The sequence below is a fragment of the Erpetoichthys calabaricus genome, chromosome 12 (assembly GCF_900747795.2).
Source record: "Erpetoichthys calabaricus chromosome 12, fErpCal1.3, whole genome shotgun sequence".
NCBI classification, from domain to species: domain Eukaryota; kingdom Metazoa; phylum Chordata; class Cladistia; order Polypteriformes; family Polypteridae; genus Erpetoichthys; species Erpetoichthys calabaricus.
The window spans coordinates 55,346,704-55,410,260 of NC_041405.2; the positions used below are offsets into that span (position 1 = coordinate 55,346,704).

The 63,557-nt window shown below is 40.5% G+C and overlaps 1 protein-coding gene across 1 annotated transcript; it reads right to left on the reverse strand.

Moving 5' to 3' along the window:
* Window positions 1–33,649: 33,649 nt before the first annotated feature.
* Window positions 33,650–56,276, reverse strand: LOC114662202 (trichohyalin-like). Its single transcript, XM_028815586.2, has 2 exons — window positions 56,113–56,276; window positions 33,650–40,789 (listed from the first exon to the last, which is right to left on the reverse strand). The coding sequence occupies exons 1-2, from the start codon at window positions 56,141–56,143 to the stop codon at window positions 37,050–37,052; spliced, it is 3,771 nt and encodes a 1,256-aa protein (XP_028671419.1). The 5' UTR covers window positions 56,144–56,276; the 3' UTR covers window positions 33,650–37,049.
* Between the last annotated feature and the right edge of the window lie 7,281 nt (window positions 56,277–63,557).

The window sequence follows — 63,557 nt, forward strand, 5'->3', positions numbered from 1 at the left end:
GTGCCCTATTTTCACAGCCGCCGAAACTTTAACTTTCTTGACAAAAAGAGCGGTGGATAAAATGTTTACTTTGTAACGCTCAGCATCTCCGGAAATCAGACAGAATTCATTTTTTCTCCACACCATTGTTATTCTGACGTCCACCCCATTTAGAATGAATTTTTCTTGAAAAAATAGGTCAGAATGAATAGGACCGAGGAGTTCTACTGTTTTACCCTGGGCAGTATAACCGTTTCTTTTTTTGAATCCTTCATTTGGTCCGTCCAAGGCGGTGTTTTCATGTTCGTTGGCCGTGTCTTTGTAAAAAAGACCCGACACAAATTGGAACCTGAGAGTTTCATTGCTGTAATTTAGCAGGCCCTCAAAAAGGGCCCAGTATAGGTAAAGGCTGGAACTCTGTGATATTAAGCGGTCTCTGAGGGTCACATCCACTTGTGAAAATAAAGCGGCTATCGGATAATTAACAAAGGCTACCTTGGCCACGGGGGCCGGATTAGTTCCATTGGCATTAATGATTTTGCATCGGACGTGTAGAAGCGTGTTGTTCAGATCCAAGTATTCTTCACCGTTCCCAGTAATCAGAAACTCTAGCAGTGTGACTTCAGACAGAACTGAGAGAGGGGGTACCTCGACGTAGGTGCTTTTTTCTACGCTAGTCTGAGTATAGGGTACCGTAAACAAATCCAATTTGGATTTCACATACTCTTGAGACATGCGATGAACGAAAGACATTTTGAGTTAAAAAAGTGTTTTTCGATTTCTTTTTTCTGCGGGCACGGGACTTATCCTTGTGGCAGAGAGAAGAAAATGATGTAAAAGCTGAATGGCGTGTCTTTTTAAAGATGGGTCCGGCGCGTGACCCAGGAGGTCTCTTACGTTTAGTTTTCCTCATTACCATCAGCCCCAACCCCCCTTGATTTTCTTCGCTTCCTCAAGTCATAGCTCCGGACATGGCCCCCGCCACCACGTCTTTGATGATATTCTTGGCGGCTGATTTAATGTGTGGTTTGACAATTTCGAATCCTCTTTTCAAGAGAGGCAAAGCTCTTCTAAACAGACCTCGAAATATTTCTCCGATCCCAGAGCCATACATCACGGGAGTCCACTACCCGCTTGGGATTCGTAATAATGCACATAAGGGCTAGGGTCCAGGTAAGATCTCATCTCTGTATTAGTCGTGCACACACCTCTTAGAGGGTCTGAAATGTAACTTGACTATGACCTTGTCAAACTGAAATGGAACCACTTTGTTCTGATCCGTCTTTATTTCAATGGTCAAACTGAGTCTTGCTGACCGAAGCGTAGTGCGGCTTGTCATAGGTGATTGTGGTAATCTTATTCATCTCATCCTCAATATGTACGCATCTCAAGAGAGGGACGTAGCTGTCTCCGACTCTTTGGTGAGACACAATGTCGCTGTAGACGTACAAGGTATAAAACCCCGCTCTGATATCCGCGGGGTAAGGAGCATCATTCACCAGGCCTATGGTCATGTCTAAATGGGCTCCTAGAATTCTCCCCAACTGCCCCCTGACATGAAGAGTTTCATCGCGGTGTTTACGACATAGAATCTTTGCTCCAGAGCATTGTAGCGGAATCTCACAGTGTTTTCCGGTATCGGTAAGTCTGAAGAACCAGCCTCGATGACTTTGGGTTCCTTCGCCACCGCTTCATTCATCTTAGAGGTCACTTTCTTGACGCTAGAGTAATAGCCTGCAGGAATACTATAAAACCTGGTTAATCGCAGGGACACCACAATAAAGTCATTATCCGGTTTGTCTAGGGTGTTCCAGGTGTGAAGATACTGGATTTCAGCCAAACCAACTTCCCAGGGACCCTGTAGTTTGATGGGTGCGGCTAATTTGACAGTAAACTTGGCGATGGTATTGTTAGGGAAAACATCTCGGGAGGAATTGCTAGGAAGAACGACGTTAAAAGCTTTTTGTCCCCATTATAAGTACCTGTGAATGAAATACTAATTTTTGCTTCTCAGTATTTAACGTCTTGTGCGTAGCTTTCAGGGATCCAACTGTTAAACTTTTCGGGCCATCCGAGCCATTTCACCAAAATATGCTTTTTTCTATAGATATTTTTTTTCGCCAAAATCTTTTCAATCCTGAAGACGTCTGTTCCTCGAATCTTTTGTAACTCCGTGTCGTAAAAGGAGCCTATAATGTCTTCGCCGTCATAATCTTTGAGCTTGTAGACAGGCGGCTCCCTCGGGACTAGTTCAGAAACGGTAAATACCTCGTCTGAAAATGTTTGTTCGTATCCTTTGGTAAAAGGATTCCGGGATTTCGACACCCTTACCGTATCACCGACTTTGAACTTATATTTTGGGTTTCTTTGGGGTTTAGTTAGGCCGTATAAGGTTTTAAACACTTTCCAAGAATTGGAACTATTCACCTCGGCAGGGGCCATTTTTATACCTCACTGCTAGCTCAGATTATAAGATTTCACCAAGTCCTGTAGCCCTTGCAGATAGGACCGGGTATTCCGGGAACTGAAATAACTCCACATTTTGGTCTTCAGAGTTCGGTTGAATCTCTCCACCACCGAAGACTTTAATTCACTAGCAGTGGTAAAATGTTTAATCCCGTGTTTATTGAGCAGGCCTTGAAATTCCCGATTGAGAAACTCTTTACCGCTATTGGTCTGAAGTTTGACAGGAACTCTACCTTCCTCCAAAATTTCTCGAAAAGCCGTCGTTACTTCTTTACCCGTTTTGTTTTTCAGTACCCTGACCCAGGCATATTTAGAAAGAATATCTATACAAGTCAGTAGATACTTGTAACCTTGGTTATAGTCGGCCAGGTTTGTCATATCCACCAGATCGATCTGCCATTGCCCATCTATATTGGAAACATACACCTTATTCCTTTTATAATGGATTCTGGCCAGTTCATGGATCGTGTAGGTGTATTGCCCTGATAACCATTCGGACACCTCTTGGTCCTCAATATGGTACCCCACATGCCGGAGAGCTCTTTTCAAGGAATCTTTACCCCCCAAGGCCCCAGCATTCTCAGAGTTATAATATGTTTTTTCCAAGACCTGCTCCATCGCCGGTGATAAAACAGACACTGACAACACTTAACCATATAGAAAACATTTATTTAGGATTCTGAAATGTTCAGACAGGTACTGCTTCAGGTTCAGAATTACCCACCAGTTCTATCATATCATTAAATTCCAGATCACATTCAGTCCGCACATTCTATACGACCCTCATGATTAAGATTCCGATTACAAAACTCTTTTGCCACACGGCGGGCTACAGAGTAAGAGTATTCATCCATTTCATAAAATGACTGCATTACAGTATTATGAATAGAGCTGATATTATCAAACTCACCCACAGTCTTTTCAACCACAGCGTGTATTTTGTGTATCAGCAGTAGAATATTAAAATAACCTAGAATTTTCACCGCCAGTCCTTTCAGCCAAGACTTGCGAAAAATCTTCAGAATCCTCTGAAAACGTCCTTGACGGTAGGTGATTTCAGGTTCAAAGAGGCAGGTATGTCTTCTCTGGCTGGGATGGTCTATCTCGCAGCCTTGACATTCTTTTTTCTGGTCATAGTAGACAATAATATCCAGCAGACACGTCATCAGCCCTTTAACAAGTTGCTGGGCCTTTTTCCAGGTTTCAGGCAGCACACCATCCGGGCAATCCATATCTGTCTCAGACAGTTCGATCAACATCGGTTCCTGCGGAACTTGTCTGATCACCCACTGTTGTCCTGGAGATAGGTAAGAGATATCCATCTGAGTACCCTTAGCGGAGACGGGGTTATCCGTCTGATCATCATTAGCGAAGACGGAGGAAGACCACCCCGGACCTGGAGAATGAAATCCACAATCCGGCTCAAGGTCTCTTGACCAGAGACTGTAATCTGGTCGTATACTAAAATGCCGGAGGTCAGATTCTTGGGGATCTTGAAGGCCATCCATCCGGACCGCGTTATAGCACTGGTAAGATTCAGGCCATGAAACCTCAGGCCATGAAACCTTAGGCTTTGGAGCTTCAGTCGGGAACCCTGAGGTTGTTACGCCGATCCCCGTCATTTCAGAGTTTGTAGCGGTCGACATGCTGGGGGTCTTTAAATGGTCCTCTGACTAACAGGCTGTGTATTTATGATAAAAGGGAAGGGCGTAGCTTAAAATAAAGGAGGGTTTTCCATTGCGCCATCACTCGAATCGAGTTACGTTTCAACCCCCATAGTCCGCTACTCGACCGCCGTTTCAATTTGCAGAATTCAGTCCTTGAATACTAAAGGTAGCAGACAGTTTTCCTTGTTGTCCTCTGATACTTGCCGTGTGTTTCGCACAACTTAGACCGAGCTTCAGCTTCAAGAAACTCAGGCATCTTTTATCTCTTCTCAAACGATCCTTCAAATAGATTCTGCAGAACGGACGCTTCACTGGGGTATTGGGCATAGATTCCATTTTTCTTCACAGAGTCTTTAGAAATGAAGATGAACCGCTTTTTTATACAATACTTTCAGAAGGGGGCAGGGTTTTGTGGATGGCAGAGGCCTTCCCTGACATGCCTAGACTTGTCCTCGGGAGAGGGGTGGGGGCCGGGGTGAAGGAAGGGGCAGACATCCATCAAGTTTGCTCTTGACAGAAAGGAGAACCAATCAGGTGGTTAAGGGGCGGGTTCAAGGAAGGGGCAGACATCCCTGTGTGTACGCCTGGAGCTTCGGCCCCTGAGGCATCACACAGAGGCTGCCTGCTCCTCTCTCATACCTCAACTGTGGGGAGAGAGTGAAAACCCGTGCCTGCTAACAGCAGGGACATCTTGTCAGCACAAAGACTGTCTGGGGTCTTTCTCTGCTTGACTTAGATAAAATAAAAAACGGTTTACAAGTGCTAAGTTTAGATATTTAAAGTAATAGATATTTTAAATACAGGAGTTCTTACCCAAAACAGTAGAGGCAGGAAAGGCTATAAAGTAGATCGCTCCAGCTGGAACATGCTCTGGGCCTGTGCTCGGGAGGAGTGAGCAAGGAAGTGAAAGGGGCCAGTCATCAGGGCCTGCCTGACCGGGAGCCAAGGCAGAGGCAGAGCCTTCATACCTGGGCACATGCTGACGGCCCTGACATGCCTAGACTTGTCCTCGGGAGAGGGGTGCGGGGTGAAGGAAGGGGCAGACATCCATCAAGTCTGCTCTTGACAGAAAGGAGAACCAAGCAGGTGGGTGAGGGCGGGTTCAAGGAAGGGGCACACATCCATCAAAAGGCCCTTGACAGTTTCATGGGGGTAAACAGGGGGTGGAGGCGGGTTCAAGGAAGGGTCACACATCCATCAAAAAGTGGCGGGGCTTAAAGGTCATAAATCATTTTGACAGAAAGTGCATGGCTTATACTATTGGCTGGCATCCTGTGCAGTGTTGGATCCTGTCTTTCCTTAACTGAACTTTAATGGGTTCAGAAAATGGATGGTTGGAGGGAATACATAAGGTGAATGTTAGCTATTTCCCTGAAGGCAGTTCTTCAGCAAGTTCACTGGATCATAAATGTTAGCATACTATTGTTTCAAGGATCAAGCTATCAACTTTAATTCCCAATGTGACAATATTATAGAATTATTGGTTCTGACTCCCCATGAGCTTCAGTTGGGATAAGCAGACTGAGATGTTTTTTTGTTTATTAATTTTCTATTCCTATTTATCCAGTTGCGAGTCATGGCAAAGGGAGGAGTGGGGCCTGTCCTAGCATCACTGAGTACAAGGCAGAAACCAGCCCAGTATGGGACACACCTCATGCAAAGACAATTTAAAGTTGCCCAGTTCAGTTAAATGGTGAACTACATGCTTGAGGATGCCAGTGGAAGTTAAAATGCATTAAAGATGGATATGGATGGAACAAGATTTACTTTTTTGTTTGGCATTGAAATAAGACATCTTTATTAACCGTAAATAAAGACTTGCTAGCAAGGAGAAAAGAGCAGAAGATTTGGTTCTGATCTGGGTTATCTTTTATAGCCATAGCATACACTCACTGGGCAGATTATCAGGAAGACCTGTATACCTTCTTATCCATCTGATCAGCCAATCACGTGGCATCAGCACAGTGCGTAAAATCATGCAGATACAGGACAGGGCTTTCAGTTCACGTTCACACCAAACACCAGAATGGGGAAAAATATGACCTCAGTGATTTCAGCCGTGGCGTGATTGTTGGTGCCAGACAGGCTGGTTTGAGCATTTCTGTGACTACTAATCTCCTGTGATTTTCACGCACAGCAGTCCCCAACTCCGGTCCTGGAGGGCCCCAGTGGCTGCAGTTTTTCATTCTAACCCTTTTCTTAATTAGTGACCTGTTTTGCTCCTAACTAACTTCTTTTGAATTCCTTGTAATTAACTTGCGCTTGAATACTCAGACCCCTTAATTGTTTATTGTTCTTTAATTAGCAGCCAAACAATAATGAGATACAAAATGAGCCAAAACATGACCAGCAAACTGTGTCAATCATACAATATTTGAAAATAAAGAAAGGTGAAGGTCTCAGGAGTGCTGATCTGCTCAGGTCCACAAAACATTTTAACAGTCCTCTTAGAAAAGAGAAAATCAACAATATCTGAAATGTGTGCTATTGCACAATGAGAGCAGCAGCAAGTCATTGAATTAAAGAATGGGTTTAATTAATGACAAGAATCAGAGCCTAATTAGGCAACTGGTTGGAGTGAAACTGGTTGGAACTGGAGGCCCTGACTTAGTTGGTCTTCTGTTGGCTCACTCAATTTACATTTTATTTCTGTTTGGGTGCCATTTAAGGAAAGAGATTAAGAAATTCAGGGGAACAAATCTTAAAAAACAAGACAATTAAAATTAATTCAAAAGAGGTTAATTAGCAGCAAAAACAGTGCACTAATTAAGAAAAGAGTTAGCATGAAAACCTTCCACCAAAGGGGCCCTCCTTGGGCTCAAATCAACAAAAGAGAGTTAAGCATTTAAATCTACAGCAAAAGCAGAAATAGTTCTAAATGTCTTATAAATGTAAAAATCATGCTGTGCTGCTTTCTTAATGTAGAATAAAAGAAGAAAAAAATAGGAGCTAATTAATTGAGATCAGTGTTATTAGGTGTTGTCACTGATTATGAATCTAGCTGGAACAAAAACCTGAAACCACAGTGGGCCCCCAGGACCAACATTGAGAACCCCTGGACTACAGTAACTCAGATAACCACTTTGTACGACTGTGGTGAGCAGGAAAGTACCTACGAATGCACAACACATGAAACCTTGAGGCAGATGGGCTACAACAGCAGAAGATCTCATTGGGTTTCACTTGTATCAGCCAAGAACAGAAAGTCGAAGCTGTAGAAATCACAGGTTCACCATAACTGGACAGTTGAAGATTGGAAAACCAGAGCCTGGTCTCCTGAGGCGCACAGAAGGTAGGGTCAGAATTTGGCACCAACACCATGAATCCATGCACCCATCCTACCTTGTGTTAACAGTCCAGGCCAGTGGTGATGGTGTAGGGAATGTTTTCTTGGCACACTTTGGCCCAATTAATACCACTCACTCATTGCTTGAATGCCACAGCCAATTTCAGTTTTGTTGTTGACCTGTCATAGTCAAAATTTACCCCTCTTCTAATGGCTAAGTCAGTACAATAATGCTCCATGTCACAAAGCAAAAGTGTTCTCAAACTGGAAAAATGCTGTGATGCAATCAGGGCAACATGAACCAGAATCTCAAAGAAACATTTCCAACAACTTGTGAAATCCATACCATGAGGAACTGGGGCTGGTTTGAGAGACAAAGGACAGGAGGCCCTTCCTAGTTTTAATATAGTCGTCCTAATATTTTGTTCAGTGAGTGTATATTGACTATGCAAACTGAAATTGCAATCCAATCTTATAACTTTATAGATCGGGTAGCTGTTTTCATGTCCAGTTAGTAGGGGTCTATAGCAGATACAGCCAGGGCAACTAAATTTCTCGATCCTTATGTAGCCACTGTAATTCATTCGATGCAAGTCTGGGTTAAAACTTTCACTGCTGAGCTGAATTGATCACTAAAAATAATAAACCATTGGATGGACAAAACTGATGTAAAGGCAGCACTTTCTTATTTGAGTCATTAAGGCACTGAACTGCTTTAGGTGAAAAAGACACTATGAAAGGATAAGGAACCAGAGGATGAGATGTAATTGAGTAACCTATCCAAATTCATTAATGAAATGTCAAAATTGAAAAACAAAACTCGTTGACGAAAAATTCAAAGCAAAAAGTTGCTCACTAGAAAAACACACACATACACACTCACAGTTACAGAAATTGTGAAGTAGATAGAATGGAAGATAAGAAAACATTGCACGTTTTGAGAACAGGCCTTAGTTTTAAGTAAAAGAAAAACAAGGAGGATGGGATTCCAAACTCGGACTTCAGAGACTGTAATGTCCAGAGCCTGGCATCATTAAAAATGTCTCCAGGAGCGGAAATGCCAGTGGAGGGCCATAAAGGGAAATGAAATAGGATGATAACTTGTACATAAAGCAGGATAGCCGGTGATGTGAGTTTGTGAGTGCCATCTGCAGCAGTAATCCAAAAGCTTTTCATCCCTGAACCACAAACACAACATATAGGAAACTAAAGGTCCCTAATTGTTGTCAAGAGATTTTAGTTTTATTGCTGTGAAGGGGAGAAGAAAAATGGGTCTGGGAGCAGCTATACTGGATTCATTGGCAAACTAGGAAAGGGAATTAACAGGAGAGATCAGCCAGCTCCATAATGGACACAGAACAAAAGTCCAATGGTACAATTCAAAATTTGGTAAAGAGACCCCACCCCCATATTTATCACACATTTCCATTCTAAACACACTTGTGTATATTTGTAAAGACTGGTATGGACTGATTTCAAATTCTGTATCTTTACTGATTTGAACCTTGTATCTTTTAGATCATTCTTTTAGAATCCAAAACAGAATGTTAATTTATTAGACATGCGGTAATTAGGATCCGAACTGACAAATTGGAGAAAGGCAAACACTGATTGATTATTTTTGTGTTGCAGCGCTATGTGAATTAAGAACTTCAACTTCCAGAGGTCCCTCCGGTGGCCCTGAATAGACACCTGCAGAGGTCGCAGGGGTTGCTGGGGACAATATGGGCCGGCGGGAGCTTTATAAAGAAGCTATCTAGACAGTAAAGGTGGTCTGTTGCTTGTGTCTGAGCCCACCTGTCTGTCTTGTCAACCATACCGTTACCTGTGGATTATCGTCTTTTTCCTGGATCATGGCACCTGTATGGATGTATGGACTGTCTTGTGCCTTTTTGAGTAGTTATATTTTACCATCCATTTTTTTTGTTTAATATATTTGTTTTGATTATTGGTTAAATCCTTTTGTTTCCATGGGGTATTTTTCGTACGTGGATTACTCGCTTAGCCGGATGTAATTGTTGACGATTTGGCCTGATCCTGGATCTGTCGGTTTTTCGAAACTCTTGCTGGATGTGTTGTCATAGCAACACACCCAAATCCTCAAACCTGCTCGGAGCAGGTGTGTTCTACGTAAACAAGGATTAGCTCACACACTTAATCAGTGTATGGAATTCATTCAGTCATGGCTTCGCCGTTCATGAATAAGTGACCAATTGATATCAGTGTGCAAATTATAAGAAGAGAATTTCATATAGAGAGGGTTTTGCGCGATCGGCAAGATCCTTTATTGCTCCCGGAGGAAATTCATTTCGAAAGATACCGCTTTAGCCAAGGGGGAATATTGTACCTCAAACATTTATTAGGACCTTATATTCGAAGTCAGGCTCTCACAACCACACAGACAGTATGCATTGCTTTGAGGTTTCTTGCAAGCGGCACTTTTTTATATACTGTAGGCGATGCGGAAAATCTATCTAAAAGTGCAGTTTGCCAGGCAATTCGTAAAGTCTCTTTGGCTCTGAAACATTTCCTTCGGGTTTTCATTGTGTTTCCTGGACACCTGCGTGTGCAGACAATAAAAGAGGCGTTTCATGCCATTGCAGGTAGGTAATACACAGGCAAAAACACCCACAGTTCCATGAAGAATCCCACAATCAGCCTAACATTCTCATTACCCAGGATTTCCAAATGTGATTGGGGCACATGGGACTGATCAGAGTGGAGTTTGATCAAACATTATTTGGAAAATGTACCTCTCCTCCTGATGAATAATCAGACACAATGTCTTCATCAAATATTTGACCTTCGTCAATATCTCGTTGGTCAGACACAAGTTCTAGGGATATGATATTCCCTGCAACTGACCCAACAAAAAAAAAGAGGGCTATATGGAACATACCTATGGCACACATGGAGGACAAATATATGCAATGACCATCCTTTACCTGAAATGAAGTGACCACTGCATCCTGCCACTGGTTCTGATGAGGAGCTTCCCCCTGGAATGCCCTCAGAAACAGGGCGATGGGCATTTTGCTGGAGAGCCAACTCTTCTGCAGGGGTTAGGTCTGGACCGCGTGGACTTCCAGCTGTTTTTTGCTTGTCTGCCTTCTTATTAGCTTTAAAATTAATGTTTTTTATATTATATGATTATTTATGTCAACAATTCTTTAAATAGTTATATACCAATATTTACCAGTTTGAAGTATATTCTTGTACTTCACTTTATCCTGTTCCCATGTTCTCCTTGTGCTCACGTTTGATCTGTAATTATGACATATTAAATAATAATTAATCTGACACAGGAAATGAAACGCTGCATTCAGTAAGTACAATGCACACTACTTAGCGTTTAATTTGTCGGCCACTTTTTTGCCAGCTGTATTTTCTGGTTTGGGCTGCTTTTGCAGTGTTACCGCTGTGCATATTAAATCTTGAAATTCTTCATGTCCTTCGACTAAAAGGTCTTGCTCTGCTGGTGTGAAAAAAAATGTGGCCGTTCTTTCATCATTTTGTTACAGCCTATCAAAGACTTGCTGATCATGTTTTCTAGACTCAGTATATATGGGCTTTTCAATCAGTGCGGGCGTGCACATTCATCTCAGGTGATTAGGTCCAGCTAGACTAATCTAATACACGGCTGCGTTTGAAAAACCAACCTATCCCGGATAAGTGTCTCCGGCATTAACTTATCCAAGATGAGGCACCTGATCTCGGATGATTTAAGCGACGTACGAAAAATACCCCTCATGTCTCTGTGAGTGACTGTTTACAAGTTGGACCAAGACTGGGTGCATTCCTGGGATCCCCACTGAAAAAATAAATAAATCACCATCCCTTCAGTGGTGTTAATGTTAGCGGCACTGTGCCCACTACACTTGTAATCATTGTCAATTCAGCATGAAATGAGGCCTTTAAGCTTGGGTTGTGTGCTGGGCAGATCAGAAGGGCAGTGCAGAGCAGGAGGGAGAAAAGCAAGAAGAGCCGAACAGGAGAAGAGCTCAAAGAAATTGACACGGGCCTCCGTGGACTGAGCACCAGTTTGAAGCAGCTCTGTACTCAGACTTGAAAAGACTCATTTCCATCGCCTTTATTTTCTGCAAAAGTATTTTCAGTTTTCAAATAATTTCCTACTTTTGCTTCCATCAGTTTTATTGTGTTTTTATTAAATATACCTTATAATAATATTGATGTTATAAAGTTTCATTGGGTCAAGGTACAGTATACTGTTACGAGCACCTGGTGTGGGTGGTTGTCATATTCCCACAGGGGTTAGCAGCTGAGAAGAGACGTCTTCAATAGAAAGCAATTCAGTGAGCAGACCCCTGCTTTGGTGATTGGCACAGGTGTAGCTCAGGTCTGCTTGTGCAGAACTAGTAAGTCTCTTTACTTGAGGCAGCTGTCCACATTCAGGTAAGGCTGTACACGTGGGACGCTATAAAGCAGCTATATTTATGCAAAATTACCCAATAATACAGATACTGTTTTCTAACTGGTATCTTGCCGATTGTGTCACTGAGCTCAGTTCTACTTGCACTCTCGGGCCTTGCCAAAGCTTTTAACTCAGGCTGAAGTGGCAGTGCCAATCAGTCATGTGGTTACTGCACTCCTACTAGAGACTTGCTCAGCAGGTTAATAGTGACCTTGACAACAGGGGACATTCAAAGTGCTGAATATAAACAAAAGGTCTTTTACAAACTTTCTTTGATGTTTTCCATTTAATTTTCATTTATTGCTGTATAAGCTGCAAAGAAGATTTGTAATGAATATTTACATAGAAATAAAATGTTGTGCTGCTGTGGCAGAAAGTGCTGATTTACTTTACCTTTTATAAGTTACACTATGATAAAAGTGAAGGATATTTTTCCTTAAATCTCCAATAGCTTTTTATTGTGTTGAGTAGAAATGAGTAGAAATGCTTTTTTTTAAACTTGACTTTCAATGATTTGTCTCGTATAAAAGCACTGAACTGCTTTCTATGTTGTATGTAGGACATAATATCTCTTACGTAGATGAAACTATTCCAATAGTATAATTTTAAATATGTACAAGATAACTAATATGTACAAGATAGTTTTTCACACATACAAGTTATTATGTTGTATGTACCAGACAAAATGCCTTAAGAAAATAAGCAAATTGGGGTTCAGATTTAGTTAAGTTTAGTGTACGTGCAATTTTGCAAGGCTAAGGGTGCTTCATTTCATTGTCACATCCATCCAAGTCAATCCATTAGAGAAAGTTCAGATTTGTATGCGTGTTCACACTTGGTCTGTTATTGTGACATTCATGCAAGTCACGGTGTTCAATGAGAGGAACAGCAGTATTGGTCAGCCCTATGTAGGAAATATGCCCATTTTAAGCCAACTTTCTCTATGGTGACCAGTAAAGTCCTATCTATCTATCTATCTATCTATCTATCTATCTATCTATCTATCTATCTATCTATCTATCTATCTATCTATCTATCTATCTATCTATCTATCTATCTATCTATCTATCTATCTATCTATCTATCTATCTATCTATCTATCTATCTATCTATCTATCAGTTTAAAGTTGCCTGTCAAGTTAAGAGCATGTTTTAAAAAGGGTAGGAACTGAAGAAAGCCCACAGGGGGAACATGTAAATCTTACACTTAGGGAGCAGGCTTGATTCAAGATTAGAAACCAGGAATCTGGAGAAATGAGACAAGCGTACCATATCTAAAAGGTGTACAGGTGGGGCTGGTGCCTCTGTGTGGAAAGCGATGGTCTTGCGTTCCCTCCAGGGTTGGGTTGCTGGGAACGACTTGCACTCCAAAGCACACTCACACCATATTGGCATAACTGGTTTTGGAAGATTGACAAATGTTCTAGATCATTATGTTAACGGCATATTCAATATATTTATGTACGGAGAGTGTCCTTTTTAGTGTATATTGCAAGCATCAGTTGCATTTCATCTCTTATTTATAACAATCCTGCTTTTTGATAAATTGCATAGTTCTCAACGCTTTAATCTTCCACCTACCCTTCCATTTCCTGGACCCTCATAAATCAGTTGTATGGCTGCAGAAAGCAGGAAAAAATGCAAAAATGAAGATAGGAACCTATCTTGTATGTATAAATTTTCATGTCATACGTACAACAAATTATCTTCAATGAGATATTATGTTTAATGTATGAGACTAGAATTCCCCATTTTTTTTTCGCTTTAGTGTTCTGGGTGTCCATAGTCTCAACTGTGGAAGTGCATATAAAAATGGGGTTAATCAGAAACACATGAAGTATTCACAGTGTTCTGATGAACAGCATGAGAATGCGTCTGTGCCAATTAAACATAAGAAGATTGACCAATGAGAGATGGACATTCACTCTATCAAGTTCATTTGGTTGGCTAATAAAGTAAACACAGTTTGTAAACCTCAGTAAAGAATTGTGGGGATCTGGCTATGAAACTGTGGGTTAGGCAATGACCTGACTGACTGCTGGAGGTCTTCACCTTGACTGTTAGGAATGGAGCGAGGAGTGCATAGTGGGCTGTCAAAAAAGCTTTGACAAGCACAACAAAGTTTAGACAGGCAGGGTCTTGATATGCGTCTGCTGCAGGTGAACGACATAGTTAACACAGCATGGAAGAGCATATGTTTGAAAGACATACATTTCTGATCATTTAATGCATAATTATGATTTATTTTGTAAATTTGTAAGATTAATGAACATTATTTAAACTATAATTTAAATCAGATGAAGACAATTCTTCATAATTCAATTCAGGGTCATATGCGGATGGAAACTGTCCTGGCAGCAATTGTTGCAAGGCAGGGAAAATCTTTTTTTACAGAAATTCGGTGAAATGTGCAAGTTGACTGGAGATATAAAACGTAACTGTGCCTTCATCAGATGATGCATTTTGAACGTCAAACAGTTTAAAGTGATACAAACGACATCATAAAGGTATTTAAATTCTGTTCACTAGAAATGTAATTATGCTGTACCAACTGTTGTAATGTTTGTGAACACACCTCTCATTCATGGCCAAAACACCGTTATGTGTGAACAGTCAGTTCATTAAATTGCCCAGCATTAATTAGCATGATTCACCAGGTATGTGAGAACAACTAAGAATTTCTTGATTTGTAATCCTTGGTACACCCATTTTATGTTTAACCTTTCCAGTATTTTCAGTTTCCGGATACTAACTACTAATTGAAGAAGTCAAAGTGAAATATCTCGGAGACCTCTAAGTAGGCTTGATGACATTTGGTTCCTGTCTGAGTGACAAATTAAAGACTCTGCTACTAATTTGTCACCTGTGGTCACTGATGAGCTGTCTAAACCCACCTCAGATTTTTTGGATTTCTTTTCATGGTCTCTCTGTCCACCTCAATACCTCCGTGTGCTTTTCCGTATCGATACTCTGTCACTGCACTGCCATTGTCATTAACATTCATTCATTCATTTGTGACTTGAAAACCCAACTTTTCTCACTGGGCTTATTCGTTTTGACCTAGTTCATGAACAGTTCTAACTAATAATGGATTCTTTAGCTCCTTGTTAATCTGCACTGTTACTCTTTCGTATTGACTTGAGGCCAGGACAGCTGTAGACTCCAAGCATATTACTATTTACTGTCATTTATTGCATGTGTGAATGATCTTATCTTGCAATCTGCCTTGATATTTTGTAATCTTGTCAACCCTGTAAAAGTTCTTTGTGATCTGAACACAGGGCACTTGATAAATAATGACTAACGTGAAATATGTTTAATTATTATTATTATTATAATTATCATTACTTATTAAGTAGCACAACTAACAGCATGGATGTGTAGCTTGCTTTGAAAACCTTGAATATTTGGATGGTTACATTTGAATTTTCAAAAATACATAGGCTTTTAGTTTTTCATTTATTGCTTTTTTGATAGATGCTTTTGACATTTTTTTATATGAGTGTTCCATTTCTTAGCAAGGGTTGAATTTTTTGTAATTTTAACTCAAAACAGAATTTACTGCTTGTATATGAATTTGCATCTAAGAAAAGTTACCTTTCGTAACCTGCTTTGAAAATGCAAATTAAAACCAAGTCGAGTGTCTCCCGTGTTTCTGCTTTATTTGCTTCACGTTACACTTTATGAATCAGAGATTTCAGGTTTTGATTTTTAATACATTTCCAAACTTTTCTGAAAACATCCTTCCACTTTGTCATTATGGGGTATTGAGTGTAGACTGATGGGCAAGTATGGCAAGTTTATTGAGTTAAAATTAAATAAAGTGTGCAGAAAGCATGCAGAAAGCGAAGGGGTCTGAATATACTTTACAAAATGTGTTTCATTGTAGAACCTTGGAGATGATTAAATGAAGTGAGAGAGATTCATTAGAATGAAATTTGTGAGCTAATTAAGTGTTCGGGAGCTCCTAATTTAGCTTTAAGACTTTTACGGAGATGGCATGTGTCACATTTGCTTTGTCACTTCTTTCTTTTTTTGCCTGTCCTCGCATGAGCTTGCTGAAGGGGACTTGTAGCCTGAACATAATGAAATGTGCTTTTTGTCTTCTCTGGAAAATATTCTTTCAAGTTCTGTACATGTCATAAAAGTTGGGGTTCTCATGTCACAATGAGTAGTCTTGAATTAGCCAACCCATTTTATTGCTTTCTTCTGTAATCAATTTTTATCTTAGAATATGGAGTGATTGTGAAGACTGACAACACTCAGGAATAGCTTATCAATGTGGCTCATTTAAAACAGTTTGTGTAGAAATTTGTTAAAGAAATCAAAACAATGATAGCCCACTCCATGCTATGGCTGATGGTTTTCTCTGTTGTCATCAGATGTTTGGCTTCTGCTGAATACCTCAGTTCATAAATATGTTTGATGTCTGCATTCTGAATGACACAGCCAAGCCTAACGTAAGCTAAGAAAGTTTTAATAACATACTGGAATTCTTTGAGGGAGCAACAAAGAGATATGATAAGAGTGGTGCATATGAAATTATTTGTCTTGATTTTCAGAAGACATTTAATAATAAAACTATCAGAAGTGGGAGATCAGGGTGTAGATGGGTGCAAATCTGGTTCAAACGCAACCATCAGAGTGTTATGGTGTGTGGAACCTTATCAGAATTAGGTGAGAGCTAAGAGTGGTGTCCCTCAGGGGTCCCTGCCAGGTCCACTGCTATTAATTGATGAGCATGGGAATGTAAATAAGAAGCTGGTTACGTTTGTAGAGGATACCAAGTTAGGTGGATTGGCAGATCATCTCGAATCCCATGAATCATTACAGAGGGACTTGGACAGCTTTGTGGCAGAAGAATTTTAAATTAAAGTGTTACACATGCAAAGTTAAAATGTTAGATTTGAATACACAATGGCAGGCCTGAAACGTGAAAGTACCCTTTTGAGAAGAACCTGGTAGTCACAGTGGACTAATCACTGTGTACATCCAGGCATTGTACAGAATATGTTAATAAAATGGAATGTTAGGCTTTTAGCACAATTTGTGCAGCACAAGCTATAAAAGTTATACAGTACTGCATTTACGCTATATAACACACTGGGGGGGCCTCAATGTGTCCATCTCGTCATGTCAAACACTGTTGGCCTGTTGCTGCCTGAAGATTACACTCAAGCCAATTACTGGAAATCCTCTTCCTTCTTCCTTCATTTAATATTTGAGAGCTTCTTCATCTTTAGGAGGAAATAAGAAATCTGTGCCCTGAGTTGTCATTCACATCACTTTGTTCAGGCCTTGAAGCGCCAACACTGAGTGAAGGTTCAACATTTGACAGTCTCTTCAGCACACTGAGCCATGTTGTTATGTCAAGAGTGTGTTTATATCACCTTTAAGCATACGCCATGTGAATGTTTACCAATGCCACTGTCATCTATATATATAATTCACTAAGCCGCCGACAAGTAGACACCCATGGAAAGCACGCAAGACAGCCACGGCCACCAACTCTAAGACTATTGGATACGACGACAACTCGCAGAGCCACGCCCACCAACTAGGATGCAGCAACTCACAGAGCAGAGCGTCATTCGCGTTCATCTCTGCTACACTCCACATGCACCTCTGAAGAAGTATGTTTGTCGCGGATGTGAATCGCTGTATGCGGCGTGTAGAACAGTTTGCGAGGGGTATCCCATGGTCTTACAGTTGGTGGGCAGGTCTCTGTTAGTTGCTCTTGCGAGGTTCAGTCTCTCCCTGTGCATTTCCTGTGCGACACACACACACACACAGAGGCAGCGAGAGAAAGAGCCGCGCACACACACAGGCAGCGCCAGAGAGAGACAGAGGTGCACACACAGGCAGTGAGAGAGAGAGAGAGGGCTGGACTCATAAGGTAGGAAGGCAGTTAAAGAATGCACTGGGCTTGATTTTGTTTTCATTTCTGTTTACAGCGATCGGTTCGTAGTGTGCATTTTTAAAATGTTACTTTTCTTGGTGGTTTATTAAATTGCGGATTTTTTCAAATGTTCATTTTTTGTTGCTATAGCGCAAACTATTGCAGTGTTAGTTTTCTCTGTTGTTCAAGGTTTTCTCAGTGTTATTCAATGTTTTTACATTTAGTTTACTATTACGCTGTGCATTCTATAGTTTAATTAACTATATTTGTGCTTAAAAACTTACAAAAATATATATTTACATACAGTTCGTATGGTCTGGAACGGATTAATTGTATTTACATACAATCCTATGGGAGAAATTGCTTCGGTTCACGACCAAATCGGTTTACGACCAGAGTTTGGGAATGAATTATGGTCGTGAACCGAGGTTCCACTGCATTCTTTTCGGTTATGACGCATGACCGCGTCCACCATCGCAAACTGTTTTACATGCCATGGTGTTAGAGTTGGTGGGCGAGTCTCCGTGAGTTGCTCTTGCGAGCGGGCACATGACCATGCGGTGTGTATGCTTCGAGAATGAGGGTGGATGCAGCAGGACCATCTAAGAAGAGGCATGTTTGTCACGGATGTGAATCGCTGTATGCGGCGTGTAAAAGTTTGGCTGTCGCGGATGTTAATCGCTGTATGCAGCGTGTAAAACAGTTTGCGAGGGGTATCCCATGGTCTTAGATTTGGTAGGCAGGTCTCTGTTAGTTGCTTTTGCGAGCGGGCACATGACCAAGCAGTGTGTATGCTTCGAGAGCAAGGGTGGACGCGACAGCACCATCTAAGAAGGATCATATTTGTTGCGGATGTGAATCGCTGTATGCAGCGTGTAAAACAGTTTGCGAGGGGTATCCCATGGTCTTAGCAGTGTCTATGCTTCGATGTGAATCGCTGTATGCAGCGTTTAAAACGCTGTATTGTATGTTGCCCTCTCCAGAGTAACATCTTTTCATTCACCTACAGTCATATCCTCAAAACCAACCCCATTTGGACAACTGTGTCTTTCAGGAAGTGTTCACCCATCAATACATAATTATGCGGCCTAGTATTCTTTAATTCAGATACTTTCACAATAGTCTCAGGCCCTTCTTCATTTCTTCTCCTGTCAGAGGTGTACATTTGTGAGTTTTTGCTGCTTAGTCTCTCTGCTTTTTTATGATTATTGGTTGTTATTTTTTCATATTGAAGTCAAATTTAAAAATGGGATCACAAGAAAGTGGGATATTTTGGTTTGATGTTTCACCTCATCCCTAATTTCCTCCAATGGTGATATTAAATCACTTGCAGTCTTCTAATTGTAATTTATTTGGTGTATTTCCCTTCTTTTATTATATTTTGATCCAGAAGTACACTGAAATGTTTGTTCCTGTTCATCAAAGATGTAAACAAAGACTTGGCTTTTGTTTGCTTTGATTGTATATTTGCATCATCTCCATCCATGCATGTGGTATACCCATCAGCCTGAATGGGTAAATCACTAAGAACTTACAGGGAGGCACCTCCTCCACAGACATTGTCCATGCTAACTAGACGTTGAGGAGTCATTTAAAATGTCAATATCGATGTGCTGTGACAGGACAAGGAGGTAAAACTCAGCCTTCCTCTGCCATTAGCTTGCAGTTGTGAGAGAATGGAGTTTAGGACTGGCCGACAGCTTTATGGCTGGGATTTTTCAAACCACAGTAATGAGAAAGCAAAGCACGCCAAGGCAGAATTAAAGGAATACATGATTGGAAGGGCAGCTAAAGTTTGAGACTCATATGTATGGAACAGCCTGTAGACTTCACACAGTCAGCTGCAGCAGCAAAATGGAAATGAGAGATATGAGGCAACACCAGTCCCTGCACAATGGAACTTAAATGTTTCATTATTTTTTCTGTTTTTTAAAATACTAGCTGTCTGTTTTCACCCATTTCTCACTTTTTCTGCTCTGTTTTTTAACTCCCTGCTGACTTAATTATGCTAGGAGAACAATCTCACCATTAATGTCAACAAAACCAAGAAGCCGGTCATGGACTTCAGAAAGCAGGAGACAGACCACACTTCCATCCACATACATCAGAGTGGTTGCTGTTGAGGGAGGTGAGCAGCTTTAAATTTGTTGGATCAATCAAAACTGACAAACTGAAGTTGGCATAACATGTTTCATCTCATCAGTGCCTCTACTTCTTCAGAGATCTCAAGGCAGCTTGTATTTCTCCATTTGTTCTCACAAGTTTCTACACGTACATGCCATCCTCACTTGCTGCATCACATCCTTGTATGGCACTAGCTTAGCTCAAGAATGTAAACCACTGCAGACGGTGGTGAAGATGGCACAGATAAACACCAGTACCCACCTGCCTTCTATTCAGCACATTTAACACTTGCAGCCTGAAAAAGGCAAACAGTACAATGAAAGGCCTCTACCATCCTGCATGACTGCTTTTCTCACTCCTCCTAAACTTTACAGGACCGCTGATACTCACACCACTTGGTTCAGGTACAGGTTCTTCTTGCAAATAATAAGGTTTATAACCAGTCAATTACATAAAGATTTATTGTAACATAACAAAGAGTGTTTGCGTGTGTGTGTGTATGTGTGCGTGGGTGTGTGTGTGTGTGTGTGTATGTATGTGTGTTTGGGGAGCAACCTAAGGGCTTAGGTAAGGATGATTTATAGCTGAGACATGAGGGGGCATTGTCTAATAACACTCTCTCTTCTTCATCTCCCTCTGCAGAAACGAAGATTGACACCTCTCCCACTCTGACATCACTTCCGGGGTCAGGCCACCTGGGCCCACCTCTTAGAAGCAGAACGTCTTGAGAATTTACAGCTTATCATTTGCGTAGTATCGCACATTTTCTTTTTACACCTTTTGCCTACCTTAACATACAGGTTTTGCCTTCGAGTGCCCCAGACACTTTATCATGTGCCTTTTTGTCTCCTTACGAAATATATATATACTAATCATTTAGCCCGTTACAATAACGGGCGCTAGAACAGTAGTGCATAAACATTTGTAGGAACAGTCTATATTAAATGGCAAGGGACTTTGACCTCATTCTTTTTGTTGGTCGCATTTTTCTTTCTTTCAGCCTTTCTTTTGTTGATGTTTACTTGCTGAGCTGACCGTTCTTCGTGGGCTGCCGCCGTGTATTGTGTGTCTTTAATTTTCTGTGACAGTAATACTGTCTTGTACGTCCGCTGGCTTGTACGTTCATAATATACCTTTAATTTTCTCTGGCGGTAATACAGGCGTGCGCATCAGTAATATGCCTTTAATCTCCACTGACAGTAATACTGGCTTGTATGTGGCTGTAATATGAGTCACTGTATTGTGTACCTTTAATTTCCTCTTGCAGTAATACTGATTTGTATTTCCATAAAACGCCTGTAACTTTCTCTGACAGTAATATCGCGCTTCGCACCATGCCCCGCGCATGCGCACTTCACCAGAAGACACACACACACGGACACCTGGACGCACACAGGAATTTTATTAAAGAGGATATATATATCCATCCATCCATCCATTATCCACCGCTTATCCGAGGTTGGGTCGCGGGGGCAGCTATATATAGCTATATATATATATATATACAGTGGAACCTCATGTCACAACCGTAATTCTTTCCAAAACTCTGGTCGCAACTTGATTTGGTCATGACCCAAACTAATTTCCCCCATAGGATTGTATGTAAATACAATTAATCCATTCCAAACTGTACAAACTGTATGTAAGTATATTTTTTTAAAGATTTTTAAGCACAAAAATAGTTAATTATACCATAGAATGCACAGTGTAATAGTAAACTAAATGTAAAAACATTGAATAACACTGAGAAAACCTTGAACAGAGAAAACTAACATTGCAAGAGTTCACGCTACAGCCTTACGAACTGCTCATTTTAAACATTTTTTAATCAGTTTTAAGCACAGGGAAAAAAATGAAACTTTGGAAAATACTTAATTTATACAAAAACTAACCATAAACAACCAAGAAAACTAACCTTGCATGAGTCGAGTTCTGGCATGAAGGAAGTGAGGAGGAAGGTGGGTGGAGAGGAGGTTACAGTTTTGAGGGAGAGTCCCTCTGTGCGATGGAGGGATGTTCTCCTTCAGGTGTTTTCTCTCTTGTGATTTCTTGGGTTTCTGGTGTTTTTAACTGTTTAGCTGGTGGATCAGACTTCGCGAAATAGCAGTCTAATGTGACTTGCCTTTTCCTACGCATTAAAATTTTTCGGAAATGTGAGACAACACGGTCATTCATCATGTTTGTCACTGTGTTCGCAACTGCTTTGTCAGGGTGGTTCTTCTCGAAAAAGTCCTGGCACCCATTCCATTTATCCATGACGGCTTTTATTGCATCACTTTTTATAACTGCCCTTTCCTCTTCTTCTCCTGAGGACTGCTCCTCCGTGAGCAACTTATGCTGCACCTTCTGGAGTTCAGGAAGTTCCTCCGTCGTCAGACATTGTGATCCAGGACCAGCTCCTCGCTGACCTCATTATCCACTTCAAGACCCATGTGCTTGCCCATGGACACAATCTCATCCACAACAGGAGGCTCAAATCTTTCTAAATCCTGTTCAGGAACACATTCAGGCCAAAGTTTCTTCCAGGCCGAGTTCAAGGTCCGGTATGTGACATCTTCCCAGGCTTTATTGATGAGGTTGATGCAATGAACGATATTAAAATGGTTCTTCCAGAACTCTCGGTCACATTGAAACACCTGGCGAATAGTCCTTTTGTGTACAGCTTCTTAAAATTTCAGATAACCTGCTGGTCCATGGGCTGCAGAAGAGGAGTCGTGTTGGGGGGGAGGAACACAACCTTAATAAAGTCGTACTCCTCGACCATATCGTCAACCAAATTTGGAGGGTGTGCCGGTGCATTGTCCATCAGAAGGAGGCATTTTTCAGACAGATTATTCTCTTCAAGATATTGCTTCACGGCAGGAGCAAAAGCATTGTGCAGCCATTCCAAAAACAAGCTCCTTGTGACCCAACCCTTCGTGTTTGCCCTCCACATCACGGGCATTCTGGCTTTGTTTACATTGTGCTGCTTGAAAGCACAAGGGTTCTCAAATTGGTAAGTGACTAGGGCTTGATTTTTACATTGCCACTAGTGTTACCACACAGCAAAACAGTTAACCTCTCCTTCATTGGTTTATGGACGGGCATAGCCTTCTCTTCCCTGGTAATGTAGGTCCTCTTCCAGAACAATCCGGTCTCGTCGCAGTTGAACACTTGTTGCGGGATGTAGCCTTTGTCCTCCATGAATTTTGTGAAATTTTTCACAAATTCTTTTGCAGCTTCAGCATTGGAACTAGCAGCCTCGCCATGCCTTACCACACTATGAATGCCACTTCACTTGCAAAACTTTTCAAACCATCCTCTACTGGCGTTAAATTCCTCACATTCGCCACTCGTAGAAGGATAGTTTTGCAGCAAATCACCATGAATCTTCCTGGCTTTCTCGCATAACATCGCCTCGCTTACGCTATCCCCTGCAAGTTTCTTCTCGTTCAACCACACTAGCAACAGTTTTCCACCTCTTCCAGCACTTGAGGCCTCTGCTTGGTTAACACTGTAACTCCTTTTGCAACAGCAGCTACTTTAATGGCCTCTTTCTGCTTTAGAATAGTCGAAATCATAGATTTTGACTTCTTGCATTCAGCAGCAAGATCAGTAACACGAACTCCACGCTCATACTTTTCAATAATTTCTTTCTTTAATTCGATTTCAGTTTTCTTCAAGCCTTTCTTCTCACCAACACTACCACTCTTCACTTGCTTAGAGGCCATGGTTAATTGCAAAATTAATGCAAAAGCACACGAAATAGAGCACAAAGAGTTCACAACAAATGCACACACGTCTGACCAAGAACAATGTACAGGGAGAGACTGAACACGTGCAGAAATCATTGGCGCGTACAAACCAGAAGGGAAACTGGCTTGTTTGTCACCCGAGTGTGTGGTCATGAACAGATGCAAAAGTTTGGCAAACTTTTTGGTCATAACTCGATCTGTACATGTTCCGAGACATTCGTGACCCGAGGTTCCACTGTATATCCTGGGAGGGAGACTAGGAAGACGAGACGTGATCTTCTCGGAAGACAATTTGACGTCACGCAAGAGACACTTTAACGTCATACGAAAACAATTTGATGTCCCGCGAGAGACACTTTAATATCAGGCAAGACAAGGCAGTGAGACAACATTTAAAACAAGTTCACGGACATCTAAACAAGCAGTTGCTGGAATGCTTTTGGTAGTCATACATTATGTGCTCCCAGCTCTTAAAACAACGACAAGCGAGAAGCAGGACATGCAGCTTGCCAGCAGCAGCAGCAGGAAGCCAGCAAATGATTTGACGGCATCTCCTTAGTGTACGTTCAGCCGCCCCCCCCCTTCACAACACGAGCAGCGTTATACATCCTGCGAGAAAGAGATGTAACCATGCCCGGGGCCGGAAATAAAGGATAAGTATTGTTTTTACAAAAGTTTTAAAGTAAAAGTGAAAATAATGCATATGTAACAATTCCCATGAAAATAACAATCTCTTTAAATTGTATATCCGGTAAACCAAACCCGGGGGTGGGCAAGCGAAGCGAGCAGGGAGCAGGGCCCCCTAGTATTATAAAAGAATATCTTGAGACAAGACTTTTTCCAAGTCCCGCCCTCCTCACAACCATTTTCAACCACGCCCACGGTCCACTCACCTCTCATTCTTACGAATGCTTTTGTCAGACACAGTTCCTGCGCTCTCAGCTCTTATAAATTTTTGCTTTCCTCACTTTACATTCCCAATAAAAGAAGACTTATGTCCAAATCTTATTGAGGAATTTCATCCCGAAGTGTACAGAAGAACTGAGTACACAGGCAATCCAAGCACCGAGAAATGAAGTCAAATGAATTAACGCAAAAATTGTCGATCGGTCACACTGCAATGACATGTAAAATTTTAACAGGCGACAAGAAAGGTAATGTAGTAACATTAGACACCAAAGTAGATCTTGACATGCCATTCGTATTAAAACATTTACAGTTTCCCGTTAGAATAGCTTTTGCTATGATAATTAACAAATCACAGCGACAAACATTCAAAAAAGTCGGTTTATTTATTAGAGAGAAAGAAATGATATTCACTCACAGGCAGTTATAATTTGTCACAAGGTAAGTCCAAACACGGAATCAAAATTCAATGAGATATTGATAAAAAGTTAATTCAAAAAATTGTTTTTACTGAAGTTTTACAATAAAAGTGTAAGTTTAAAAAGTATTTGCATGTTAATTTCAAAGCCAAAAACACAACGTATACCTCTAACACAACATGAAACATAATTTTCTTTCAATTTATTACGTTTTACTATTTTTTACTATGGTTAATTACTCGCTGTAATGTAAAATAGTTAGTACTATTATGCATGTGTAACAATTCCAATGAAAATAACAATCTGTTTAAATTGTACATGCGCTTCCCCATATGTGAGCGGCAGATCCGCGAAGTGCCTAGTGCGTAACGCCTGCCCGGGGGTTGGTGAGTGAAGTGAGTAGGGAGCAGAGCCCCCTAGTATATATATATATACTGTACATACTGTACATAACAAATTGCCAAAACATTAAAACTATTAGCCTAATATTGTGCGGGTCCACCTTGTGCTGTCTAGTTGAAGAAAGGGCTACTCTTCTGCAAGGACAGAATTCATTCATTCATTTTCTACTGCTTATCCAAGATTAGTCTTAGTAATGAGGTTCATACAGTATGCCATATAATTTGTACTGTGGGATTGCAAGGCATTCCCACGGCATCTGGGAGATATAATCTTAACTGGGGTCACCTCCCAGTTGGTCATGCCCATAAAACCTCAGCAGGAAGCCGTCCAGAAGGCATTCATATCGGTTCTTCACAATGCAAAGGGTCAGTGGCTTTGAGTCTCTCCTGGGTGTCCAGCCACCCTGTGGAGAAAACTAATTCTGGTAATTTTTACTTTCAGTCTTATCCTTTTGGTCAATACCCAAAGCTCGTGACCAAAAGGTGAGGGCAGGAACGTAGATTGACTGGTATATCTAGGTCTTTGTCTTCTGGCTCAGCTCCTTCTTCACCACTATGGATCAGTATAGCGACCTCAAAATGGTGCTCATTGCCTCTATCCATCTGTCAATCTCACCATCCCTTTCCCTATCATTCATGAACTAAACCCCAAGATACTTAAAGTACACTTGAAGCAGCAACTCACCTCCCACTCTGAGAGGATAATCCACCATTTTCCTACATGAGTACCATGGCCTTAGATTTGAAGGTGCTCATCCATGTGCAGTAGCTTCACACTGTCATAAACCTTCCCAATGCATGCTGGAGTTCACAGATGATGCTGTAATAAGTACATAAGTTTAATATGTCACTGTGCTCTGTACAAAAACTATTTTATAAATCCACTCACATGTACAGCTAAAGACCAGATTTAGCACATAGGGGCTCAGCATTTAGGACTGCTAGGCAAGCATTAGAGGACAAGAAGGGAACAGCTACAAAAATGGGCATTGTACTATTTGACAGAGTCAACATGATTATTGGATCCTCTCTTTACCTTGTTTGGAATGGCATGATTTACCTAAGTAAGGGCCTGCACATGGAGAAAGAGTATAAAGCCTTGGAACATTGCCCGGCACACCTTTGAAGCTGAAGGACAGATGGAAGATTACATCATCAGATCCTGAAAATCCTTCCAGTGCAGCGACAAAAATGGCAGACTCTACACAAAGGTCTTGCTATAGCTTCCTCGTCTGTTATGCCGCGTAAATTGTCATTAAAAATATATTTTTGCTGCACTTTTTAAGTAAATGTCACAATTCACAAAGAAAATGTGAAATTTTAATGGAACACATTTTTTTTCATGCAAAGAGCATCACAATTACTGCAACACTGATCATTTTACACACTGCAAATGAACTGTAAAAACTATAAAAAAAACTACTGCAACAATCAATTATTATATGTACAAGGTGCAGCTGACGCCATTGATGAAATTCAGTAAATCACCGAGCCAACTGCGCTTGAACTGGCTGCACGCAAGCACACATAGGCCAACGCTGATGCTTGCAGGCTAGTCTCGTGCTGCAGCTAAATCCCAGGGACAATGATGCTGCAGTGCTGCCAGGGTCGGCAGTGGTCATAAGCTGGCTGCTCAACGAATATATGGCACTGACTGATCAGCTCTGGCGTGCTGGTAAATTGCTCTATGGAGCGACTATAGCCGGTTGCAGCATTCAATGAATATATGTCGCCGAATATACTCGGCTCTGGTGTGCTTCCAAATTTCACTGGAAACTGACTTTAGCCAGTTGTGGCATACAGCGAATGTACTTTGCCGAATATACTTGGCTCCGACATACTGGCAAATTGCATTGGGAACCGACTATAGCCCCATACTCTCCCAGCACCCCTCATGGAACACAGTTTTATCCAAGTCCACAAAACACATGTAGGCTAAATGAGCATACTCCCTCATCCCCTCTGGGATCTTCATTAGAGTAAGCGCTTGTCCACTCTTCCATGGCCTGAACAGAATATACATTGATCCTCCAGCATCTAAGGTTTCACAACTGGGTGGAGTCTCCTTTCCAGTTCCCTGGCATAAGCTTTCCCTGAAAGGCTGAGGAGTGTGATTCCCCCAATAGTTGAAGCACATCCTCTGGTCTCTCTTTTTAAAAAGGGGGACCTCCACCCCAGTCTGCCACTCCACGGGTACAGCTCCTGACGACCATGCAACACTGAAATGTTGTGTCCACCATGACAGCCTAACAATGTCTAGACCCTTCAACATTTCTCATCCACCTGTGGGGCCTTGCCACTGTGGAGCTGCTTACCTCATGAAAATGGGCATTGATCCCCCATCATCTTCTAGCTCTGCCTCCTTCACAGAGGGGTTTTCTGTCAGGTTAAGGAACTCCTCCAAATGTTTCTCGTGCCACCAGACTGCTTTCTCAGTCCAGGTCAGCACTTCTTCATTTTTGGTAAGAACTGTCTGGGTGAAGTTCCGCCTTCCCCTTTCTCAGCCATAGTCACTTTCCATGGTCTCTCCAAACTTTGCTTCCCTGACCACCAAGGCTGACATACTTTTAGCCAGCTGATACCAATCTGCTACTTTGGGAGTCTCCTATGCTAACTATACCCATACTTCTTCAGCCTGATGAGTCCTTGGGTTGCCACCTCAAGAGGCACCTATGTAATTCAGGCCACAGCTCTTAGGAGTCACTTCCACAATGTAGGCTTTGAAAATGGTCCATTCAGATTCTATGTCCCCTACCTCCACTACGATTCGGGAAATGCTCTTTCGGAGGTGGGAGTTGTCAGTCTTCTGGAAAAAGGGGCATCCCCCAGATATTCACAGTCCAGCCTCACAACTCTCTTAGGGTTTCCAGGTCTGTCCAGGCACGTCCCCCACCATCTAATCCAACTCATTCCTGGGTAATGATCAGTTAACAGCTCTTCCCCTCACTTCACCCAAGTGTCCAGAACATATGGCTGAAACTCTGATAATAAAATAGTGAAATCGATAACAGATTGTTGGCATAAGGTGATCTGGTTTATTATGGAAAAAACATTCCTACTACAGAAGTCCAATAACAAAACACCATTTGGGTTCACATAAGGATGGCAATTCCTTCTAATCATGTCTTTCCAGGTGTCTCCATTGATACCCTAATGGATGTTGAAATTACCTAGCAGAACTCGATAACCTGTACCTGTACCTCCAGGTACTCCACGAAGGCCTAGTACTTGGAGCCACCATTCAGTACATAAGCATCTACAGCAGTCAGAGTTCTCCACTCTGTGACCTTCGGCCACACAGGGGCAGCCCTCTCACTGGACAAACTGCAACATGGCATTGCCCAGGCATATCTCAGGAAGAAGCTGACTCTCACCTGATGCCTCTCCCACTGGGCAAATTCAGAGTAAAAGAGAGTCCATCCTCTTTTGAGAGGTTTGGTTCCAGAAACCAGCAATGGGAGGACATGAGCCTAGCTATATCTAGTTAGTAATGCTCCACCTCACCAACCAACTCAGACTCCTTCCCACCGTGAGAGATAACATTCCATGCTGCAAGAGTCAGTATATGTATCTGGATTCCCATCTGCCAAGACCACTGCCTTTGATTGCAGCCCAGGTCACATTGCGCCAATCCCCTATTCCTCCTGCAGGTGGTGGGCTCAGAGGAGAGCCAGCCCACATCACAAGTTTTAGTTGTGCCCAACAAGGCCCTGTGGAAGGCATGGCTGCCAGGCACTTGCCTGCAGGCTATCCCCCAAACCTGGTACCAGGCAGGGGCCCCAACAGAATAAGTAGTAAAATCCAACTGTACATTCCAACAGATGGTGCATCACAGACATTTTGTAGTAATAAAATGCATTACTATGCGCCATCTGCTGGAATGACAGTGCCATAGCAACCAGACAGACACAAAGATGCATTGATATGTATCATTTTATTAAGGTTGATGAATATCCATCCATTTTCTCAACTTGTTTATTAAGAGCATGGTCATGGGGGTTCTTTAGCCTATCCCAGTAAACATCAGGCACAAGGCAGGAACAATGCCTGGACAGGGTGCTGGCCCATGATGGGATGAGCACACACATACTTGCACACACACATACCAGGGCTCAATTAAGCATCATCAGTCCAGCTAACCTGTATGTCGTTGGACTATGGGAAGAAACAACATACAAACTTCCTGCAGTGAGTGAACCCCGGTCTCCATGTTGCAAGGCAGCAGCGCTACCCCTGCATCACCATGCTATCCTGTATACTGGATATAGCATACTTGCAAATACAAATTGTAAATACTGCAATGTGTGTTTTTTATTTAGTTAATTTATTTTTTGCATTGCATTTTTGCCAACTGTTCCGAGAAGACATGCAAATAAGAATTTTTTTGTGTTCTGCGCACATGACAGTAAACTTGACCTGTCATGGCACATTTATATTTGACTTTTTTCTCCTTAGAAGGACTCTGATGGCATGCATTGAAAGAACATCAGTTCATCTGAGCAGATGGATTGTGGGTGAGTGGATGCCCTGCTTTCACAGCCCCACTGACCCAGTAGCTGGTCCACCTAGATGGCTGAAGAGGTTGGCACTCATCAGTACCAATGCACCCAAAGAACAAGGTGGGAACTGAAGAATTTTACATTTCATTTTACATATCTCCTAACTGCAGTTCCCAGAGATGGGTGGTCTGCCAACTCTGGTTTGATTTTCTCCTCACGGATGTTTTATTACGCAACCTTATAAATTTACAAAAGTCAGATATTAAACCTTTGGGTAAGCCTCTTTTTAATAAAGGATGTTTATCAAAAGAATACACCATTTTAGAAGTGTATCATGTGTCTTGGTATACCTGCTAGCCCCAAAATACAAATGGAGTTTGGAATTCACAAGCTGTCCTTTGACTTGATTTTTTTTTTCCTCCAAAAATATGGTTCTTTTCTACGATTCTACGAGTTTGGTTCAGAAGATAAATGGATGGAGAGAGTAACATCCGACCTAATTAAACAGTTATAGTAGGAGCTAATTATTAACTCAAGGTCTTTCTTCCTGTGTGTAAGAGTAACTTTAAGAGCATGAATGTAAAAATGTCCTATATGGATAATTCCATGTACTGTACATATTGTGTTACTTCGTGTTCTGCTTTGCTTTGTTTTTCCTTTTAACTTTACTAAATGTGCAGTGCACTATATAGTATGTTTGTAATGCCACCTTTCCTCCTGCACCAGGAGCCATCAGGCACAGAATAAAGCTGATGGCCAGAAGGAGATGTCAACCTGCACATTACGACAAAGGTAAGCTGCAGGTATTTGGCTTCTTCCCACAAAGAAGACATGGAGAATGTATGTGATGTGCTAATTGATATTTTTATTGTATTTTAAACTCTTGTTCTGGTTTTGATCTTCTCAGCACAGCTTTACACTGTACAGGATTCTTGTTTGTTCGAGCTTCTTTGAGATATCCCTATGTACTTCATTACTGATCCAAGTGTCGCTAAGTCTGTTAAGGCAAGCAATATGGCAGAGAAAGGCACATCCTGGAAAGAATGTTTAACCCGCCTGGGGTGCCATGTTAAATAGACCATGGCTGGGATATAGTTGCTGTGTTCACATGTTATCAGAGTTTTCAGAGCTCCGAGATTTGATGTTTCACATTCATGTGGACTTACGGTCAGACTATTCAGAGAAACGCGAGGTTGCTGTTGATTTGTTAACTCAGTCTGTGAAAAAGCAATTACAGATAAACTGTATTATTTTGTCATGAAAATAAAAAGCAAACTAACAATGTTAAATGTGTAGCACTTTGCTCCAAATGCAATTCGACCAAAAATGGCATTTCTGGCTGACAAGATTATTTTTTTATTTTATTCAGATTACTAAAGTGAAAGGTTAGCATTTTGTGTTCTCTCAATTGTCCTTCTTGGAGGTCCAAGTTTGTAGGCCTTATTTACCATCTGTCTGATAGGACACGAAATGAAGCATTAGATCACTAATCCCCCAAGCCACTAGAGAGAAGAGGGCCCTGGGAAGATTTATTTGCAGTGGGCTGAGGGATGAAGTGCAAGAGCTTCCTGGAAGGCAAAAATGGCACCAGATGTGGATGTGTTCATTCACCTTCTTAGTCAGGTGACCTTGGAGTCGGAGGCCAAAGGTCTCCTGGTGAGGAGGAAAAGGGAGGCCCACTGATTTGCTTTTGATAGTTGCAGAGTCACCACAGGAGTGGTTAGTGAGACCCTCATAATCTTTATTATTTTGTGTCTGTTGATTTCCTGCCATTTACCCTCCTTTGTATATTTCTTGTGCTATAATAAACTTGTCCATTCTAAGAATTACTGGACTCGTAGGGCATTTGTCCACTTCCGAGTATCTCCATGTAGTCACAAGTCCAACTTACAATAAATGTTTATTGTTCTAATGCTTGCACCTCATTTTTTTAAACCCCCTTGTTTTGCTGTTTTGCATGACAGGTGAATTCTGCATAAAACAAAAGCAACCTGAACAGAAAAAGCAACGATTAAAACAGCAGGCAGAGAAAAAATGATGTGACTACACTTGCCATCTGCTTGGTGATAAATGAGCGAAAGTCACATCAGGATGGCTACACTGAGACATCTCCAGATTCGAAGATTAATTCTTCAAAGATCTAAAGCCTGTTGGATCTTGGTGTAATTGCTGTGAGCATTCATTGTAAAGCAGGTTATGAGATGCCATGGTGGCCCATACAGGTTGGTCACTGGTTGTTTTTCCAGACAGGAAGACAAAATAATGTAAGGATAGGAGATGAATGCCAATGTGTTCGCATGGGCCACAGTGTGGCTACTCTGGTGTAGATCCCTGCTGAGCTTACAGGATATGTGTAGTTCAAGCAAGTAGCCCTGCCAAAGTCCTCCAAATGTGGTTGGTGATGCTCCTGGTGTGGACTTTAAAAGGAGGCTTCTGTGCCCCAGTCAGGTGAGTTCAGAGTTAGAGCAGTAGTGTTGGCAAGAGCTTGCTTGCCCTGAGAAGGAGACGTGTGGCATTATGGGTTAAAATGAAGAGTTTGTATTAGGTAAACCTGTTTAATAAAGGCATTAGTCTGTTTTGAGCAATACTGGAGAACCACAAGGAACAGTCGTGTCTCTTTACTCTGTACACATCCGACTAGAAACATAACACCAGGTCATGTCACTTCCAGAAATGTCTCAGATGGTTCTGCACTTATAGGGTGTATTGATAAAGGGGGTGAGAAAGAGAATAGAAGTCAGGTGGTGAACTCCTTTGTTTCTTGGTGCAAAGATCTGCCTGTATCGTAACATCAGCAAACCAAGGAACTGGTTATTGTCTGTCACCACACCAAAGAGCCTCTATGCCCGGCCACTATTCAAGGAGTTGATGTGGAGGTGGTCTGCTCCTGCAAGTACTTGGGGCTCTGCATCAATGACAGGTTGGACTCGTCTCTTAACATAGGGGTACTATATAAGAAAGGGCAGAGTAGGCTCCTTTTCCTTAGGAGACTGTGTTGCTTTAATGAGGGAAAAGACATCCTTCACATCTTCTACAACTCTGTCATGGTCAGTGCAATTTTGTACACTGTGGTGTGCTGGGCTGATAACACCACTTCAAGACAGGCCCACCAAATCAACAAGCTAATTAAAAGAGGGGGCTCAGTTATGGGAGACATTCTGGACCCCCCTGGTGGGAATAGCAAAAGAGAGAATTAAAACCAAAATGAGTGCCATTATGAACAAAGATGCACATCCTCTCTCTGACACACTAACAGTGAGGACTTACAGCCAATGAATTTTTCAGCAGAAGTGTGTGAGGAAACACAACGGAGCCTCCTTAATACCAACAGCAATATGTCTGCATAATGCCTCACTGGGACTGGAACTTCTTTCTTTTTACTTTTCTTCAATTTTAGTCATTCTGGTGTGTGTTCAGACCATGGTGTGTCTATCTATCTATCTATCTATCTATCTATCTATCTATCTATCTATCTATCTATCTATCTATCTATCTATCTATCTATCTATCTATCTATCTGTCTGTCTGTCTGTCTGTATAAATGTTAATTTTTCCCATGACCACACTACTCAGAAATTTTGAAATATCAGCTGTACTTAAGTATCAAAAGCACAAGTAAATGTAGAGTCTCTTCTATTTCATATACAGCCAAAAGTTCTTATAAACTTAAAATAATTCAGACTACCTTCTTTTTACCTGTGAGTAATGTAAAGTGGGGTATTTTAAATATTCCCATACTCAGCTGGTAGCACTGCCACCTAAGGAGCTCTTTTACAGCTCATCCAAGGAGCTGGACTGGCCAGCCTCCAGAAATGTAGGATGTTCAACCACTTTTTAATAGTGTAAAAAGAAAGCAGGCATCGCAGCCAGGGGTAGATGCATATTTTGTTACCTGGATGGGAGTCCAGAACGGAAAGAAAGACAAGTGGGCTGGCTGAACAAAGAAATAACTTTGTGCGACAGACGTTGGGAGCAACTCTATCCCCCATACAATTGGTGGTAGTGGCCCTCTTGTGGCAGCCCAGCTGAGACACCCACAGGGTTGCTTAGGAGTTGCAGTCTGGAAGTACAACCCTGTCAGGGCCCTGGGTACAGATAGCGGGCGCTATTTAGGGACCTCCCTACTTTCTATACGACCCAGAAGTGCTTCCAGAAAGACACGGCATGGCACCAGAAATATTCCCAGGACCGGCTTGAAAACAGCCCTGCAATTTCACATCAGCTGAGTCAGAGTCAGGAGGCAGTGGGCAACACTCAACAGGAGGAAGAAAGGTGGAAGAACTGGTTTGCTTTATTGTTAATTTAACTGATCTTAAAACAGTGATTATTGTAACAGTGTGTTGGATCAGTAAATACCTTTTATTTTATCCCAGAAACGTTTCAGGTTCTACTGTGTCTGAGATTTGGGGACCAGTATTTTCCCCCTGGTGGTTACAGTAGGCTGGATGAACTTTAACATCTCTTGGCGAGTCACAGAGAGTTCGAGTACTGTGACATTTTGTGTACTGGAGAGAACTGGTGAAAAGGTCTTATTTCAGATGCTATGTTATGTTGGAGGAGTTTTATCTAATATGGTAAGACAGAGTTGGAAAAGCAGGAGGAGGACTGGAGATTTATATGAATAAGCAATTGTAATAAAATGAGCACATCATAATTAAAACTAAAATGTATTATCCAGACATTAAAATACTCACTGAATTGGTCCATGTTACTGCCCAGGGAGTTAGGTTACATCATCCCTGGTAATGTTCATTAACTCAGCATAAGAAATGATTCACTCTGTCACCAGCACTCTAATGATGAATCATTTTGACCCTATAATGCTGGTGACACCCACCAAAGGAACATCAGAATAAACAAACGTCTATTATCACGTTCCATTTATGAACACAACAAGCTGGGCCCGCTGTACTCGGTGCTTAAGCCTTTAAATGAAAATCTGTGGCACATTTGGGCAGCTCTGGCCATCTTCTGCCACCCACAAGCCTGTGATCAGACGGCAGCAGTTCTCTGTTATCCAAGCCAGATGTTGTCGTGCATTTGGGGGATTGTTGTTTTTTATAATATTTATATATTTCTTGAGCTTCTATAACTAAGCATTTCACTGCAATTTGTTGAATTGCATGTAACAGTTAATGTTTAATTTGATTCGTTATCTCATAAAGTGTCTGAATGGGTTTTCTTTTGTTTAAAGTTGGATTCTGTTTCCTTGATCGTGCAAAGTCAGAATTGCTGCTGCTATACAAATTTTGAAAGAGTAGTGCAAGATCTCAGTGTCATTTTCTGGTTGCATTATATTTGGGTGGGTCGGACAAAAACTGATGCAAAATTGATGGCCATGAATGCTCACATAAAAACAAACCCTACTTGGATTGGGGGTACCTGGAGCCAGATCTAGTGGTGGTTGCCAGTAAGCATCTAAAAGCAAATGTGTGACAGAGGTAGACAAAGGGGATCAGAAGCCAAATTTAGGATTTTAGTAGTGGACAAGGTAGGAAATTAGAAATACAAAACATTTTACAGCATGTCAATATGAAATTAAAAAGATTTTTTCAAATCTGTTATAAAATTAAAAAAAAACAAATTGCAGAAGAAATATCCTCTTCATCTCACAGAAGAAGACAAAAAACAGGCAGAGACGCGCCGCGTGTACTTCTGAGCTGAAGTCAGGTCTGCACCTCACAGTTGTTCTTTTCCATTCACTTGTAAAGACTTGTCTTTTAAACCTTTGTATGTAAATTGTCCTGCTTCTAGGTTTGTCACCTCTGTATTCTAAGTCTTTGCTTCTCACCAAACATCTGCTCCCCTAATGTTGCTTTGGCTGTCCTGTTGTACCTTCCAGTTTATTCTCTTGTACTTTGCATAGTTTTTTGGCTTGCTGACTCCATTCTTTATTCAGCTTCTATGTATTTCTTCTTTATACACTCCACCTTATCTCAATTTTGATTAGCTGCTTCTCCCTCCCTTTAGTTGGAAATGCTCTTCTGTAGACCACAGAGCTAAGAAATTCCTTCTGGTTATGCTCTTGTCCTCCTTGTCTTTGTTGTCATCCACCTGATTTGTGGATTTTCTTTTGATTGTATTTCTATTTCTGTGAGCTGTTTGCTTTCTCTGTGCATCATCACACCATTACCCATGCTTACATAAAGACATGATCTGTCATTCAGATTCCTACATTTATGTCTCTTCTAATAAGTTCGTTTTGCAGGTGACCTTAATGTCAGTCTGTTTTTGAATAATGGCAGCATATTGTTGCACATATGACATTTCTGAAAAGGCATTGGATACAAATTGTGTTCATTTTCTGCAGGATTCCATGACTAGTGACCCGCTGTGCCCTCCACCCTTTGTTTTTCTGCCGTTAAATCTTTGCTGTTCACTGAAATGCTTTTAATCTAATATTATTTGTGGCTCTCCTGTCACGCACTGTTCATTAGTATTCTTTGCCTGAGTTTATAATGATTTTCTTTTCATTGGGCTCTTTTTGTAGGTAATTTTCTATTTTATTTTCATTTACTGCATCCTTGTTGTTAATTTTCAGTCATCTCATCATCCAGCCTATTATGTAAATATTACCCCATTTTTCTCAGACCTTTATCTGTTGTATTCTTAAAGAGATCTGTATTGCTGGTTACATTTATTTATGTATTTGGACATTATCAAAGTAGCAGGCGTGGATCTGAATTTTCCCTACATGTTACCGGTTTACTTCATCAATGACTTTCTCATTTTCTGCTTCTCACTCTCCATTTAACTATCTTCAATGTTTTTCAGTCTTTGTTTTTCATTGCATGGCTCTTCCGCTGATGTTTTTTCTGTCTTTCCTGCTTCTTTGTCCAAAGCATTCTCTTATCCAGTGTAAAGTTGTTGACCACATTTTTCAGGAGGTTTATATGCATGTCCTTTTTACCAGACTGGAAATCAACATAACTTTAGCTGTTGAATCGTGTCTTTGTCTCCTTCAGTTTGAACCGATCCCCTTCAGATTATTGTGGTTGTCTGGGGTATTGTGTTCTGCATCTCTGGGGTCAGTCACATGTCCTATAACAGCGATCCCCGATACTTGTGTTTCACTTCATTTATTTTCATGCTTTGAGTTTTCTCTTGAAGAAGGGGTCTGAGTTGCCTCGAAAGCTTGCATATTGTAATCTTAGTCAATAAAAGTTGTCATTGTGCTTGACTTCTCACTACATCCATAATGGCTAACACAGTACAACACCCTAGTACTCTTTCTGCTTCAGTAAGTTTGGTTTCTTTCACTCGTCTCACCATTCAACCCTGCATGCAAATCTTGTCCAGTTTTCCTCACATCTTTATGTTCTGTATCTTTTATACCATCTGTATCGCTGGCCACATTTATTTGGTAATTATCAGGGCAACAGGTGTTTGTTTGATTTAAGCTACAGCCATCCACTGTAGCTTCTTCTGGAGATTTACTCATCTCATGTTCTGCGTTCTGCAGATTACCATCTTTATTACTTTTCAACTGCTCCTGTTCACTGAATGCCAGGTTTGGTTCTCCTGATCTGCACTCTGTTTCATTCACTTGTTCCCTGCATATTTCTTTGTGTTGTTGACTATATTCTCTGTCCATGTTTGCACGTTTCTCCTTTGTATCTGACTCTGTTTTTACCTCCTTTGTTTTCTTTGACAGCTCCTCTGTTTCATCTTGACATTTTTGTCTTTCTGAGTTGTTTCTTCCTGTTGCTGTGCTGTCTGTGTCAACCTGGTCATTCTCTTGCTTTGTTACGAAGATCTCTTCATGCTTTTCTTCAGGTTTTATTTTGCTTAATCCCTTTTGTTTTTCATATTCATGTTCTTGTGCTTTAATGAGATTTTCATATCCCATTTCTGTTTTCTTCTTTTCCATCCCATCATTGTTTGCCCTTAGATGTAAATCTTGTTCAGTATTTATCACCTCCTTTTCTGTTCTATCCTTTAACCTATAGGTTTCAACATTAATATTGGTCTTTTTTGGGATGCGATGATCACACTGGCTTATCTCATGTTCCTCTAGAGATATCTGACTCAAGTCATCTTCTTTATTCTTGTTTACCACCGCTATTGTCAAATTTACATCTTGTCCGCCATCCTTTAGATCAACATCTTTATTACTTTTTAGTTTATTCATATCTCCCTTTTGTAGTGTTTTATCTTCTTCAGTATATTCTTTGTTTGAGATTGTGTGTGCTTCCTTTTCCATAGAATCTACATTTACATTGTTTTGGTTCCTTGAAAATTCCTGCTCACTGTCTACTTTGGAATATTCATCTTGATTCACTTGTGTTTGTATATCATTTATTCCTCTGTTCATATCTTCTTTATATATCTGTTTGTTCTCATTCTGTCTAATTAGGGTCTCACCCTTTTGTGACTCAGGTTCTGTTTTTCTTAATTCATTTTCATATTCTCGATTTTGCTTTTGTGCTTCACTGAACTGTTCATGTTCGAACTCTTGTTTTCTTTTCATCATCAGTTTATCTTCCTTCCTTTTAGGTGGATCTTGCTCTGCCTTCTTGACACCTCTATCTCCTACATCTTCATCTTTTTCGCAGGTAGTCATAATCTCAGACTGTCCTTGAATAACAACAGCCTTGGTAGAATCAATTAGGTCAGTCTCATGTTTTCCAAAAGGCAACTGATTTGAGCCAAAGGTTTTCTTGTTGTCTTCTTTCACTACTGACTTATTTATCTCTTGAGCTTCATCTTTGCTTGCTTTTGGTCCTTGCTGATCATTGAATGACCCCTTATTTAGTATCAGTTTTGACTGTTTTGTTGCTTTCTGTACATTTAATGTGTTTATCTGTTGTTGGCCCAGCTCCAGGCTCAGCTTTGTATGCTTATCCTTTTCCCTCATCCCTGAAATTGCACATTTTTGGTGTCCTGAAAGTGTCTCCACTTCTTTTATTTGGACATTTCCATTTGCAGACCTTTTTCCTTGTGGGTTGTTCGATGCTGTGGTCTTCTCCTCCTTGTGCATGTGGCCATTATCATTCTTTGGAATAGGCTCATCCTTTTTTTGTTTGTCATGTTCTGTCTTGCTTAATTCTTTTTTGTCCGTTTGTATGTCTTGTGGTTTGGCAAATTGTGTATTTTGTTCATGTTGTTTGTTTCTTCTCTTCACATCCTCCGTGCATTGGTGTATATCTTGCTGTGCTTTGTCAAAGCCTGTATCGCCTGAATACTTTACCATTTTTGTTTGACAAGTGTTTGGTCTCATCAGATCAAAATGAAACATGTTTGTTTCATGATTCTCCAGAGCCAACACAGTTTCTTTCTTGCAGACTTCCTCCACCAGTGCCTTAGACTTCTTTCGCTTTCTTTCCTTCAGATCCTCATCTTCATTTATTTTTAGTTTTTGCTTTTCATTTTTCGCATCCTTCCATAAAGTTATCTGTACCCTGTCTTTCGGTTCTTTCTTTACTGTTGTTTGCTTTTTTTCTTCTTCAGTCAACTTATTCAGAGAGTTTGACTCCAAGGTTTCTTTCATGGTGTTCCTGTTCTTTTGTGACTGACTTTCAAAATAATATTCAGGTTCGCTCGCTTGTTCCTGAATGCCTTTTTTGCTAAACTGATTTAATATTGCATCCTTCTGCTGTATTTTTTCCTTTTCTCTCTCGTTGAATTTGGTTTTAATTTTCTGCTTCAAGAGCTTTTCCCTCTTAATAAGATCTTCTTCATGTTTCTGTTGAATCCTCCATTTTAGTTGGTGCCACTCCACCTCACACTCCATCCAAACAGTTTCAAACATGCCACTATATGCCTCTTCAGGAGACTGGCTCAGTTGTTTAAGGTCATTTCCCCATTCCTCATTTTTCTGCTTCTCTGCTAGTGTTTTTTGATCTGTGTAACTTATTCTTGTTTTCTGATCTTGTTTGAGGTTTTCATTCTTCTTACTGAGGTGTTCACCTTTGCTTTCTTCATCATACTTCAAAAATTCTGACTGGTTTCTATGTTTTCTTAACACTGATGTTACATTGTCTTTGATTTGTTCATAAGTTTGTGTAAGTTCAATTTCTGTTTTAATCAATTTGTTTCCCCACATTTCCAAAAGGTGTGCATTCATTTCTGTTTCTTTCTGTTGAAACTCATCCTTCATTTTCTTTTCTTTTTCTAGATATTTCTCTTCATAATCTTGTTTCATACAATATTCTTTTCCAATGTATTCTTCGTTTAACGTCTGTTTCATTTTCGTTTCTTCCATCTTCTGCTTCCTCTTCATTTCTTTGATTTTTAAGAACATTTGTGAATTATACTCAGCCTGCATGTGTCTCAATATTTTATCAAACATTATTTTTAAATCAAATTGAATTCCTTCTGCTCCTCTTGATAACCAACTGCTCCTGTAGCAGTTTTCTGGATTTCCTCCTCTCATTTCCTCAATGTTTCTTATGAGTTCCATAACCTGACTGTCATTGTTGACATCTTCAATGTTAAGAAGATGGTATCTCTTCTTACATCTGTCCACAAGTTGTTGGAGGTGTCTTGTTGCTTCTCTCAAACACTCTTTAAGCATCTTGCTTGTGTGAGTGTGTTTTGTAAAGACCAGTAAAGAATGGTCAAACACACTTCTTCCAAATATCTCCTCAATCAGTGTGATTGCTTCTCTATCTCTGTCTTCAAATGCCCCCTCTCTCAATACAATCAAGAAGGCATGGGGTCCAGGGAAGCACAGCCTAGTGCATTGTTCCATTTCCATTTTAAGTTCTTCAAGGAATATGCAGGGGTCAAGCAAATCTGGTGTGTTGACTACAGTGATCTCTTTCCCTCCCCGTATAGCACCTCTTCGCTCTGACTTGTTCATTCTCCCCTTTGTGCTACATTCCAGTATAAATTCCATCTTGCCAAGTAGTAAATTGCCCACTTGAATCTTCTCGGCCTGTGCTGTCCCAAGCAAGACAATCCTTAAATTAATAGGCTGCCTTAAATTGCTGAAAGTCCTCTCAGTGCCATTTTCGTCACTTCTCATTTCTGCACCTGTTGAAGAACACAATCTTTTCTTATTAAGAAGCACATTAATTGTAAGCAGCAATTTATGAGCATCCGATTACAAATTCAGAGGTATTGGTATAATAATGATCTGTAATAAATACAAAGGCTTCACAAATACTATATATTATTAAGTGTCAATGCCAAGGAATACAAGTAGAGGCATGTGGTAAGTTTTACTGTGGCAATGATGACATTTACCAAAAATGTAGATTGCACATGCAGCCAATAATAACATAAGAGTATTAAAGGGCTTGCTTCTTATCACTAGAATTACCAAAGGCTACGAAAAAACTCATAGTCCCAGCCCACCTTAAATCCCTTCACACCTCTCCGTTAGCGTCTTTTGTCTTGTAAATGTGTTGATCAACACAAGCAGCCTGCTATCCCATCCCCTCACCTACCGTCGCAGCTCAATTCGCAAAAAATGTACTCAGTGCTCAGTGTTTATCTTGGAGTGAAGTGCTGGAGTTGTAGAGGGTAAAAAATATATCGTTATTTGGAATACATACATTTCATGTGTGTTCCATGCCTACGACAATCTATGTAAACACATTGTTAAAACAAACGTTTTTCATGTTTTAGTAATAAATGACAAAATGTAGACATGAAATGTATATATAATATGTGAAGCCTGAAGTCCAAATATCAAATATACACTTTCGCAAAAGGTGCAAGTGTAATACGACAGCTTCCGTGGTGCAGTGGTACGAACTGCTGACTTATAATCAAGAGGTCGCCAGATTGATCCTGGCTACCTCCCAGATTTACCATTTTGAATAGTGAGCTGCTCTTATTGTTAATATTATACAATAAAAACATACACATTGATTTGCGTCTAACAGCCAGTGTAAATTTATAGTACTTGTAAAAGTTAGCGTTTTTTTTTTTACTTTTATTCTCTCAGTCACGATCACGATACAACCCCCCACCATCACCACACCAGATCTGACACTGTTCATTTTTATTTGAAACTGGGAATAACGGTAGATGTGAGTGGTGTTTTGAGACAATGGAACTGGAAATTTAGGCGGAGTGGTGGCTCTGAGGCTAAGGAGCTGCGCTGGTATCCCGAAGGTTGCTAGTTCGAATCCCTGTCACTACCAAAAAGGCCACTGCTCTGCTGGGCCCTTGAGCAAGGCCCTTAACCTGTAATTGCTCCAGGGGTGCTGTACAATGGCTGACCCTGCGCTCTGACCCCAAGGGGTATGCGAAAACTACCAAATTCCTAATACAAGAAATTGTATAATGCGAAATAAAAAAATAAAAAAATTCTCTGATCTAGAGGGATAAAAGCTGACACACAAACACTGTTGAATCTGCCTTCTTGGTATATCATTGTCACTTGAATTTTTTTATTCAGTTTTATTGAGTGTTCTTGCTCACGCTGAATTAGTATACACCATGATGTCAAAAAAACAGACACATAGTTATATATGATATTTGGAATAATTTATTTTATGACCTGTATAGTACATTTCGGAAAACATTGTGGCACTGATGCAACATTATTCAACTTCTTTTCTCAGTGAACCCCGTTCATGCCTGTTGTAGCACACAGCAACCGGCCACCTGCATGCTGTTCATGATGTCTACACAACACCGGGGAAAAAAATAAAGAGACAAATATATGTGACATTTTGAAGAAATCATTTTATGACCTGAATAGTACCAATCAGAAAACATCATGACACTAATGCAATATTATTTGAAAACGAACAGTGTCAGATCGGGTGTAAATTTATGGCAATTGTAACAGTTAGGATTTTTCAGTTTTATTCTCTCTTTTATTCTCTTTCTTTTTATTCTCTCTTCATATTCATTGTCAGTCATGTTCACGCTCTCCCCTCCTTTCCCCCCTGGATCTGACCCTAACTAACAGCGTCAACATAAATTTACACCTGATCTGACGATGTTCGTTTTCAAATAATATTGCAATAGTGCGATGATGTTTTCTGATTGCACAGATTTCAATCACTAAGTACAAATTATGTACATGTTAATGCTATGTTAGATAACACCTACATTTGGAAATCAGCGACATAGCACTGAACTCCACAGAACAAACACTGCAGAGCTTTTCTACACACTTCTCTACCAGTGCCATTCAATGTGATAATGATATCATATTTACAGTAAGAAGCATTAGACTGAATAAAAAAAATACATAAAGGTGGCAACAAACCACCCTACAGGCCCACAAGGTACATGGCCAAATATGTACAATAATGTGAACACAAAGATACCACTGCTGCACTGTACATAACAGATAGTTCCTTCAGAGTGCATATACACTATTGCCAATGTAATATTGTCCAAGCAGTACGTCAGAAGATGTAATAATGCAGTCTGTTCCAACTCTGCTTTAAGACAGACAGAAGCTGTCGAAGTAATCAACAGAAGTTGAAACATCTGTGCAAATTGTTGGCTTAATTTACTTTAATTGCCTCAGAACATCTTTAGGTGGTAACCTATTAGTTGGTCCCTGAAGAAGGCCCATTTGTAATAATCTGATATTTACATTTTCAGTGTTTGCAAACCTAAATTTAAAAGGTAAACCTCTGGCAGTTTACTGCTTCTCTTTTCAGCATCTTAGGTCAGTGATTGCATTTCAGCTGATTAAATGTGAAGAAAAACTGAGGTGTTGTAAAACTTTTGAGGAATAGTGTATATATATATTGTGACAGATTAAGGTCTCCGTGACCCCTTGAACCCTCAGACTAGACGTCAGACACCAGGTAAAAGTCCAAATATAATATTTATTTAGACAATTATGTGCACAAAGCACCCTCCTCTCCACAATACTCAATAATCAATCAATAATAAACACAATAATCAATAATTCTCCACACTCCCAGACGCGTTGCCACCCTTCCACCCAGCTCAGCTCAATGTCTGGGATTTCCCATCGTCCTTTTATACACCCTGACCCGGAGGTGTTCCTGTCCAATCCGTCCACAGTTCCTTATCCCTTCCGGGTCAGGGTAAACAGTCCTTTTCTTCAACCCGGGAGCACATCATATCTTCCTGTCACGTGACCATGACGTACTCCCGGGTCATAGGGCACATAAGAGCCTCCGAGTCCTCCTACAGCGACTCCTGGTGGCCCCCAAGGTATCCAGCAGGGCTGCGTATAAAAACTACATAGTCCATGAGGCCCTGCTGGAACTCGGGGAACGTTGGGAGAGCTCCTCCTGGCGGCCTGGGGGTGAGAACCGGAATCGAAAGCCGGCAATCCACCACAATATATATATATATATATATATATATATATATATATATATATATATATATATACTGTATATATATATATATATACAGTATATATACATATGCATATGCATATTTTGACCTAAAAGTGGGTTTGGCCTGTAACATACAGTCATATGAAAAAGTTTGGGAACCCCTCTCAGCCTGCATAATAATTTACTCTACTTTCAATAAAAAAGATAACAGTGGTATGTGTTTCATTTCCTAGGAACATGTGAGTACTGGGGTGTTTTCCGAGCAAAAATTTTTAGTGAAGCAGTATTTAGTTGTATGAAATTAATTCAAATGTGAAAAACTGGATGTGCAAAAATTTGGGTACCCTTGTAATTTTGCTGATTTGAATGCATGTAACTGCTCAATACTGATTACTTGCAACACCAAATTGGTTGGATTAGCTCGTTAAGCCTTGAACTTCATAGACAGGTGTGTCCAATCATGAGAAAAGGTATTTAAGGTGGTCAATTGCAAGTTGTGCTTCCCTTTGACTCTCCTCTGAAGAGTAACAGCATGGGATCCTCAAAGCAACTCTCAAAAGATCTGAAAACAAAGATTGTTCAGTATCATGGTTTAGGGGAAGGCTACAAAAAGCTATCTCAGAGGTTTAAACTGTCAGTTTTAACTGTAAGGAATGTAATCAGGAAATGGAAGGCCACAGGCACAGTTGCTGTTAAACCCAGGTCTGGCAGGCCAAGAAAAATACAGGAGCGGCATATGCGCAGGATTGTGAGAATGGTTACAGACAACCCACAGATCACCTCCAAAGACTTGCAAGAACATCTTGCTGCAGATGGTGTATCTGTACATCGTTCTACGATTCAGCGCAATTTGCACAAAGAACATCTATATGGCAGGGTGATGAGAAAGAAGCCCTTTCTGCACTCATGCCACAAACAGAGTCACTTGTTGTATGCAAATGCTCATTTAGACAAGCCAGATTCATTTTGGAACAAAGTGCTTTGGACTGATGAGACAAAAATTGAGTTATTTGGTCATAACAAAAAGTGCTTTGCATGGCGGAAGAAGAACACCGCATTCCAAGAAAAAAACCTGCTACCTGCTGTCAAATTTGGTGGTGGTTCCATCATGCTGTGGGGCTGTGTGGCTAGTTCAGGGATTGGGGCCCTTGTTAAAGTCAAGGGTCAGATGAATTCAACCCAGTATCAACAAATTCTTCAGAATAATGTTCAAGCATCAGTCACAAAGTTGAAGTTACACAGGGGTTGGGTATTCCAACAAGACAATGACCCAAGACACAGTTTGAAATCTACAAAGGCATTCATGCAGAGGGAGAAGTACAATGTTTTAGAATGGCTGTCACAGTCCCTTGACTTAAATATCATCGAAAATCTATGGGATGATTTGAAGCAGGCTGTCCATGCTCGCCAGCCATCAAATTTAACTGAACTGGAGAGATTTTGTATGGAAGAATGGTCAAAAATACCTCCATCCAGAATCCAGACACTCATCAAAGGCTATAGGAGGTGTCAAGAGTCTGTTATATTTGCAAAAGGAGGCTCAACTAAGTATTGATGTAATATCTCTGTCGGGGTGCCCAAATTTATGCACCTGTCCAATTTTGTTATGATGCATATTGCATATTTTCTGTTAATCCAATAAACTTGATGTCACTGCTGAAATACTACTGTTCCATAAGGCATGTCATATATTAAAAGGTAGTTGCTACTTTGAAAGCTCAGCCAACGGTAAACAAAAATCCAAAGAATTAAGAGGGGTTCCCAAACTTTTTCATATGACAATGGAGGAATTTGACATACCTCATTGGCAGGGTTCAACCAATGAGTTTCCACATTGTTTTTCAGCCTGAGCAGTGAACTGAATACAAAGGCAAGTGATGAAGCTTCTGTGCCTACCTGCTACCCAACGGAGCACCATGGATGCATTTGAGGGAGTAGAGGAGAAGGCAGAGACACAGAGCAAGAGGAAGGTCTCGTTGAAGGAGACAAACGATCTCAAATGAGATGCAGACAACACTAGTTGACCATGTCATCAACCGTGGCTTGAACATGAGAGAAGCAGGTCAACATGTGTGGGCCAATGTGAAGATGGGTACAGTAACTGTGGCCTCTGCAGTGCAATACTTATAGTACCTGTAGATTTAGATATGGTATATTTCACAAAAAATACACAAAGATGAGAAAATGTGTGTTTTTTTTAGAAGTGTAAAAAGACTCTGAAAGAGGGAGAGGCAGCTTGTATTTAATTCATAAGCAGTAGACCGCAGAGTTAAACGTGGATACCAACAATTTTACTGCACACTGAAAAGCAAAATGGATTGCATTTTTTTGCATTTTCCTATCAGTGTGTAGTTGATGTTTAGAATTAGCTATTCATGTGATGTTTTAATGTAGGGTTTTGATATAGAAATACTATTTTTAGAAGAGTTAGTATGGTTTTGAATGAAGTGTGTGCTTTACATGAGATGTCTGACTTGTTTTGGATTGTGTGAGTGTTTATGGGTATTGTGTATAGAGTTTGGATAAAATGAGCCGTAGTTTCAGGAATCAAGTGTAAGCATTCAGACAGAAGTGTAAAAGAATGTGAATAGAGCTGCACTGCAGAATAATGCTCTGAGACACTGTACTCTAGGTGTTATCATACACATGCATTTCATTCTGGAAATTATATCATTTCAATTGTAAATCTTAGCTTTTCAAATCTTGAGAAAATGTAATGATGTTAATTTAATATGCTTACTTTGGTGATCACTGTTTGCCAACTTCTGTGGGTGCAAGAGGTGTCCAACTTAAAGAACTCTTAGTGACTGCTGATTGGGTGGAGGAGTGTGAAGATAATGAAAGAGCATGCCACTTTTATAACAATGGGATTTTGGAATCAGTTCAGTGGTGAGATTCATGTAACGGGTGCACCCTTTGTGCAGTGTCCATGTTTCCCTCTGTGGGTTTTCTCCAGGTGGTCTGGTTTCCCCTCACAGTCCACAGATGAGCATGTTACTTGGATTGTTGATGCTAAATTGTCCCTTGATGTGTATGTGTGGCTGGTGCCCTTTCCAGGGATTTTTCTTGTGCCCAAGACTTTTTGGGATAGACTCCAGTTTCTCTGTATTTCTATTCTGGATAAGCAGGGTTAAGGATTGATTTCAGGAAACACTTGTAAATTAATGACTTCCCTAAAGATTACATTTATGAGGTATGGATGGTGGCAGAAGAAGTGTACTGGTATCGATTTTTAAGAATAAGGGGGATGTGCAAAGATGTAGTAACTACAGGGGAATAAAATTGATGAGCCACGGCATGAAGTTGTGGGAAAGAGTAGTGCATGGGTGGCAAACTCCAGTTTTGGAGTGCCGCAGTGGCTGCAGGTTTTCATTCTAACCATCTTCTTCATTAGTTTTTGCTGCTAATTAACTTCTTTTGCCTTAATTTCTAATTAACTTGATTCAGGCCCCTTAGTTGTTTCTTTTTCTTTAATTAGCTTCCAAACAATAATGAGACACAAAACAAGGTGCCACATGACCAGCTCACCCATGCCCATCACACAATATCTGAAAATAAAGAAAGGTGAAGGTCTCAGTAAGGTTGATCTCTCAGGTCCCCAAAACATTTTGACAATATTCTTAGAAAAATATAAAATCAACAGTTATGGAAATGTCTGCTGTGTCAGAATGAGAGCAGCAACAAGCCATAGAATTAAATAACGAGTTTAATTAACAGCAAGAATTGGCTTCTCATTAAGAAACTGGTTGGAATTAAATTAGTTGGAGATTGAAGCCCCAATTTAGCTGGTCATCTGTTGACTTGTTTCACATTTGATTTCTGTTTGGCTGTCATTTAATGAATAAAATAATTAATTCAGGGCACTGAATCCTTAAAAACAGAGCTATTAAAATGAAGGGAAAAAGAAGTTAATTAGCAGTGAAAACTGGTCACTGATTAGGAGAAGGGTTAGAATGAAAACCTGCAGCCACTGCGGCACTCCAGGACTGGAGTTGTACAGGATATGTACGAGGGAAGTGTGACAGTGATGAGGTCTGCGGTAGGAGCAACGAGTGCATTCAACATGGAGGTGGGATTACATCAGGGATCAGCTCTGAGCTCTTTCTTATTTGCAATGGTGATGGACAGGTTGACAGACGAGATTAGACAGGAGTCCCTGTGGACTATGATGTTTGCTGATGACATTGTGATCTGTGGCGAAAGTAGGGAGCGGATTGAGGAGACCCAAGAGAGGTGGAGATATACTCTAGAGAGGAGAGGAATGAAGGTCAGTAGGAACAAGACAGAATACATGTGTGTAAATGAGAGGGAGGTCAGAGGAATGGTGAGGATGCAGGGAGTAGAGTTGGCGAAGGTGGATGAGTTTAAATACTTGGGATCCACAGTACAGAGTAATGAGTATTGTGGACGAGAGGTGAAAAATAGAGTGCAGGCAGGGTGGAATGGGTGGAGAATGGTGTCAGGAGTAATTTGTGATATAATAAATGGGCATCAGCAAGAGTGAAAGGGAAGGTCTACAGGACAATAGTGAGACCAGCTATATTATATGGGTTGGAGACGGTGGTACTGACCAAAAAGCAGGAGACAGAGCTGGAGGTGGCAGAGTAAAAGATGCTAAGATTTGCATTGGGTGTGACAAGGATGGACAGAATTAGGAACAAGTACATTAGAGGGTCAGCTCAGGTTGGACGGTTGGAAGACAAAGTCTGAGAGGCGAGATTGTGTTGGTTTGGACATGTGCAGAGGAGAAATGCTGGGTATATTGGGAAAAGGATGTTAAAGATAGAGCTGGCAGGCAAGAGGAAAAGTGGAAGGCCTAAGCGAAGGTTTATGGATGTGGTGAGAGAGGACATGCAGGTGATGGTTGTAACAGAACAAGATGCAGAAGATAGGAAGATATGGAAAAAGATGATGCACTGTGGCAACCCCTAACGGGAGCAGCTGAAAGAAGAAATAGAAGAAGGTATGGATGGTGGCAGAGCATAGGGTCATCCAACAGGAGACAAACTGTAGAGTTGTAGAAGTGACGAGAGAAGAGTGCATGAGAGGAAAGGTCAGCAAAGAGCAACATGTTCTGAAATTGTATTCTCTTTTGAATTTGGGGGAAAATCTTACTTTATTACAATCTTAATAAGAAAAATGAAAAGCTACTGTGTTTGTCAAATATTCATGTAGCATGCAAGAACTGAACCCTGGCCCCCAAATTAACAACTCTACTCCCTTTCCACTATGCTATTTAAACTGGTTTGTTTGTGAACATGGAGTTGTGAAAGTAATCACTGAAGAAGTCAAAATCGTGCAGAGGAGGATGGAAGAAGGTTATAAGAATACTATTTCTTGGTCAACTACTGAAATATTGTCTTCTAATAAATGACAATTAATTAAAGCTGTAATGTTTACCAAGTTGTACTGTAATACAGCATGGAATCCAGCAGCTTGACAGTTAACGTCACAGGTGTTTAATCTGAACATATTGCACTTTGCTGTGCTTTTTGAACTATGAGAGATGTTGGTGAGTATTTGTTCTTGTGGCTTTTCAATGTGAATATCAGGAGTGTACACAGAATGACACCTTTTATTGGCTAACTAAAAAGATTACAATATGCAAGCTTTTGAAGCAACTCAGGCCCCTTCTTCAGGCAAGATGCCTCGAAAGCTTGCATATTGTAATCTTTTTAGTTAGCCAATAAAAGGTGTCATTTTGCTTGGCTTTTCTCTACATTCATAATGGCTAACACGGTACAACACACTAGTACTACAGGAGTGTACACATAAATGTGGATTGGTGAAGCCTTTAATGAGGTAATGAAGAACATATATTGTGTGTGGATTTGACTAAGCTTTGACTGGAAAACAAAGCATAACCAAATGAGACACAGAAAACCTAAAAAGGAGTGTTATGAAGGAATGACAAATATGGATGAGGTTTTTTTTTTATTATGTTTAATTTAAGGAAAGAAATAGTTGTCAGTCATCTGTGGGAATTGAACTTAGAGGTGTTGGCTCATAGATGTGAATCCTATCCACTATGCTACTGTTAAAACTGATCAGCACCTCTTTCCCAGGTGATACTGTACATTATACTGTATAATTAGAACAAAGAGCATTACACTGAGATGGAAGGTAATAATGTAATGTTACCATATATATATATAATAAGTTCTGAAAGTTACTTTTCATTAGTTTTTGGGATCAGGTGGAGGACACCATGTGATTGTCAAGAAATAGTAAAGTTTTATCTGTGCCAAAATTTTGTCACCAATTTGTGGTGTAGTGGTTTGCATATCTGCCATTAAATGAAAAACTATGTGGTCAAATCCTGCCCAACAAGGATTTTTATTTAAAAATCTGTTATTTTATATGTGGATGGGGTCCTAGTTTCTCAAGCATTACCTAAAGTTACTTGGGAAGCAGGTACAAGGTGGCAGTATGAGAACATTTCTTTCTGCACTCATGGACTATGAGAGATGTAAGCTGACAAGCAGTGGCAAGCAGTAATGACAGGTATATGGAAATAATTGTTGATCATTAAAGGAAAAAAGTATAGGTGACAAGTGAACTGTAACGTATTAGTTGAGAGACAAGCATGCTAACCATTACACCACCAGTAAGACCAGTTAACAAGTCTTTATCAGTTGATACTGTATATCAGACTGTATTATTTGAACAAACACGAGACAGAGGTGAAAGGAAATGATGGAACTGTTCTAAAACTCACTTTTACTCTTTTTTGGAGGCAGGAGGAGTGCATTGTTTGACTTAGAATAATTAGAAAGGTGTGTAATGCTTCTGAAGAAACTGTGGTGTAGTGGTTAGCATATCTGCCTTGAGAAGAAAGAAATTTGGGTTCAAATCCTGGCTGTGATATATTATTTTTTATCATTATTAAATAATTCTCATTCTCTGTATTAAATGTGCATAATTATATTTTCTTAGGTGTTGCCTATTGTTATTTGGGGAGCCAGCTGCAAGTGTCAGCATGAAAACATTTCAATATCCTGGTAAATATAGAGTAATGTGTTGAAATTTAAAATATCAACAGAATTAGTTGTGATTTTGGGCCTTAAGAAATGGAAATTTTCAAAATGGTATGTGTCCATTGCTCTGTGGTGTGTTTTAGTGAAAACAACAAGTAGTTGGGGGAGAAAACCAAAAAATTTAGGTGGGGTTGCAATACCAAGACAGATGGTGTAGAGGTAAGTGTAAGTTGACTGCAAATAATTCATGTGATGTCACTGTACAGGTTCAAATCCCAGAGGAGTCAGTCCCTGAAGCATGGAGAACAACAGCAGAGAATTCCAAAGGAGGAAAGAAAAAAAAAAAAAAAAAAAGGTGAGTTGTCACCAAACTGATAAAAGACCATCTCACACCATGAACTGAAAAAGGGGCAACACACTTTTATGGACTTTGCCTTGGCTGGGTTTGCAGCCTCAGGGACAACCGAATCTTTCTGTGGCACACTGGACAAGCCCTATGGACATTTCTTTGCACCGTGACGATCTATGAGCCGGGGATGGTCTGTCTTCTTGATTATATTTTATACACTGGATTGCTCTTGATTCCTTCTATATGTGCTTAATGACTAAGAAATGATCTGAGGTTTACACCCAGCTGGATATGGCTCTGGGCGATCCTGTCTGTAATAACCCAGCGTTATATGCATGTGGCTGTGTGTTGGAACCTCAAATTTTGGTATCTTCATGTGCATTTTGTAATATCTCCTACTATGCTTTTTCTGCTGCTTGCCGCTCATCTGGGCCACCCGATCCTCCCGTCTCACCTTCTCTGCTGTGCTGTGCTGCTTCTCTGCTACTTTTAGATAAGTATTGCTCTCTACTATGCTAAAATACTCTTGTGACAAACTCTTTCATATTAAACAGTTTGTCCAGAGCAAATGGTCAGACTGGAATGCCCTAAAAGACAATGGTACTGTGTGGCGCCTGAAATATTTACATCGCGGGTCAGGTCGCCGCCACAGCCGGGCTGCGAATGAAAAGTTCACCAGCAGCATTTGCTCAGGAATATGCCATCCTACTCATGGCTTTGGAAACAGGAGTGTGAGTGTGCCAAATCTGCAATATGTCAAAATAAACTCTGGTCATTGATCTGAGCACAACAAACCCGCATCGGCTAATACTGTATTGCACTGTTTAACTCAAGATCTCTTAATGGCAAAGCATTGGTGCTATCAGAATTCATTACAGACTCAAACCTTGACTTACTATGCTTAAAAGAAACTTGGCAAAAACCAAATGATTTTACACCTGTCACAGAGGTGACTCCGCCCGGATACATTCACTTCACGGAGCCTCGCAGCTCAAGACAAGGTGGAGGAGTCGCATAATTGCTAAATCAAAGTTAAACATCAAAAGAATCCCCATTGATTGTCCATTGTCTTTTGAGTGTCTTAAGCTAATAAGAATATCTGGTCCTGTCTCACTTATTGTTGTCTATTGTCCCCCGAAATACAATGTGTCTTTTTTATCTGATCTAACCCACTTAAGTTCACCAGAGAGTCATTCTTCTTGGCGATTTCAACATCCATATTGACATTACTACATGTAAACTGAGAAATGAATTCCTATCCTTACTGGACTGTTTTGACTTCGTGCAGCATGCTGATTTTCCCACCCACTCTGGTGGTCATATACTAGACCTGATCTGCACATCTTGATTATCTGTCGGCAACACTTATAGCAGTGATTTGGGACTCTCTGACCATAAAGCAGTACTTTTCACTGTCTCCTTACCTCTCTCTCCTCTTACCTGTAAACATCAAATTTCTTTCAGAACCCTTAAAAATATCTGTCCCTCTGTTCTTGCTGGATCCATTTCTGATCTTTTTCTATCTTCACCTATTCCATCAACACTACCATAGATAGTCTTGTTGACCACTATAACTCATTCAGCATTAGATAAAACAGCTCCTTTAAAACAAAAGGCGGTTTCCTTTAAGCGTTCAGCTCCATGGTAAAATTCAGAGCTACGATCTATGAAAGCAGCTGGTCGATGCCTTGAGAGAATGTCACGTAAGTCTGGCCTCACTGTGCACATCCACGCTTTCTCTGACCATCAAAGGGCTTACAGAGAAACACTAACTGCTGCCAGGAACACACATTATGGCAGAATAATAGAAAGTGGCCATGATAACCCAAGGGTTTTGTTCTCTGTAGCTAATAAATTACTTCAACTTGCATCTGGCTCAATTACCTCCACTACTGAAGTCTGTGAAAAATTTTTACGCAATAAAATTAAAGATCTAAATAATTCAACTAACATAAATACGTCATCTGTTTATATCTTTCCCTGTTTTCCCACTCCATCCAGCTCCTTTTCTAAATTTTCACCAGTCACATCGGTATTTGTTAATGACCTGCTTTGTAAGATGAGGCTAACTACTTGTGTACTGAACCCCATCCCCACCACACTTCTTAAATCCTGCCTTCATGCCATAATTCCGACTGTTATGGCAATAATCAATACATCCCACGACACTGGGTTTGTGCCAGCCACTTTTAAAATCGCTTCTGTAACCCCCATGTTAAAAAAGTCTGGTCTTGATGCTGACAATCTTAACAATTTTCGGGCCTATTCCCCACTCACTTTTTCTGTCAAAAGTTCTTGAGCATGTTGCAGCCTCCCAGCTTTACTTAACCTCTATTTGATGGATCCCTTTCAGTTTGGTTTCAGGGTGCAGCACAGCTGTGAAACTGCTCTTCTTCAGGAAACCAATGATTTTCTTATGGCAGCAGACTCTGGACAAACCAGCATATTAATTCTGTTAGACCTCAGTGCAGCATTTGACACTGACATGACATTCTACTGTCCAGAATGGAGAACATGCTGGGTATCTCTGGCACTGCCCTCCAGTGGTTCAAGTCCTATCTGACTGATAGGCAAGAGTTTGTTAAGTCTTGGCAACAGCATGTCCGCCACAGCGCCAGTCATACAAGGAGTTCCTCAGGGCTCTGACCTCGGCCCTCTTCTCTTCTGTATTTACAGTATATGCTTCCCCTTGGCCATATTATTTGTAGCTATGGACTGGGTCATCATTTTTATGTAGATGACACTCAACTTTATGTCAATGTCAAAAGTGCAGAACTCTTTAAAATTAAATTGCAACAAAACGGAACTCCTGCAAATTGGCACTAAAGCGCTACTTAAGATAATGAGCTCCTTTTCAGTCAGTCTTGACGGTGATCTCATCAGACCTTCTTCTGATGCAAGGGATCTTGGTGTCATTTTTGATTCCTCCCTTTCTTATTCCGGCCACATAAACCACATTAAGAAACTTTCTTACTTTCACCTCCGTAACATATCCCATGTTTGCTCCTTCCTCTCCTTTTCTAATGCTGAGAAACTTGTCCATGCTTTCATCACATCCCACATCGATTATTGTAATTCGCTGCTGGCAGGTGCCCCTTCTAATCTTCTATCACAGCTCCAGTTGATTCAAAACTCTGCTGTGAGAGTCCTTACTTGAACCAGCAACAGTGAGCACATCACACCCATCCTGCTTTGCCTTCTCTGTGTCTTACAGGATTGAATATAAAATTCTATTAATAATCTACAAAGCTTTAAATGGCTTTGCACCGAACTACATCAGTGACCTTCTAAATCACTAGGCTCCTGTTCGCCCACTAAGGTCCTCTGATTCTGGTAATCTTGTTGTGTCCCACATTAACCTGCACTCTATGGGTGACAGGGTCTTCAGCTCCATAGCACCCAGACTTTGGAATGACATCCCGAAATGAATTTGATCAGCTGACTCCATTAATTCCTTTGGGAAACAACTTAAAACTCATCTATTTAGGAAGGCTTTTAATTTAACTTAACATTCTGCCCTTTCTTTCAGTTTACCTCTCTGTCCAGGTGCTCAGGATAATTTGTGTGTCCGTTATATCACAAGTTAGGTTATTAGTTAGGTTTTTCTTTTAGTATTTAATTTAGTATTTTACTCTGGTTTATTGTCCTTTATTCTATTTAATGCTTTGTTATCTGTTTCATTATTCTATTCAAGAAAACATTTGTATCCAATGTTACATATACCCTGCTGTTTTTTTCTAAGACTCTGTGAAGTGCCCTGAGCATGGGAAAGGCGCTATATAAATAAAATGTATTATTATTATTGTAAGAGTGGTTTGTCCTGCTTTGTGCACTATGATTGCTGGGATACACTCCAGCAATGCAACCCTGGTCATAACTAAGTGGGTTAGAAAATGATGACTAAATGGATTAATATAAGTGAGGTTTAGGTTATGTTGTAATTTTATATATGATATGTGACTTGGGAGTCACAGAGTGTAAACATGTAGCAGTGCGGCTGTGACCCAAACAAATTCAATCATATTTTATGGTTCATATGCCCCCCAAGCTAAATGTCAGCCTCTGCCCATGACTACAAGTCATCAAACGGTGCCTAAAATAGCGGCATATGTAGAAAAATAAAGCAGCCCTGTGAAAGAGCCAACATAATAATCGTTACAGAATTAAATCAAAGATAAAAATCTGTCACCCAGAAAGCCTTTAAATTAATTTTAAAATTTCTAAAAAAGAGCCAACAGGAGTGTGAAATTAAAATTCAAAGACAAACCAAATCACGGCATGTGAATACAACTCAATAAGAGCCGCCAGACACGGGTGAGCGGCTTAAACCGAAGTCTCGCGGTGTGCCAGTGCACAGTTTAAAGAGCAGCGCCAGAGATGCTTCAGTGTCAGCGTCAAAGTCAAGAGTGATCCAAAAAATAAAAACAGTCAATACGTATAACTTCTCATATATTCACTGTGTTATTTGCTCTTGTAGTTTAACTTTTTTATGTTTTTATTCTGCAGCAAGCAGGTTCAATTTGTCCAGAGTGTGTTCTTAAAAATGGCATGCAAGTTTTATTTATATCAGCTAAAAAACATAAAACTTTTAAGAGAATATGACTAAAAAACTCAACACGAGTCTCCAGGATGCCATAATTTCCTACAAAGGTAAATGATGGTCTGAAATAATTTCAATAAACCTTAAGACACCTGCCTCTCCTCACACAGTGTACAATATACAGTAAAACACCAACTCACCGAAATCTTGTATCTTGCCTGCAGCAGCCATGGCTATAAATGACAAAGACGCCTTGTGTGTGAAGTTAATTTATATATGGCCCGACCGTCTGCCAAGTATTTGCCTTTTACCACCACGCCCTGCACAGGTGGATCCCTCTGCACAGTTTATGCAGCGTCACGTCTCATATGACAATTATTCAGCTTATTATTCCTCCTGGGTAAAGCCAACTCAAAGGTGAAGTTGTTGGAGGGAGGAGCAGAACCTTCCTTGTCGATTTTTACACGGACGCTTTATTCTTTTTTTTAGGCCAAAACAGCCTTTTATGTTAAAGCAGCTTGTCCTGAAATTGCACCTTGTCTGTGAATGCTTTGTGCTTACTTAGGAATTACCTGAATGTTTTGATAACTACTTGACGGATAAGCTGTAATAAGCTCTGCTGTGTTGTATTGTCTAAGGAATTGCTTGGCTGTGGTGGTTTTTATTGCTAGGAGATAAGAAGCGCTTTAAATCAAATGTACAATGCAGATCTGCTGCCTCAATGCACCTATGGTTTCGTAAGCTGCTTCTAAATACTGTACCAGCGCGCCGTGATGTTGGCTCCTATTTACGATGTCAGAGGCGTGAAGTAAAGCGGCTGATTTTAGAAGCGTTTAGTTTCGTGAACTTTCGATAATGGCAAAGAGCTTTATAAGAACAGTTAAACAGCCAATCGAATAAAGAGAACAGAAAAATAGAAAAGAAAGAGAGGAAGTCAAACCAAGAAAGACCCGAATTAGCTGCCTGGAAAGACGAAACGTCCATCAGTGCCAGGTTGGATGGGGCTTATTTTCTGTTCATTTATGAGGCAATCTACAGTAACTGAATAATATTTTGTGCTGGAGTGTAAAATTGTCATATGTTGAAACTATACAGATTACTTATATTAAACTTTAATTTTGCTCGAACAAACCAGGATGAACCATAAGGCAATTTAACTACAGGGGCAATTTACATTGAAAGTCTTCTTTCATACAAATTTTTCCTGCATTTCCTGTATCAGTAATTTATAACTTTAATGCACCTATTTCAGTCACTTCAAAATTTAATGGTAAGGAAAATTGAATACAGTGCAGATGCCACAGGATCAAAAGCTGTTCCTGTCACTTTATAACTTCAGAACGTAAAACAATGGGGAGCTGCATACAGGATCAAAGAGTTTCAGCAGAGCCAGCCATTAGAAGGACAGCTAGCCAATCAAATGTGTCTAATGTCACACGTCTTGGAGCTCCCATGTGGAATTTCAACATACTAATGGCCTGTCTGAAGGACAAAGGAGAGGGAGCTGAACAACAAGCAATGTCAGAGACCAAGACATGTCAAAGAGAGAAAGGGAAGACCACTTTTTGCGAATGTCACAGAATGTTACCTTATGCATCACAATGATTACTGAATTAAAAAGCCAACCTTGACGTTGCTGATCTTCAGTAAGCCTCTCTAAAACTATATCCAGACTTGCTATCTATTTTATTTTGTACTAGGGGGTTACCCCTGGCTCGCTTCACTTGCAACTCTCCCGACCTATGCTACGCGCCAGGCACTTCACCTCTCTGCCGCTCGCACTATGAAGAGGGGGGCTGAACACACCCCAAGGAGACATGGTCGCTCCTCCAAAACCCCCTATTAAATGGTGATACAATGGGAAACAAATACAGTTTTTTTTACCTCCTCTTTGCTCGATCAGCTGCTGGCTTGCTGCTGCTGCCGTGCCGCATGATCTACATCTCATGCAGTGCTTCGAACATTTAAAAGCCTGTACAGCAGCTGTCCTACTCTTTGTCTTGTATTTCCAGCCCCGGGTGTGGTTAAATCTCTTGGCACAAAGTCTCGTCTTGCAGGATGTGAGTTCTTGATATTTTTTAGTTCATAAAAACAGAATAAGAATCTGAATATCTAACAACATCACATTAAAGTTCGATAAATTCTGAAAAGAATGTTACCAAACTATATATGTAGGTTTTAAAATAAGCCCGATCTAAAACGTGACATAAAAACGTGACATAAAATCGTTGCACAAAATCGTTGCACTTTTAGGCTTAGGATTTTATATATAGACTGCGGTGGACTGGCGCCATGCCGGGGTTTGTTTCCTGCCTTGCGCCCTGTGTTGGCTTGGATTGGCTCCAGCAGACACCCATGACCCTGTAGTTAGGATATAGTGGGTTGGATAATGGATGGATGGATTTTATATATAGAGAGTAGATTATACTTTCTTTTATTAGTATTATTATATTTTTAAAAATTTTGCATTGCTTTTACATTTCTATACTTTGACTTTGACAGACGCTAGAGTGATGGAAGTGGTAAAGTAAATATTAGGGTACTGGTGCAGGGGAAATTGCCATTTGTTCATCCTGCAGGGTTATCAAGGCTGAGAGGTTGCACCTCAATAGAAGAACAAGTGCAGTAGACATAAGACCCCATTGGTTGGCAAGTGGCATAAAACTAAAAGGGTGCTGAGCCTCCGTGTATATTTGCTAGTGCTGGTGATTGTGAGTCTCTATGAAGAGTACTGAGAAGCGACAGGCTTGAGACATCACTCTTATGAACTTATGTGGAAGGGATCCAATGTGGGAAATTACAGAGTGGCAGTAGGGCATCACTCATACGTAATTGTGTGAATAGGATCTGTATGTGTGTGTGTGTGGGGGGGGGGGGGGTTCTATGTGGCCGCACTCCTATGTAAGTCTGCATGTATGTGTTAAACGTAAAGTGTGTAAATAGATCAACCTAATAATGAATGTAGTAAGTCTTACCCATAATCCATGCCTGAAGATTAAAACTGCTTTTAACTCTTTGCTTTCCTGCCTGCACATTTGCTCTATTTTACCACCGGTGGCTGAGAACCAACTTCCTTTCTCAGCAAGGTTAATCAGGGTGAGGAAGAGAAGAAACTCCCAATATGAAGCTACAGTGACAGTCTTACCTGGGTGATGTCTGAAGGAATTTCTGACAGAAGGGAGTGGGCCATAGTCCAGGGTGCAAGGCACCTGTGAACTGTGTAAAATGTTAACTTGAATGAGCAATGGGTAATAGAAGATGAGAAGAAGCACAGAGATAAGGTTTAGCGCTCTAAGATTTACAGTTACTCTCCAGAAATCACCTCTGAGCTCTTCTGTGCTCAGTGAAAAGTTCCCAATTGGGTTTGCAGGCTCAGGGTGCTGGTGTAAAGAAGCCCTTAATAGAAGGTATCTTCCTTGATGGGGTGACGCTTGAAAACTTCATTTAACAGAGAGACAAATATATCACTGTCAGGAAAAAACAAAACATAAAAACATGATTTGCCTTTGTATATTCTACTTGCTACTGCATGATCTTCCCAGTTCACCAAGTGGGCAACTAATGTGTTTAGTGGGATGAACAGGAGGGTCCAAGGAATGACTGCTAAAATGAGCGATGGATTTGTTTAGGTGTTACTTTAAGGAGATGAAAGAGCAGCTGTGGACGTTTACCTCTTTTGTTTTTAGCCAGGGTCTTCCCTGGCTTATGTTTATGTTCTTTTTCTTTGTCTTTTTTGCTTATTTGAAAGTATTTTTCCTGTGTTTATATAATTTTTGTTAATGTTTTGTTTATTTAGTATCTATGTGTAATGTGTTGTTCTCTTATATCCCTTGTGCTCTATGGGCAATACCACACTGACCACCACTCCTGAGACCAGCTTCTAGTTAGTTAAGACCCCTAGAAGTGGGTCTCAGGTGATGATGTATTAAGTGTGCTAGATGTCTCTTGTGTGGGTATTGTTTTTCAATCAAATTTAATTGTTTGTCTGATTACTTCTGCTCTGTAAGTAGACTTTGCTTATGTCATTAATTAAAGACTTTATGTATTTTATTGTTACTTGTGTTGTTTTTGTTGTCTTTGTCTCATTTTTCATGTTCATGTAATGTTTATGAATTCGTTCATTTTGTTCCGTCCCTTTAATTGTGCTTACACTTCCTCAACCTTGTGGGTGGAGCCACAGGAGGCGGGACACCCTGACATCACCACTTGTGAGCCCTCCCTTCTATAAAAGTCTGCTAATTCTTTTTTTTGCTTTGTTCTTGGATTTTTCAACTGGATTGTGTATTGGGATTTGTTTGCTGTGGATTACCTTTCTAGGCCAATCTATTCACAATTTTTGTCCACAATTTTCTTTGTATTTTTCTATTTTTGCATAAATAATTCTTCCATTTACAATGATTCTTTGCTTATCTTGTCTTGTACAAGTCAATGGTTTAGAGTCAATCCCCGTCCCTCTTGTGGGCTTTTATGATATCTTTGTGATATTTAAGTTTATTTTTGAGGCTTAAATTCCCTTTGGGTCTGCAAAGCCTGAGGCAGGCCACTGGAGCTGGGATTAAAGCACTGGGGTAAGGACTTCTTCAGGCAGGCAAAGGAGGTCTGGCCTGAACAGTGATACTTTTTTGAAGCCTCACGCCATTTTTATTTATGTTAATGAGTCCTAATCATAACAATATCATTGCATGCTGAAAAGTTAATAAACACTTTTGCCTTTAGCAGACTTGATTATTGTCATACATTCCTATTAGGATACCTAAAAATGATACAGCTTGGCTATAGTTTTTCCAAAAAGCAGCAGGAAGAAAACTTAACAAAAAAGAAAATCTGACCACATTACACCTGTCTTAGTGTCATTACACTGGTGGCCAGTGTCATTTAAGATTGATTTTAAATCATTCCTAACTCTGTATAAGACTCTGAAACATTTAGCACCTTTTTATATTTCTATAATCATAATCTTATATCCAGCAATACTGTCTTGATTAATGTTGCAAGAATGAAGCATGAAAGGACTGGTGAGGCTGATCAAAAAATCTGGAACACTTTGTCACTAGAGATATGCCAGCTCAGTATGGCTGAACATTTGAAAAACCTACTTTTTAATTTGTCTTTTCCTTAATCCTGGTCTTTGAGATGCTGAAGGGCCTTTATCATAAATGCATCTGTTCTATAGACTAGTCACTAAACATTAATCTTTGTTTTCTTTTTCCGATTTTCAGATCAATACACATTGCAGCTACCTGTCATTATAGGAGGAATAAATGAAGAAAGAAAAAGCTAAGAGAGACATACTGCTGTAACCAATTGTCAGGTTATTTATGGCTGTTGGAATGTGCAGGGGCCTCGGTGGTCTTTCGGCCTTGCAAACCTTTAAGGTTTATGTTTTTTTTAATATAATGTCAGCTGGAGTCTTTGTTTTCAGAGAATAGCACTTGTTAATTAAACTGAACATTTACTGTTTTACCGTCACTGAACTAAACACCACTTCACAAATAACAGCTTTATAGTTTTTTCTTACTTTTTGTAATCCTTTTTTCCCGGATTATATTTATCTCCAGTCGATCTATGTTCCTACCCTCACCTATGGTCATGAGCTATGGGTAGTGACCGAAAGAACGAGATCGCGAATACAAGCGGCTGAAATGAGTTTCCTCCGCAGGGTGTCTGGGCTTTCCCTTAAAGATAGGGTGAGCAGCTCAGTCATCCGGGAGGGGCTCAGAGTAGAGCCGCTGCTCCTCCGCATCGAGAGGAGTCAGATGAGGTGGCTCGGGCATCTGATCAGGATGCCTCCTGGACGCCTCCCTGGTGAGGTGTTCCGGGCACGTCTAACCGGGAGGAGGCCCCGGGGAAGACCCAGGACACGTTGGAGGGACTATGTCTCTCGACTGGCCTGGGAACGCCTTGGGATTCTCCCCGGAAGAGCTAGAAGAAGTGGCCGGGGAGAGGGAATTCTGGGCATCTCTGCTCAAGCTGCTGCCCCCGCGACCCGACCTCGGATAAGCGGGAGACAATGGATGGATGGATGGATGGATGGATGGATGTTCTGTTATTTTTAAATTATTATTTTCATGTTTTATATAATTTTTGTTATGTTTGTCTATGATTTAGTAATTGGGTGCTAATATCTTAAATGTGTACTTTGCAGGTGGGACCCCAGGAGGCGGGTCCACCCTAGCATCACTGCTGCTGGGGTCTCAGCAGATAATTGAAAGTTATGGTTTTCATGAGTATTGTTATTTCCTTAGATTTTCTGGTTTTTGTTGTTTTTTTGCACACTGTTTGTTAGATTTATCCATGGAGTTGTGTTTTGGGAATTGTTTGCTACAGGTTGCCTTTTAGGCAAATCCTTTTTTGCTTCTTTATGCATTTTAGTTCTTAAGATTCTTATTTCAGTAATAAGCATTTTCATTTACAACATTTCTTTCTTTGGATTGTTTTCACAAACCAGAGTTTTACAGTTTTTCTCTCCCTTGTGAGATATTTTTGTAATGTTTGGATTTTTTATATATATTTTAAACTTTAAAAGCTAGCTCCTTGTTATTAGGCCTGTGAAAGGCTGCAGCTAGCAGTCTGAGCCTCTTTGGGACTGGCCAGTGAAGGTCTTGGCCTGTTTTGTGGTCATTTTGGGAGCGTCACACCCTCTTGCCTTGTTTGAGAGTTCTATTCACTATTATTGTAATGCACTTTGAGCTATGTGTGTGTATGAAAATCTGATACACACAATGACCTCCTTTTTATGGCAGATTGATAACTCCATAGGGTTTGAACCTGATGAGTAAAGCATGCTATTCTTCCCCTCCTTCTTCTACTATTCTCACTAATTCCGGTATCATTTAGAATTTCCAAAGGTGCTAGACAAGAATTTTCACTACTCCCTTTTGCTGTTTAAACTGTCTTGAACCTTAGCTATATTCCTGTACAATTCTAATTTAATTTCAACCATCTCATGGGGTTCCGATGACATTTTGCTTTACTTTAGTAATAATGCTGCAGACCACCATTTCATCTTTAGCTTATTTCATACCTAAAAAGGTTTATCTGGCCATATAATTAACTGGACAAACTCCTCTCTGTTCCCTTAGAATCATTTCTGGCTGGGGTCATATCTTCCTTCTAATATTCTCTTTACAAATACCATCAGATATCTGGGTATTCATATTTATAAATCAGTAACTGATATTGCAGTATCTATTATGGCATTTTTAATTATGGTATTTCTTTCTTTGCATATGATGCACTACCTTTCTTTGGCCATGTTAAAAATGAATATTGGGCCCTGTATAAACTTTAGACTTTCTCATTGTGCCTTCCCCATCTGTGCAGTACAGGCCAGGATTAGGCCTCCCATCCTCGTTTCCCACTGAAGTAAATGTAGTCACCACTTGTAGCCTGCCTCAGCTTTTGTCTAATGCTATGTACAGTAGTTTAAATCCATCCATTCTATACAGTATATGACTCTTTTATGTATACTCTTTAAAGACCTGGTACCACATAGAACTAGTCCTATAGCTCTATAACTTGCCTCTAAATTTTTCTGTCATACTCCAATGTTTCCGATATGACAGTTCATATTGGCAGTCAGTCGGTTACTTTTCCAAAATTAATGACTTGTTTGATGACTCTGGATTCTGAATTTTACGGTTCC

Excerpts from the sequence above, each read along its gene's own strand:
- LOC114662202 (XM_028815586.2), bottom strand. The coding sequence starts at position 56,143 with ATGGCTGCTGCAGGCAAGATACAAGATTTCG. Across the intron at positions 40,790-56,112 it reads AGGCAAGATACAAGATTTCG|GTGCAGAAATGAGAAGTGAC; the intron begins GTGAGTTGGTGT and ends GTTCTTCAACAG.